Source organism: Mobula birostris, chromosome 12, assembly GCF_030028105.1.
Source record: "Mobula birostris isolate sMobBir1 chromosome 12, sMobBir1.hap1, whole genome shotgun sequence".
Taxonomy (NCBI): Eukaryota; Metazoa; Chordata; class Chondrichthyes; order Myliobatiformes; family Myliobatidae; genus Mobula; species Mobula birostris.
Genome location: NC_092381.1, coordinates 17,459,752 through 17,531,840, shown reverse-complemented (window position 1 = coordinate 17,531,840; position 72,089 = coordinate 17,459,752).

The window sequence follows — 72,089 nt, the reverse complement described above, 5'->3', positions numbered from 1 at the left end:
AAGGACCTGTAATCTACAGTTACGTTGAGGCAACCGTCATAAGAAATTCTCAAAGATTCTCAGAATCGGATCAAAGCATTCTGGAAACTTCAATACTAATTAGTAGTCAGTTATACAGACAATGGGACTGTCACCCTGCAGCTAACTTTATGGCTCCCAGAATGTCAAAGCTTGGACAAAGACCATTTGGGCCATCATGTTATGCCAGTATTTTGAAATACCCGTGAGGATCCTTGACTCATCCTGAAGAAGGGTCCCAACACCAAAACATCATCTGTCTATTTCCTCTCCATAGATGCTGCCTGACCCATGAAATTTCTCCAGCACTTTGTGAAATATCTCCCACTTCCACCCTCACTCCCTCCCTCACTGAAATGAATTCCTCTCCCTTTCAAGTACATATCTAATTCCCTTATGGAGGTAGTTGTTGAATCTCCACTAATTTCCACTAATCTTCCCAGCAGATCATAACAAATCACCAGGTAAAAATATTGTCTTTATCTCCCTTGGACATTTTTCTCACCCCCCCCCCCACCCCATTATCTTTCATCTTAAAAATGTGCTTACGTTTTACTGAATACTGCACGTCTGACTACGTATATGAAACTGTCACCACACCTAATGCAGAGTGCTGATCTTCCAGAATTAAGACCTTTTCAATGGGTGGACTCAGTAATTGATCTAACTTTCAAAGCAATCAAGCAATTATATCACAAACACCGCTAATCCACACGAGAGATTTGTGAAAGCAAAACTGCTTATTATCAGATTCCCTGACCTTTATAAGCAAAGCAACATCACAATGAAGATATCATCTGCATAATACCTTTAGCTCCTGAATTAATACCACTTTTTTTCAAAGTATTTGTTTAAATATTTAGACAAATGTTTGGCCAGATCAAGCTACAGAAAATATTTAGTTTTCCAACGCATCATTATGTAAAAGCTAACCCAAGCTGCAAGAGGCACGAATAGATAATCTGACCATATTATTCATTTCCATACTGTGATGAGTAAACAAGAATAGCAGATTAACAATGCAAATTAAAATACTTTATGTACTGTGACAGATTATTTCGGATCCCGGTTAACTAAATGCGGCTATATGAACCATGACTGTTAGATGTGGGATTGGAAAGTCTGCAAATCAGATCAAAGTAATGGGCAGACATAACTTGCAGCAAAAGACATCATTAGGCTGCTACAGCGCGACTCCCTTAACAGTGAGGCCGAGCTTATCATCTGCGTAAACTAAGCTGACAAAACATGTAGTTCTATTTTATGTGAAAGTTTGTTTTAGTGCGTCGGAGGCTGGCATTCCAGAGCTGTTCGGAGGGAGGTCTGCACTCACAGAGCTATTGAGTTGTACAGCAAAGAAGTAGGCCATTCAGCCCACCACAACTGTGCTGACCATTTTGCTCATCTATGCTGATTGCATCGGGACATGATCCTTCAGTGCCTTGCCTATTTAAGTGTTTGTCTAAATTCGTCTTCAAGACAGTAATTATAACTTTTTTTAATAGCTAGTTTATAAGAATATGAGAGGTGGAGATGGGGAGTGCCTCTATACCCTATCATTCAGAATCAGTTTCCCAGACTAGAAATGTTAAAAACTGGAAGTCATGCTTTCAAGGTGAGAATTTACCTACTGCCTGTTATGCCGCTGGCATTTAGGGCAGCAAGGAACGTCCTTCATCTCTGTCTGCATAGAAGGGTTCTTCATTGCTGTTTCCATTATAACGTTTTTTTGACCAGTCAAGGCTGTTAACCCCATACCTGGAGGACTGGTGGACCACTCTTAGTCTAGGCTCTACCCTTTGACCTGTTTGGCATGGGTGGCCCTACCAAGAGCCAAAGCACAAGGCCCTGACTCCAGCCAGCATAGCTTTTCAGGTCATTGAGGCACGCAAGCCTCCAAACCCCATGACAAGGTTGGTGGTCCTCACGGAGGTTAAGGTAAGAAGGGGACAGTTTAGAGGTAGGATTTTTTTTTAATATGGAAGAGCTAGGTACCTGGGACAGGCCTCCAGGGTAATGCTGGAGGCATATATGATTGTGGTGTTTAATTAGCCTTTTGATTGGTACATCTTTAAAAATGCAGGGAATAGAGGGATATGGATCATGTCCAGGCAGAAGAGATTCAGTCTGTGGGATGAATGACCTGTCCCTGTGCTCTATTGTTCTATGTTCTAACTACATTAACTCTTTAAGGTTCCATTTCTCAAGTCACATTTACACAAAGTTCTGCATCACATTTGTGGTAACATTAGCTAGGATGAGAAAAATCAAAAGTTTGGAGAATCATAATCACAAGAGATTCTGCAGATGCTGGAAATCTAGAGTAACACACACAAAATGCTGGAAGAACTCAGCAGGACGTTTCGGACCTAGGCCCTTCATCGGGTCTGGAAAGGAAGACAAAAGTGAGGATAAAAGGTGAGGAGAACAAGCTCAAAGATGATAGATGAGACCAGCTGAGGGTGAAGGAAATTGGTTGGTGGGGTCGGGGATAAGATAAAGAGCTGAAGAAGAGGGAATCTGATAGGAGAGGAAAATGAACAATGGGAGAACAGGAAGGAGGAGGAGAATCAGAGGGAGGTGGTAGACGAGAGAAGAGGAGGAGTAAGAGGGAAGTCAGATTGAGGTATGGAAAAAGAGAGAAGGGGGAGGGGAGAAGTAACTAGATGTTAGAGAAATCAATGTTTACTGAATCGTGTACTGTAAATGGGAGAAATAATCAATTTGCCAACATCACCCAATCTTATTACAGGACATCTGGGGCTGCGAGAATACTGGGATCCAGTTTTATGAAGGCGGGAGCTAGGTCTTTGCAATGGTATTGGAAATGAAAATGGTTTATTATTGTCATATGTACTGAAATACCGTGGAAAAACTTCGCTTTGAATGCCTTCCACACAAATCAATTCAAAACATAGGTACTTCAAGGTAGTAGCACGGAAAAGCAACAGCAGAATGCAGATTATTGTGTTACATTTACAGTTCCAGACAAAGTGCAGTGCAAGTAGGCAATAAGGCACAAGGGTCATGATGGGGTAGGTCAAGAATTCACCTCTCTTGTACAAGAGGTTCTTTCAAAGTTCAAAGTACATTTCTTATCAAAGAATATATACTTTATACAACCTTAAGATTTGTCAGCCATGAAGCAAAGAACCCCAATAGAATCCGTTAAAAACAGAGGACAGTCAAACACACAGTGTGCAGAGAGAGAGAGAGAGAGAGAGAGAAACAAATTGTGCAAACGGTAAAGCAAGCAAACAACACTCAGAACTGGAGTTCACAACACCAGGCATCATTCAGAAGTCCAGAGAAGCCAATTCAGAAGGCCTCAGTCCAGCACAGTTGAGAAAACCCCGCAGAGCAGCGAAACACACCAGCCTGTCTCTCGCCTCTGAATCTTATATAAGACCATAAGATATAGGAGCCGAATTAGGTCATTTGGCCCATTGAGTCTGCTCCATCATTTCATCATGGCTGATCTAATTTTCCTCTCAGCCCCAAATCTTTTGCCTTCTTTCCTTATCCCTTCATTCCCTATCCAATCAAGAATCTTACCAAACACTGTCTTAAATACTTAGTCATAAAGACTTAGCCTCCACAGCTGCCTATGGAAAAGACTTCCATAGATTCACCACTCTCTGGCTAAAGAAATTCCTTCTCCTTCCCACTCTAAAAGAACACCCCTCTGTTCTGAGGCTGTGTCCTCTGGTCATAGACTGTCCTACCATAGAAAACACCTTCTCCACATCCACTCTATCAAAGCTTTCGTTGAACATAGAACAGCACAATACAGGCCTTTCAACACAATGTTGTGCAGACACTTTAATCTATTCCAAGATCAATCTAATGCTTCCCTCCTGTGTAGTCCTCCATCTTGAGGATAGATTATCTATATCCTTATCTAAGAGTCTTGTAAGTGTCCCTAATGTAGCTGCTTCTACCACCATCCAGGGCAAGGGGTACCACACATCCAACACTCTGTGTTGAAAATCTACCTCAGACATTCCTCCACCTGAAAGTTATACCCTCTTGTATTAGCATTCTGCCCTGGGAAACAGACATGGGCTGTCCACACAAGGTATACCTCATATCATCATATACAGCTCTCCGTCATGCCTTATTCTGCTTCGCTCCAATGAGAAAAGCCCTAGCCGGCTCAACCTTTCATAATGAGAGCAGGACAGAAACTGTCCTCCAGATTGAAGATGCATGCCTTCAAGTTTTTGTGACTTCTGCCGAACAGAAAGGGGGAGAAGAGGGAATGCCTGAGGAGGGAGGGCTCTTTGATTACATTGGCTCCTTTCCCAAGGCAGCAGGATGTATAGACAAATTCCATGGAGGGGAGACTGTTGAGGGTGGGTCAGGTACTAGAATGTGGGAGTGGTGTTAGAGAGCAGCCAAGTACTCGGTGTGTGGAGAGCTGGATCCTGAGACAGAATGGTGGGACTCACGGTTTCTAATTGCAGGTCTTTTTCCTGCAGAGTCTTTTATTTTCCTATATGAACAGTCCTGAATTTTAAGACTGGAGTTATGATCTTCACTGTAAACCTGCTTGAGTTGACTTTTATGCTAGCAAAAGAGGCCTAACAAGACGATATCCTCATCCCAGGCTCCAGAAAGTGAGATATCCCTGGTTTCAAAGTCTAACCCACTTTTCTTTTGGAGAATTTTTTTTAAAGCACACGAACTACTTTATGGCCCCTTATTGTAAATATGATAAATTTTCCTGATGATGGTATCTCCGGGGATTAAAACGTCTGCTTCATCAGCCATTAACACTCGCTCTGACACACACTGTTTCATTACTAAAATATCCCTCAGGTAATGGCAGCTCATTTTTACCTTTATCAACTTGTTCTTAAATGGCGTTTGTACAGGGTCACATTTTCCCTTTGGGACTGCTCATGGTAAATCTATGGCTCCCTGTTATTGATGAGTATAATTAGACTGATTTTTAAGGTCATACGTGCACGTGCTAGGAAATAGGGACAATGAGTGGCATTAAATGTTAATTTTTTGGGGGGGACTAAAAGACCTCCTTTAATAAATTCTTATGTTGTTGAGGAGAAGTGAGAGTTTTCTGATGTTAAGCAGTTCTTTAGTAAATATTAATCCAAGAACCATTGTTTAAAAAAAGCATTTTAATCCCATGCTTTACTGTGAAGGTTAATAGGTATGAGGAGGGGGGAGAGAATCATTTGATTTTTTTCGTTGTAGATGAAGAATCTTGCCTCTAATTTCTCTGTATCCCTTAGAGATATTGTTCTGCAAGAGCAGATTTGGCTCACTAATGGAGCTAAGTTTACAAATGCAAAAAGCACAGGAAGAGGCCTTTCAGCCCTTCAAGTCTGTGCTAGCTATTGAACATCCATTTTATTCTAATCCTATACGACTCCCATTTTATTCCCCCCATTCCCTTCAAATCGCTCCAGCCACTCTACTTAATACTAGGGGCAATAAACAGTGATTAATTAACGTTCCAGTTGAGATGTGAGAGGAAACTAAAGTACATGAAGAAAACCACATGGTCACACAGAGAACGTGCAAACCCCACACAGACTGCACCTGAGGTCAGGATTGAAACCGCACCAATAGAGTATGAAGCAGCAGCTTTACCAGCTGCTCCAGTGCGGTGTCCCAGAGTGACTTGTGAATCTTTAAGAGTTCAACATACTTGAAGGGCTGAATGGTCTCTAAATCAAAGTCAGGGGTAACGCAGTGGTTAGCACCACGCTCTACAGTGCAGGCGGCCCGTGGTCAGTTCCCGCTACTGCATGTAAGGAGTTTGTATGTTTTTCCCCGTGACTGTGTGGGTTTTCTCCGGGTGCTCCAGTTCCTCCCACAGTCCAAAGACATACTGGTTAGTAGGTTAATTGGTCAATGTAAATTGTCCGATGATTAGGCTCAGATTAAATCGGGGGTTGCTGGGCAGTGTGGCTCGAAGGGCCAGAAGATCCTATTCTGCGCTGTATCTCAATAAATAAATAAAATGTGTATTGCTGAAGATTTCCAGGGTCTGCAGAGTGACTTCTTAAAGGTGTAACTGAGACGCATGGACAAATCTTTGAATGGTCCATGAGTATTGTCTCACTATTATCTTTTTTATTTGTTTATTGTAATTTTTAGTAGCCATTACATGCCATACAACAATACAAATTTCTCAAACATGAGAAAATCTGCAGATCTGGAAATGCGAAGCAACACACACAAAATGCTGGAGGAAGTCAGCAGGTCAGGCGGCATCTTTGGCAATGAATTATCAGTTGACATTTCAGCTCAAGACCTTCATCGGAACTGTAAAGGTGGTGGGAGAGGAAGGAGGCTAGCTAGAAGGTGATATGTGAAGCCAGGTAGGCAAAAAAGGTAAAGGGCTGGAGAGGAAGGAATCTGATAGCGGAGGAGAGTAAACCATGGGAGAAAGGGAAGGAGGAGGAGACCCAGGAGGAGGTGATAGGCAGGTGAGAAAAGGTAAGAGGCCAGAGTGCGGAGTAGAAGAAGGAAGGGGGATTTCACGACATATGACCCTGATAATCAACCTGATTCTGATTCAGGCGAACTTGAAACAAAAAAGAAGCATCAACAACTTGATTTGGTGCACTTCACCATTCTCAAAGCAACACATTTTCAGAGTGTTACAGATTATAAAATCTGTACGAGCCACTGGCCAGAGCTGAGGAAACCTGGAGTTCTCGTTCAGGCACTGAAATGAACACTGAACTCTCACAAACTGCCTCATATCCTGTTAGGGTCAAAGGCCAGTAGGTAAACCTCATGACCCCACTTTGTGGCTATTCTTAAAAATTCTTCCAGCATTTTATTAGTAATGCCTGAAGACGTAACAAAAGCTCACTGTCAAGGACCCTACAACTCATGTTCTCATTATTATTTGTTTACCTTTTTATTCATTATTTGCACAATCTGCTCTCTTTTGCACATTAGATGTTTTCAGGTCTCTGCGATTTATAGTTTTATCATAAATTCTTTTGCATTTCTCTGTTTTCCGGTGAATACTTGCAAAAAAGTGAATCTCAAGGTAGTATATGGTAATATATATATATACACCTTGATAATAAATTAACTCTGAACTTTGAACAATTGAAAAAGCCTTCATTCATTATTAGGAGAAAGATGAAGAATTGAACCCACTATAGCAAAAACAGCCCTCACTTTTTTTGGCTTTGGGAGTCTAACACATTCTCTTCCTTTTGTGAGCACCATAGGTAATATCATACCAATTAGTCATTCTCCAGTAAGAGTTGGCCGCTGTTCTTTGATTATCCTGAACGTTTCTGGCAGGATATTTGACATTGGCAACCAGTACAGCTAACCACTGCTCTGAACAGGCCTTTTGGCCCACAACATGTGCGCCGTACATGATGCCAAATTAAACTAAATCTCTTCTGCCTGCATATATCCATATCTCTCTGTTTCCTGTCTGTTCATGAGTCTGTCCAACAGCCAATATCTCACACCACTATCGGATCTGCTTCTACCACAAACTCTGGCAGCCCATTCCAGGCACCTACCATACTCTGTGTGAAAAACTTGTCCTCCACATCTCCCCGTAAACATTCCTCCTCTCACCTTAGATAGACGTCCTCCAGTAGTTGACATTTCTACCCTGGAAAAAGGATTCTGGCTCCCTCCCCTGCTTATCACCATCATCATTATTGTGTGCCATGTCCTACAATGTGGGTGATCATGGTCTCATCACCATGATTGCTCTTGGCAAATTTTTCTACAGAAGTGGTTTGCCATTGCCTTCTTTTGGGCAGTGTCTTTACAAGAAAGGTGATCCCAGCCCCATGATTGTTCTTGGCAAATTTTTCTACAGAAGTGGTTTGCCATTGCCTTCTTTTGGGCAGTGTCTTTACAAGAAAGGTGATCCTAGCCACTATCAATACTGTTCAGAGATTGTCAGTGGTCACATAACCAGGACTTGTGATATGCACCAGCTGCTCATACCGCCATCCACCACCTGCTGCCGTGGCTTCATATGACCCTGATTGGGGGGCGGGGTATGCAGGTGCTACATCTTGCCCAAGGGTGACTTGCAGACTAGCAGTAGAGACGTGTCCTCTTCGGTAGAGATGTATTTCCACCTGGCCACCCGCTCCCATGCCTATACCTCTCATAAATGGAATCGCAACTGGAATTAGAATTGGCTTATTATTGTCACAAGTACCAAGATACAGTGAAAAGATTGTCTTGCACACTGTTCATACAAATCAGATCATTAGGCAGTGCATTGAATTAGAACAAGGTAAATTAATAACAATGCAGAATAAAGAATTTTATAAACTTCTGTCAGGTCTCCGCTCAGGCTCTGATGGTCCAGAGAAAACCATAGAAGTTTTCTCCTACAGCTCATACCCTCTAATCGATGCAGATCCCTGGTGAATCTCTTCCACACCCTCTCCAAAACCTTCACTTCCTTCCTGTAATTGGGTGACCAGAACTGCATGCAATTGCTCTGTTCCATCTCCTTGAATAACATAATACTCGGCAATCAGTCCTCTCCTAATCACAATTAGGAGCAACCATAATCCTCTCCATAAATGTACAACTTCAGCTCAAGTCTCTGGAGTGTAGTCAGAGGTGGGAATGATAACTATGTGGTCATTTTCCTTGTTTTCTCCACATACTCCTTATGATCTCTATACTGCAACCCTCGCCTCTGCTGCTTCCTCCATTTCATTTGTAAGTTCTCGATATTTTTTATGCCATGGACCAATGCCATTGAGCAAGGGGTCCATGGACCCCTGATTTCATTTTCCCTTCCATGCTGTCAGCTGGCTCGACCACTTCTTCAAACGTCTAGATGAAGTCCTGATGAAAGGTCTTGGCCAAAATTGTCAACTATTTATTCCTCTCCGTAGATGCTGCCTGACCTGCCTAGTTCCTCCTGCATTTTGTCTGTGTGTTGCTCACAACCCTCTCCACTTTTCTTCCATTCTCTCCTCCTTTAACTTTTACATAGAACATAGAATATAGAATAGTACAGCACTGTACAACTTTGCCGAACTTTGGCTCATTTCTCCCCAAGGTTACTTTGTGTGATATCAGTCATGTGTTTATTCCCTACAGTAAAGATCCAATATAAACATACATTGTCACAGCCATTGTCAAAATTTACAACAGAAGGGTTGAGAAAGCTTTCTTCCATCAAGCCCTTGATTCATTTAACTTCTCATGAGATTGATCGACACCTACAGCAAAAGAATAGTTAAATTATATAAGCCCAGTCATATTATGAGGACCAGATGTTGTAATTTAAGCCAATCAATAATTTCCCACCTTCAGCTTTCAATATTATATTTGCACCGAGGAATGTATTCCCTGCCTTTATAAGCACAACTTCTACTGTTATAACCTTTCTCGCACCTCTGCGCAGTCTGTGTTCCCTGGCATGAAGTTCCCATCCATCTGTTCACACCTCAGTTCAGCTTCTCTTTGAGTGAATTTTAGTGTTTGCGATTCCTTCAGCTCTGAAAATCCTACATACATCTGGGACTGCAGTATGGCAACTCCCACACCTTAACCCATCACATACACTCAGTGGCCACTTTATTAGGTACACCTGTACACCTGCCCGTTAATGCAAATACCTAATCAGCCAGTCATGTGGCAGCAACTCAGTGCATAAGAGCATGCAGACAAGGGTCAAGAGGTTCAGTTGTTGTTCAGGACAAATGTCAGAATGGGGAAGAAATATGATCTTCGTGACTTTGACCGCGGAGTATTGTTGGTGCCAAATGTGTGGTTTGGTTATCTCAGAAACTGCTGATCTCCTGGGATTTTCATGCACAACAATCTCTGAAGTTTACAGAGAGTGGTGCAAAAATCAAGAAGCATCCAGTAAACGGCTGTTCTGTGGCTAAAATGGTCTTGTTAATCAGAGAGGTCAGAGGAGAATAGCCAGACGAGTTCAAGCTGACAAGAAGGTCACAGCAGCTCATATAACCACACATTACAACAGTGGTGTGCAGAAGAGCATCTCTGAACACATGACACATCAGATCTTGAAGTAGATGGGCTACAGCAGCAGGAGACCATGAGCATACACTTGGTAGCTTCTTTATTAGGGGCAGGAGGTACCTAATAAAGTGGCCACTCAGTGATGCTAATCAACCTCGCTTTAACCCCACCAATCTCCATCTGAAGGTCACCCCTCTGAAGTTGTAAAGACTGAAGTCTTTTGCATTCATGAACTATATGGTAATCTGTGTTGAACTCTACTTCTGTGGTACTGAACTCTGTGTCCCTCTACATTGTGGCATCATTGTCGGAGAGAACAGAAACCAAAATTTCTATCCCAGCCAGAGGGGCGACATTTGCATCTCCTTTCCTGTGCCTTGCTGTAAAGATCCAGCTTTTATATCTGCAAAGCTTCGATTTCTGCCCTCTTGCCGCTCCTGCACACTGTAAATTTCTTGTTTTAATGAGAAGGAATGCCCACAAGTGACTATTAAAAGGATTGCTGGCCTCTTCAAGTCATGTGGTTTCAAGTTCAGCCTGAGAGAGTGAAAAACTCCAGAAAGCTGAATGTGCAGACAAAATTGCATTTTCCAAATGTCCTTGTGGAGTCATAAGTCTAGACACTAATATCTCTAAATAATTTAATCAAACAACAAAACCTTGTTCCCAGAACCTTTTCATTGAGATTATTTCTGGTTATTTGTATAACAAAGCTTCAGTGTATGCAGAACGATGTTAATGTGCATGACATGCATAATAGGGTTATGAAAAAGTGGTGTTAGAGTCAAGTAAGAAAGCTAAGGCACCCAATTTTGGATCCTTTCCAGCTTATTTGCAAGATTCCAAACTTGGCCTGGCTACTCTGTCAAAGGGTGCAGATGCATCCGTTGATTTTTTTTTTCAGAAGAGTCTGGAAATAAAATGTTTCTTTGTGTTTCGATATTTGATGTTCCACCAAGTGTTAGCATTTCTTTCAGTGGGGACTGATGCAGATGTCTCAGGATGAAATTTAAGAGCTTAACTTTCTATTCAGTAAGTGATTCACTTTTTAAAATCTTATTTGTTTTCTGGTGACCCATTAAGGTGGAGGAGGATCCAATGCATGGAACTATTGGGCTTGAGTTTTACATCACAATCTTTTCACCGAGGAAAGAAACTTAGATGCATTTTCTTCACCCTTAGCTGGATTTTATTTGGCAAATGGCCCTTGCAAAGCTGGCAAAACATCCCATCCAACACACATCAAAGTTGCTGCCTGGCCTGCTGCGTTCACCAGCAACTTTGATGTGTGTTGCTTGAATTTCCAGCATCTGCAGAATTCCTGTTGTTTGCGTTTAAAAACATCCCATCCAATGGCATTCAACAATGCAATCCTTTCCTCACCCTCCCATCAGAACTACTGAGGTGCCAGCTCATTACTTCTATCGCTTCCTGGGAGATGAAGGTCAATCTAGCAGTTACTAACATTCTCGGTTTGCCCAGTACAAGCTGCTGTGTGCCACCATCTTGAATCGTGCAAATCTATAAAGATAAAGATTAGCTTTATTTGTCACATGTGCATCGAAGCATCAAAACACACTGTGAAATGTGTTGTTCATGTCAACAACCAACACAAGGATGTGCCGGGGACAGATTACAAGTGTTACCATGCTTCCGGTGCCAAAATAGCCTGCCCATAACTGGCTAACCCACAAGTCATTTTAGAATGTAGAAGGAAAGTGGAGCACCCAGAGGAAACTTACATAGTCATGGGGAGAACGTACAAACTCCTTACAAAGAGTGGCATTTGGTGCTGTACAGCATTATGCTAACCACTATGATACTGTGATGCCCATTGCATGTCATTCCACAATCACAGCATACCCATCCACATTTCATATGTTCTACAAAGCTGGAAATGTTGCATTTTGTTCTTCCGCCAGGTCATTAATGTAAGTAGTATACAATTGAGAGGCAAGAACCCATCTCTAGGATATCCCACAAGAACTGGGATACTCCACAGGAACTGATCTCCAGGATACCCCACAGGAACTGATGTCTGGCACAGCCCACAGGAACTGACCTCTGGGATACTCCACAGGAACTGATCTCCAGGATACCCCACAGGAACTGATGTCTGGCACAGCCCACAGGAACTGACCTCTGGGATACTCCACAGGAACTGATCTCCAGGATACCCCACAGGAACTGATGTCTGGCACAGCCCACAGGAACTGACCTCTGGGATACTCCACAGGAACTGATCTCCAGGATACCCCACAGGAACTGATGTCTGGCACAGCCCACAGGAACTGACCTCTGGGATACTCCACAAGAACTGATCTCTAGGATATTCCACTTGCCACATCATTCCAATCGGAAAAGGATATTTTTTGTTCCAGTCTTGATGAAGGGTCTCGGCCCAAAACGTTGACTGTTTACTCTTTTCCATAGATGCTGCCTGGCCTGCTGAGTTCCTCCAGCATTTTGTGTGTGTTTCTTTATTCCAACTCCTTGATTTCTATGCGACAGACACTTTTCAATCCATGCTAACGTGCTTCATCCAGGACCCTAGGGCTCTTAATTTATGCTCCAGCCTCTGACGTGGCAAGAACCTCTGGAAAATCAAAATACATGACATAAAGTTAGATTAGATTAGCTTCATTTAGATTGAAAGAGGAGAATGACTGAAGATGAGGAACAATAGGTCAACTACTTTAACATTCATTGTTGGCAAGGTGTTAGAATCAATAATCAAAAACGAAATAACTAGTAATTTCAGAGAGCTCCATACAACCGATCCTAGTCGACATAGTTTTATGAAAGTTTGAAACATCAAAACCTACAGTGAAATGCATTACTTGTATCAATAGCCAACACAATCTGAGAGTGCTAGGGGAAGACTGAAAGTACCACCATGCTTCCAGCAGCAACATAGCATGCCCATACTTACTAACCTGTACATCATTGGAATGTGGGAGGAAACCACAGTACCCAGAGGAAACCCATACAGTTATGGGGAGAACGCACAGAAAGTGACAGGATTTGAACCCCTATTGCTGGATCTGAAAATCGCTGCACTAACCACTACACTACTGTGCTCACCCCCCCACAGTACAAGTATCATTTCTCCCCATTACAGGCACTATGGTCGCATAGTGGTTAGTACAATACTATTACAGCTCAAGGTATTGCAGGGTTCAGAGTTCACTTAAGAGTCTGTAAGGTCTCGCTGTAGATTCAACCCGTGGAACAAATGTGTGGGTTTTCCGTGTTTTCTCTGGTTTCCTCCCACAGTCCAAAGACGCAGCGGGTAGGTTAATTGGGTCATTGTAAATTATCCCATGATCAGGTTTGTTTGGGGGTTGCTGGGGCATCGTGGCTCGAAGGGCCTGTTCTGTGCTGTATTGCTAATTAAATAAATCTTCACAGAACTTAAGCATATTTATCACACATATTTTACCTTTCAGCTCTCTGAAATGATTAGTTATTTCCATTTTGATTATTGACTGTAGCATCTTCACAACAATTAATAGCAAAGTGGCTAGTCTTTAATTTCTCATTTTCTTTCTCCTTTTTTAAACAAAGGTGCCACATTGACTATTTTCCAATCTTCTTCCACCCTCCTAGAACTTACAGAGTTTTGAAAAATTTCCAAGTAAATTCAAAGTATGTTTATTATTTAAGTATGTATATGTCACCATATACTACCCTGAGATTCATTTTCATGCAGGCATTCATAGTAGAAAAGAGAAATATAGTAGAATCAATGAAAAACCTCACACAAACAAAGGTTGACAAACAAACAATGTGCAAAAGAAGGCAAACAGTGAATACTTATAAATAAATAAATAAATAATACTGAGAGCAGTTTTTAAAAGTGATTCTGTAGATTCTGGAATCAGTTCAGTGTTGAGGTGAGTGAAGTTATCCACACTGGTTCAGGAGCCTGATGGTTGAAGGGTAATAATTGTCCCTGAACCTGGTGGTGTGGGACCTTAAGGCTCCTGTCCCTCCTGCCCGATGGTATTAGCACTAAAACAGCATAGACTTCTTGGTGGGGGTCCTTGCTGATAGATGCTTCTTCCTTGGTCCAGTGCTCCTTGTAGATGTGATTAATGGTGGAGAGGGCTCTGCCAGTGATGGGCTGGGCTGTGTCCACAGTTTTTTTTCACAGGCTTTTTTCAATTTCAACAAAAGCGTCCACCATCTCTGTAACCAGTTCTTTAAGAATCTTGCCTATAAGCAATCGGATCCTGGAAATTTGTCCACCTTTAGCCTCCTGAGTTTCTCTAATATATTATCCCTTGCTGCAAAGATTTTTACAGGCATTTCACTGCTATTTGTAATTAGCTCATCCACTAGTTAGAGATATTTGCAGGGTTCTCCATGGTAAGACTGATGCAAAAAGTTATTTATCATTAATGTTTTTGATTCCTCTTATTAAGTCACCAGCCTCATTCTCTAGAAGTTCTTACCTTGACCATTCTTTCAATATAGAAGCATATGCTTTTTGTGCTGATATTACACACAGGTTTCCTCTCAAAATAAATTTTCTTCCTTCTTATGAGATTTTTAGTCTTTCACCACTGGATCCTAAAAAGGTTCCAATCCTCTGGCCTAACACCAACTCTTGCCAGTTTATTTGTCTTACTTTTGAATTTAACATTTTCCTTGACATCGCTGTGAAACACAGACTGTACCACTTCCTCTTGGAATCCCTCTTTCTAATTGGGATAATTTCCTGCTGAGTATCATAGAACGTGGAACAGTACAGCACAGTGCAGGACCTTTGGCCCATGATATTGTGCATATTTTGACCTAATCCGCAATCAAAATTTAACCCTTCCTCCATACATAGTCCATAACCGTCTCCATTTTTGTTTCATCCATGTGCTATCGATGAGTCTCTTAAATGCCCCCAATGTCTCTCCCAGCACCCCCAGCAACACAGGAACTGAATGCTCTTTGTGTCAAAAAGCCTACCTCTAACTTCTCCCCTAAACTTTCCTCCACTTGCCTTAAAAGGATATCCTCTAGTTGTAACTATTGCCAGTCTAGGAAAAAGTTGTTGGCTGTCCACTCTGTCTATGCCTCTCATAGTCTTATACACCTCTATTATATCGTCTCTCATCCCCATTCGGTTATGGACCAGCTGTTTGAATATCTCCCTCAGTTCATCAGTTGACCTATCTCTTAGCTTATTTTCTCCACCCACCTTAGACAACTCCACCTTTGTACCATTACAAACACCCTTATCTAAGTAGAAGACGGAAGATTTGGTCCGGTGATGTTCAACCTCAATCTGCATCTGCAAGTCTATCATATTGTGATCACTTCCTACTAGTGAAACTTTAACCACAAGATTTCTTACTAAACCTTCATCTTTGTCAAATCTAAAATAAGCTATTCCTGGGTAGGCCGTTAGACCATAATGCATAGGTGTATAGATCCATCGAGTCTGTTGTTCCCTTCTATCACGGCTGATTTATTAACCCTCTCAACATTATCTTGCTGCCTTCTCCCCATCACCTTTGACACCCTTAACTAATCAAGAATCTGTCAACTCTTGTATTAGATATACCCAATGACCTGGCCTCCAATGCTGTCCATATCAAAGAATTCTTCAGATTCACTACCCTCCTCATCTGTGTTCTAAAGGATCTTTGCCTGTTATGCCGCTGTCATTTAGGTCAGCAATGAAGGTCCTCCATCTCTGGCGGCGTTCAGGGCTTCCTTCATTGCGTAAGTAGCTTCCTCTCGGTTTTCACTACTGTCAGTTGTGCAAGTCCCGGGTGGAGACTCAAGAATACCGTCACACTCATATGTAGAAGGATTCTTCATTGCTGTTTCCATAACAATTTTTTTTTACCAGTCAGGGGTGTTAGCCCTGAGCTGAACCCCCGAACCTGGAGGACCAGTGGACCACTCTTAGTCTGTCCTCTACCTTTTGACCTGTTTGGCATGGGTGACCCTACCAAGAGCCAAAGCATAAAACCCTGACTTCAGACAACATGGCTCACTGGGTCATTGAGGCACGCAGGCCTCCAAGCCCTATGTCAAGGTCTGATCCTCCTGGAGGAGTTCTAAAGGAATGTGCTTGTATTCTAAAGCTGTGCTCTCTGGACCAAGATGGGTAGATTCCATAACAAACTGCTGTAAGAAGCAATCCCTGATGCACTCCACAAATTCCTTTTCTGCAAAACTCTTGCCAGTTTGGTTTGTCCAATGAACATGTGGATTAAAATTACTCAGAACATTTGCAATTCCCTGGATATTTCCCCATTCAGGGACTACTCCCACTCATGTCTTCCTTTGCCTATTATTCATGAATTCAAGCCAAACCAACTCTACATTACTATCCACTGCCTCTTTACCATTACTCATCGCTGCTGAGAAACCTTTGAGTAAAAGTCAAGGTCGTGTTTGCTGCCACATGGACAAATACATGTGTACACAGTTACAATGAGAAACTTGCAGTAACTTGCAGCAGCATCCAAGACACATAGCTCTAGAGACACAGCATTCATGAGTAAACAAGAAATTAAACATCAATTATACAAGAAAGAGCACAATTAGAACAAAAAAAAAGTCTATAGCAGTGCCAAGTAGGCTAAGTGGTCATTGTGTTCCTATAGTGAGGTAGTAATTAAAGTTGTGCAAGTTGATTCAAGAACCATATGATTGAAGTTAAATACAGTAGCTGTTCTTCAAGATGGTCATGTGGGACTTCTATACCTCCTGCCAAACAGTAGCTATGAGAAGGTGAAGGGCAATGGGGAGGTGCTGTGGTAGCATAGTGGTTAATCTAACGGTATTACGGTACCCCACAAACTAGCTCCCCTCTAACTCCTTCTCTTCACCTGCCTATCAACTCTCTCCAGTGCTCCTCCTTCCCTTTCACCTCCTTCCCTCTTCTCTCCTATCAGATTCCCTCTCCTTCCACCTATCACCTGCCAGCTTCTCACTCCTTCCCTTAACCCCACCTACCCATCTCCTCCCACACCTGGTCTCTACTAACACCAGACAGCTTGTACTCCTTCCCCTCTCCCCCACCTTCGTACTTTGCCTTCCTTTCCAGTCCTGATTAAGGGTCTTGGCCCGAAACGGCGACTGTTTATTCCCCGTCATCGTTGCTGCCTGACCTGCTGAGTTCCTCCAGCATTTTGTGTGCGCTGCTCTGGACTTTCAGCATCTGCAGAATTACCTGTGTTTATGAAAGACGAGTGCTGCTATATTCTTCCCAACATGGGTCAGCATGTTTTGTCCTGGTGTATTACAGTACAGGGAGTCTCCAGTGTATTTTACTCTCTCTCCACCACCGGTCTCACCCCTGTGCTGAGGAGAAGGATGCATTTTGCATCCCCCAGTTTTACACCAGCTTGACAAGCTGATCTAGCTCAGTCCCATTCATTTTAATTGGATGACTGATCTTCATTAACACGGGAGTAAGGGTGAAGCATTATGTTCCTTTTTTCTTATTTCACTTTATAATTACATTTTTAATTAATTTTCATTGGTTTATTGTAGTTACACCTAACTATTTTCTGTTCTAAAAGCTTATAAAATATTTTTTTCTTATTTTACTAATTGTGCTTCATAAACACGAGAAAGTCTGGAGATGCTGGAAACCCAAAGCAGCGCACACAAAATGCTGGAAGAACTCAGCAGGTCAAGCAGCATCTGTGGAAATGAATAAACAGTTGACGTTTCAGGCTGAAGTCCTTCTTCAGGACTGGAATGGAAGGGGGAAGGCGCCAGAATAAAAAGGTAGGGGGAGGGGAAGGAGGGTAGCTAGAAGGTGATAGGTGAAGCCATGTAGGTAAGAAAGATAAAGGACCGCAGAAGAAGGAATCTGATAGGGGAGAAGAGTGGACTGTAGGAGATAGGGAAGGAGGGAGAGACCCAGGGGGAAGCGATAGGCAGGTGAGAAGAAGAGTTAAAAGGCCAGAGTGTGCAATAGAAAGAGAGGGGAGAGGGAGGGAAAAATTACCGGAAGGAGAATTCGATATTCATGCCATTAGGTTGGAAGCTACCTAGAGGAATATAAGGTGTTACTCCTCCACCCTGAGAGTGGCCTCATCTTGGACTGACCATTTCTCAATCAGCTGGAAATCCATCTGGATGGAAGCCTTGATATCTCTCCCAACCATTCTACCTCAGGACACAGCTGAAGCAGTAAGCCTTCACTGCCATTAGACAAGAGACTGCAAATGCAGGAATCTGGAGCAAATTAAGGTGGAGTATAAGATTAATACCTGGATTCTAGGACTTTATTTTTTGGAATGTGAAAGTTCACCCTGATTCAAAGCAATGTTGTCTTATTTCTATATACATTATCTGGTTAGATACATTATACACAGTACATGTATGTAGTTACGTGACAATAACCTGACTTGACTAGATTAAGGACAAATTTGATAGAGGTATACAAAATTATGAGGGGTAGAGATAGGGTAAATGCAGGTAGGTTTTTTCCACTGAGGTTAGGTGGAACTAGGGTGAAAGCTGTCAAGTTTAAGGGGAACATGAGGAGAAACTTCTTCACTCAGAGGGTGGTGAGAGTGTGAAACAAGCTGCTAGCATAAGTGGTGCCTGCAAGCTCGATTTCAATGTGTCAAGAGAAGTTTGGATAGGTACATGGATGGGAGGGGTATGGAGGGGTATGGTCCAGGTGCAGGTCAATGGGACTAGGCAGCTTAAATGTTTTGGCATGGACTAAATGGGCCAAAAGGCCTGTTTCTGTACAGTACTTTTCTATGATTCTATGACTCTATTTTTAGCAGTATCTAGAGACAAGGGGATCTAAGAGCCCACATTCATAAATACCTCAAAGTTGCCACACGTGTTGACAGGGTGGTTAAGAAGGTGTATTGTGTGTTTTCCTTCATTAGTCGGGGAACTGAATTCAAGAACCGTAGGCAATATTGCATCTCTATAAAATTCTGGTTAGATCACACTTAGAGTATTGTGTTGTGTTCTGGTTACCTCATTGTAGGAAGGGTGTTGAAACTTCAGAGAGAGTGCAGAAAAGATTTACCATGATGCTGCCTGGATTGAAGAGCATGTCTTATGAGGAAAGTTTGACCAATCTAGGGATCCACCTTGGAGTGAGTGAGGATGAATAGTGACTTGATAGAGCTGTATAAGATTATCAGATGCATAGATGCAGTGGATGGCCAGTACCCTTTTCCCAGGCAGAATTCTCCAATACAAGGGAACATAATTTTAACGTGATTGTTGAAAGGGGGGATGGCATTACTAGAAATTTGAGACATCAAGGTTCATGCCATCAGGTAGGACGCTACCCAAGTGGAACATAAGGTCTCAACCCAAAATATCGACTGTACTCTTTTCCATAGATACTGCCTGGCCTGCTGAGTTCCTCCAGCATTTTGTGTGCGTTACTTTAGATTTCCAACATCTACAGATTTTCTCTTGTTTGTGATTGAGTAATCTTGAAATAGGTTAAAAGGCTGGCACAACATAATAGGCCAAAGGCTGGCCAACATAATATGCTATGCTGTTCGATGCTCTAGCTCAAGAGATGCTGGTGGATCCCAGAAGGTCAGACACGGTCAATGGAGGGAAATGGACAGTCAATATTTCTAGTGGAGACTCTTCATCTGTAAAACATCGGCAATCCCACCTCCTCCCCACTAACACCACCTCTATAGGCTCCTTTTATTTACTTTCTGGTTCCTGTCTATTTCCCACCATAGATGCTACTTGACCCACTGAATTTCTCTGGTGTGTTACTAGGTAGGAGCCTCTATAAAACTAATCTCAGAGTTGAATCCAGTTGGCAAGTTGCCTTGAGGACAATTCAGACTGTAGTGTCAAGAAAGATGTAAAGGCTAAAGGTTTGGAATTCTAAACACCATAGTGGCTAACATCTAGACCTTTGCAAGCAAGATGTCAAAAAATATGTCAATTGTACATGAATTGTGGGAGAAAGAGTCACTTTCATGTGAATTTCCCAGCATGGTGTAATGAGGAAGTGGAACTAGACAGCTGCCTCAGCTAACTAGGCCAATTGTGAAAGGCTGCACAACCTCATTGAAAGTCTGGGCCACTAAATTAAGGGTGGAAAAGGGAAGGACAGAACATCTGTGTCCTGTTTACCTAACCCTTGAATAAAAAGGTGCAGAGTCATGTGGGTCCTGGGCAGGGGTAAGTCAACGAACATACTAGGAGATTGGAAGAAACTGTACAAATGAGAGGACATTGAGGAGATTTGTAGCCCGGTAACAACCACAAGAGAAGAAAGACCATTAATTTGGAAGACATGAAAAGATTACAAACCCCTGACAAGTTCTCTTCCAAGGGGAAAAAATCCCCTTCCCTTCCCCTCTCCTTCTATTCCCCACACTAGCCTCTTACCTTTTCTCACCTGCCTATCACTTCCCCTGAGTGCCCTCTCCCTTCTCTTTATCCTACGCTCCACTCTCCTCTCCTATCAGATTCCTTCCTTTCCTTTCCGGCCCACCTGGCTTCACATATCACCTTCCAGCTAGCCTCCTTCCCATCCCACCCCCTCACCTTTTTATTCTGCCATTCTCCCACCTTCCTTTCTAGTCCTGAAGAAGGGCCTCAGCCCAAATTGTTGACTGTTTATTCATTTCCATTGAGGCTGCCTGACTTGCTGAGTTCCTCCCGAATTTTGTGTGTGTTGCTTTGGATTTCAGTATCTGCAGACTTTCTCATGTTCCATGGATAATGTTGAAGTCAAAGCTGTGAGTCATATGATTAAGTATACTGAGTGATAAGTTAGAAAAGTGAATAAAAAGGGAGTTATTGGAAATTAATTGTAAGCCGTACAATGCAATATATATACAAATCTTATTGTAATATAGTATTTGTTATGTATTGCACTGTGCAGCTACTACAAAACAAAAAGTGTCACAACCTATGTCAATGATACTAAACCTGATTCTGAGGAATCATGTCTAAGCAATTTAACCAATAATAAAGATTAAAGACTAATAACCTGGGTTTGAGACTCTCTTTGTTCAACTTTCATAGTGTCTGCCTCAAAAGATGGGATTATCTGTGGCCACCCATTTCAATTCTACTTCCCATTCCCATTCTGACATGTCAGTCCATGGCCTCCTCTGCTGCCAGAATGAGGCCAGTCTCAGGGTGGAGGAGTAACACCTCATATTCTGTCTGCATTGCCTCCAACCTGATGGCATAAATATCGATTTCTCTAGTTTCTCCTTTCCCCTTCGCTCTTTTTCCATTTTCCATTCTGGTTACCCTCTCACCTCTCTCTCCTCCTCACCTGCCCATAACCACTCTCTGGTGCTCCTCGTCCTTCCCTTTCGTACATGGGCCACTCTCCTCTCCTATCAGGTTTCTGCTTCTCCAGCCTTCCATCTCTTCCATTTATAACCACCCAGCTTCTCACTTCACCTAATTTCACTCATCACCAGCCAGCTTGTAGTGCCACCCCTCCCCCATCTTCTTATTCTGGCTTCTTCTCCCTTTCCTTTCCAGTCTTAATGAAGGGTCTCAGCCTGAAACGTTGACTATTTGTTCTACTCCGTAGATGCTGACTGACCCTCTGAGCTCCTCCAGCATTTTGTGTGTGTTGCTTTGGATTTCCAGCATCTGCAGACTTTCTTGTGTCAGTAAATATATTGGTTATTGGTTCATTATTGTCACATGTAGCAAGATACAGTGAAAATCTTGCCTTGCATACTGTCCATACAGATCAAATCATTGCACAGTGCATTGAGATAGAACAAGGAAAAACAATAACAATGGCAGAAAAAATGTGTAGAAGTTATTGATACAGCTTAAAGAGATTGCGGTGGAAATACACAGTATGTTATGCAGGATGAGAAATAGAATTAGCAGTTCCGGTGAGGCTTTCCATCAGAATGACATGAAGCAGTAACTCCATTCCTCCTAGCACGGATGCTGCCTGGCTGGTGGTGAATTCCCAGTATTTTATGCTTTTGTCTCAGGTTTCCAGAATTGCCAGTTTTCTACTTTGCAATAAGCATTGGTGGTGTTGGTGGTTTAAAAAAAATATCACCCAGGGAATATATCCTCTAGCCTTATTCAAAGTAGGACGATGGGATCCTTTGCATCCATATAAAGAGCCACTAAGGCCTACTGACGTGAAGGCAAATGATCGCATTGACATTCATTGGCAAGTAGAAAGTTGCAAATTCAACATCCCTTGTGAAAGGTAACACCTCTATCAGGACAGCACTCTGTTGTGTGTTTAACATTAAAGTAATAGTTGAGTAATCTTGTATATATAATTGGTTGATTCAGCATTCCTGTTCATTTAAATAATTCATTATGAGTTATATGTAAAATCCATGAGTTGCATACGTCATTGCACTACCATGTGATACGTGCGCGCCTCACTTAAAGCAAAGACGAAGTTTGACTCACATTTCAGACTCCCGACTTCAGTTGAATTAGTTTAATGTTTTGAAGTTACAAAACATAACACACTCCTTCAGTCCACATTTTTGTCCTCCGATGCCTGGAGTGAGCCTTGAACCCATAAGGGGCTCCCTGCTCAGCTACAGCTAATGAACAGCAAAGGAAAAGGTAAATGTTGCTCTTGTCACAAAGTCCAGTAACTTAATGACACGCTCTCTGATCAGATGTGGCCACGATTCTTGGTTTCTTAGACAAAGCTTGTGCAAAGAATTACAGAGAGAGATGACCATCTGTGGAACCAGGCTCAAAGCTTCTAGGTGATGTGGTCAAGGGAGGAGGGAAAGGAAGAAAAATCTGACAGAGACAATCCGAGGGAAAGTGGTGATATTTTACAGAAAGCAGGGCTGAATAAGATATAGGAGCAGAATTAGGCCATTTGGCCCATCGCGTTTGCTCTGCCATTTTATCATGACTGATCCAATTTTCCTCTCAGCCCCAATCTCCTGCTATCTCCCTGTATTCCTTCATGCCCTGACCAATCAAGAACCTATCAACCTCTGCTTTAAGTATACATAAAGACCTGGCCTCCACAGCTGCCTGTGGCAAAGAATTCCACAAATTCACCACTCTCTGTCTAAAGAAATTTCTCCTCATTTTCAACCTAAATGGACACCCCTCTATTCTGAGACAGTGTCCTCTGGTCTTAGACTCTCCCACCATAGAAAATATCCTCTCCATATCCACTCTATCAAGGCGTTTTGATAGGTTTCAACGAGGTCATCCCTTGTTCTTCTGAATTCTAGTGAATACAGGCCCAAACCCATCAAAAACACTTAATTTGACAAGGTACCTCATGCAAGGCTTATTGAGAAAGTAAGGAGGCATGGGATCCAAGGGGACATTGCTTTGTGGATCCAGAATCGGCTTGCCCACAGAAGGCAAAGAGTGGTTGTAGGCAGGTCATATCCTGCACGGAAGTCAGTCACCAGTGGTGTGCCTCAAAGATCTGTTCTGGGACCCCTACTCTTCATGATTTTTATAAATGACCTGGATAAGGAAGCGGAGGGATGGGTTAGGATATTTGCTGATGACACAAAGGTTGGAGGTGTTGTGGATAGTGTGGAGGGCTGTCAGAGGTTACAGCGGGACATTGATAGGATGCAAAACTGGGCTGAGAAGTGGCAGATGGAGTTCAACCCAGATAAGTGTGAGGTGGTTCATTTTGGTAGGTCAAATATGATGGCAGAATATAGTATTAATATAGAAGATAGTATATGGTAAGACTCTTGGCAGTGTGAAGGATCAGAGGGGTCTTGGCATCCGAAACCAAAGGACACTCAAAGCTGTCGCGCAGGTTGACTCTGTGGTTAAGAAAGCATACGGTGCATTGGCCTTCATCAATCGTGGAATTGAGTTTAGGAGCCAATAGGTAATGTTGCAGCTATGTAGGACCCTGGTCAGATCCCACTTGGAGTACTGTGCTCAGTTCTGGTCGCCTCACTATAGGAAGGATGTGGAAACCATAGAAAAAGTGCAGAGGAGATTTGCAAGGTTGTTGCCTGGTTGGGGACCATGCCTAAGAGAATAGGTTGAGTAAACTCGACCTTTTTTCCTTGGAGTGACGGAGGATGAGAGGTGACCTGATAGAGGTGTATAAGATGATGAGAGGCATTGATCGTGTGGATAGTCAGGGGCTTTTTCCCAGGCCTGAAATAGCTAGCATGAGAGGGCACAGTTTTAAGGTGCTTGGATGTAGGTACAGAGGAGATATTGTGGAGGCGGATACGATAGAGTCTTTTAAAAGACTACTAGACAGGTATATGAAGCTCAGAAAAATAGAGGGCTACGGGTAAGCCTCGGTAATTCTAAGGTAAGGACATGTTTGGCACAGCTTTGTGGGCCTAAGGGCCTGTTTTCTAAGTTTCTATGTTTCTATATTATAAGCCTAGAATCATTTTCGTGAACCTCCTTTGAACTCTCTCCAGTTTTAGCACATATTTTCTAAGATAAGGGGACCAAACCTGCTCATAATCCTGCAAGTGGGCCTCACCAGTGCTCTATAAATTCTTAATGTTACATCCTGGCATTCTAGTCCCCTTGAAATGAATGCTAACATTGCATTTGCCTTCCTCAACAGACAGAACCAGCAAATTAACCTTTAGGGAATCCCGTTCAAGGACTCCCAAGTACATTTGCACTTCAGTTTTTTTTGTATTGTCCCTCCATTTAGAAAATAGTCCACTCTTTCATTTCTTTTATTAAAGTGCCAGACCATACACTTCCCAACACTGTATTCCATCTGCCATTTTTTGCCTATTCTCCTAATCTGTCTAGATCCTTCTGTAGCCTCTCTACTTCCTCAAAACTACCCGCCACTCCACCTATCTTCACTTCTTCTGAAACTTTTCAGCAAAGCCATCAATTCCATCATCCAAATCATTGACATATAATGTAAAAAGAATTGGTCCCAATGCAGACTCCTGTGGAACATCACCTGTCACTGGCAGCCAGCCAGAAAAGGATTCCTTTATTCCCACCGTTTGCCTCCTTCAAGTCAGCCACTGCTTTTTCCATGCTAGAATCTTTCCAGTAATACCATGAGCTCATAGCTTGTCCAGAAGCCTCATGTGTAGCACCTTGTCAAATGCCTTCTGAAAATCCAAGTACACGACATCAACCTTCTTTGTCTATCCAGCTTGTTATAACTTCAAAGAACTCCAACAGATTTGTCAAGCAAGATTTTCCCTCAAGGAAACCATGCTGACTATGGCCTATTTTATCATGTGCCATTTTCATGCCATTCTTTGTAGCCACAAGTAGATGGTCAGGAGAAGGAGTCTGGATTTCATTCAGTATTTAACTGCACCCTTCATGTTAAGGTCAGATGCTTTTTGTAAGTATTATTGGTTTCTTGTTTCTTCTGTGATTTAACAATGGCAGTTTTACTTGGAAATTTGTCTTTAGTTCTACTGGCCTCATTATAGGAAGAATGTGGAAGCTTTATCAGTGAGATTTACCAGGATGCTGCCTGGTTTAGAGAGCATATCTTATGGAAATAGGTTGAGCAAACTATGGCTTTTGTCTTTGGAGTAACTGAGGATGAGACTTGACTTAATAAAGTTCTACAAAATGATAAGAGGCGTAAATCAAGTGGATAGCCAGAGAGCTTTAGAAATGTCTAGTACCAGCGAAGGTTATTTTAAGGTGATTGGAGCAAAGTATGGGTTTATTGAAAATAGAGGAACTAGGAACACAATTTTCATACTACGAATGCTTTCAGAAAGGGCAATTGAATATCAAAACGATGTCTTTTTATGTTTTATTGATTTCACTAAAGCATTCGACAAAGTGCAACATGAAAAATTGTTTCAAATTCTCGCTAAACTAAACATTTACAGAAGGGACAAACAACTGCTTCAAAATTTATATTGGAACCAAACGGCGGCAGTAAAAATTGATGATAATATAAGCAGTTGGACTAAAATTCAGAGGTGTTAGATAGCGATGCGTTGCCTCACGGAATTATTTAATATCTATAGTGAAATGATTCTCAGAGAAATAGAAGACCTAGATGGGATAAAAATTGGAGGTGTTAACATCAACAATATAAGATATGCAGATGATACCACTCTTATAGCAAGTGTTCCAGAAGACCTACAAATCTTCCTAGACAAAGTACTACAAACAAGTGCGGATTTTGGTCTAACCATCAACTGTAAAAAAAACACATGTATGGTAATATCAAAACAGCAGGATATTCCCAACTGCCAATTGTACATCGGTAACCAAGAGACTGAACAAAAGATTAGCTTTAATTACCTTGGTAGCTTTATATCACAAGATGCTAGAAGTAAAGTAGAAATAAAAAGAAGAATTTCCATTGCCAAAACTAACTTCCGAAAAATGAAACCCATTTTTACCAACAGACGCATTTCTATAACAACAAGGCTTAGGCCACTAAAATGTTACGTCTGGTCAATCTTGCTGTATGCTTCCGAAACATGGACTATAACACCAGAACTCCAAAGAAACTTAGGAGCAACAGAAATGTGGTTTCTTAGAAGACTGCTGAAAATATCATATAGGGTAACTAATGAGACAGTACTCCAACGTGCCCATATGAAAAGATCTTTAATGAGAACATTAAATGAGAGGAAACTTAAATTCCTGGGCCATGTCATCAGAAAGGGAGAAATAGAATGCCTTGCCTTACAAGGCCGTATGCCTGGGAAATGCTGAAGAGGGAGGCAAAGAAGAAAATATATGGACACTCTGAAAGAACTAACAGATCTAAGTGTGTGAGATATCATTGACGCTGCGAGGAATCGTTTGATGTGGAAAACCATGATCGCCCAAGCGTGTAACGTGCGAGGCACATGAAGAAGAAGAAGAAAAAGAAGAAGGAGGAGCAAAGTATAGAGGAGATGTAAATCTTTTTTTATGCAGAGATTGGTGGGTGCATGGACTGCACTGCCAGGGATAATGGTCAAGTCAGGTACATTAGGGGCATTTAAGAAACTCTTAGATGCATGATAGAAAAATGGAGGGCTGCATGGGAGGAAAGGGTAGGCTGATCTTGGAATTGGATAATAGGTTGGCACAACATTGTGGGCCAAAAGGCAGTACTGTGTTGTTCTGTTCTATGTTCTAATTGCATCAGAGCATGGTCTCCTAACCTTTTTTATTCCATGGACCAATAGGGTGTAGGAAGCCGTGGATCCCAGGGGATCACGGGTTTGCGCCTCTGGTAGACTGTGTTCTCTCCAGGGCGCAAGCCTGGTTGGGAAGATTTGAAAAACCGGCGGTAACCAATGCAGTGGGCTCCCCCTCTCCTCATCACTGATGTAGTCCAAGTGCTGATACAGCTTGGCACCAGTGTCGTTGCAGAGGTTGTCGGAGTGAAATTGTAAACAACATCAAACAGCCTCAGGGACCCCGGCTCTGGATTTCTTCCTTGCGGTTTACTCCCAAAACCTTTCCCATGGGTGGGTATGGCCGCAAGGCAGCGGATGTTTAAGATCAGAGTTTTTCTTCTCTTAGGCGGGCTGCCGTCCAAGGCTGACGAGCCCCACCTGCCCGAAGGAACTGGTTTTGAGGTGCCAGTGGTCCGCCTTTGTCCCTTCTCTTGTCAGTAGGAACAGTTCTGCCGGGGCCTTGGTTGTCAGAGACTGTTAGAGACGTACACCGTTTGGAGCACTTTATAGGTAGTCAGAGCTTATCCCCACTATCACCCCAGCTATGTCAACCTTAGGACCAATACCATTAAGCAAAGGGGTCTGTGGACCCCAAGTTGGGAATCCCTGCACTAGAATGGAATTCTTACAATCAACATATAAGTTTTAAGGCAATTGCCAATACAAAATACTGTATCTTTTCTAAAGTTTAGAGTTTTCTTTGGAATGTGCATCTGGAGCCTGGTGACTATCATGCACATTGCCTGTCTCTTTGCAGGGCTAATAGCTAACTAAACATCATGAAAGCCTCTTATCAACTCATTACTGAAAGACAATCCCATCCTTTTTAATTCTGTCCCTTGAAGTGTTGACGTTGCTGTTAGCGTCCTGAAATTGATCTCTCTGCTTTTTCTGGCCATCTTTAATTCATGGACCTGCTCCCAGATTCCCCGCTGAAGGCTTCCACTGAAATTATCAGTCTGTTGCCTGTGCTCCCTTTACCACCGTATCCCCTTTCCTGTTACTGCCTGCTTGTCAATTCCAGCCTTGTTTGCAAAGTCCAAGATCTGAAACCATTGTCTGGCTCTCGGCTAATGCACAATATAATATCAGGCTGGTTCTCTGGCTTTTTCTATTCATTTTTCAGAATGAGGGCATCACTGGCAAGGCCCATCCCTAAGGAAGGACGTGGATACTATAGAGAGAGTGCAGAGAAGATTTACAATGATGTTGCCTGGATTGGCGGGTGTACCTTATGAGAATAGATTGTGTGTACTTGGCCTTTTCTCCTTGGAGCGACGGAGGATGAGAGGTGACTTGATAGAGGTGCATAAGGTGATGAGGGGCATTGATCGTGTGGATAGCCAGAGGCTTTTTCCCAGGGCTGAAACGGCTAACATGAGGAGGCATAGTTTTAAGGTGCTTGGAAATAGGTACCGAGGGGATGTCAGGGGTACGTTTTTCACACAGAGAGTGGTGGCTGCATGGAATGCACTGCTGGCGACAGTGGTGGAAGCAGATACAATAGGGTCTTTTAAGAGATAGATACATGGAGCTTAGAAAAATGGAGGGCTATGCGCTAGGGAAATTCTAGACAGTCTCTCGAGTAGGTTACATGGTCGGCACAACATTGTAATGTGCTGTAAATTTCTATGTTCTAATTACCATCAGGAAGTTGGTGGTGAGGTAACTTCTCCCACTACTGCTTTCCTTCGAGTGAGGAAACTTCTCTTCAGGCCTGCTGGGGAGGGAGTTCTGGGATTTAGACCCAGCTGTGACAAAAGAGAAAAAAGTCAGCAGCAACTTTAGAATCAGGTTCATTATCACTGACATATGACATGTAGTTTGTTGTTTTGTGGCAGCAGTACAATGCAAGACAGAAAAATTACCGTAAGTTACGATGAGAGATAAATTGATAGTGCAAAAGGGGAATAGTGAGGCGATGTTCATGTGCTCATAGACTGTTCATAAATCTGATGGTGGATAGCAAAATGCTACTTCTAAAATGTTGAGTGTGAATCTAGGCTCCTGTACTTCGTCCATGATGGTAATGAGAAGAGGGCACATCCTGAATGATGGAGGTCCTTAATAATGGATGTTCCTTTTCTGAGGGATTGCCCTTCTAGAGATATACTTGATGGTGGGAAGGCTAGTTCCCATAATGGAGGTGGCTGAGTTGACAACCCTCTGCAGCTCTATCTCATCCTGTGCATAGTCACCTCCATACCGGATCATGACATAACCAGTCAGAACGCTGTCCACGGTACATCTGCAGAAATTTGCCAGAGTCTTTGGTGAGATACCAAAGATTTGGAGGCAAGCTGCAGGTGATGTTCTTTCCATGTAATAGTTGGCCTTATCCTTCTTGGTGGTAGAGGATGCCGAGTTGAGAAGTCCTATCAGAGAAACTTCTGTGAATAATCCCACGTTTTGTAGAAGGTACATACTGCAGCCACCATGCTGATCAGAGTGGTGAATGGAGAGAATGCCTATCAGTTGGGCTGCCGTGTCCTGGATGGTTCCTTGAGCTGATTGCTTTCCGCTGAGTTCACTGTCTTCGCAACAGGCAAAACCCTGTAGGACAGCGGTAACGTAGAATGCTGTAAGTCCAGTTCACTGATTTATTTGCGGGACTGACAGTGGGGGAGCTGCATTGCCTCGGTTCTAGCGAGGACTAGGCCTCGTCGAGATGTGGACTGTTTGCAGCCATCCTGAAAAGAGCCATTGGAGTCAATACCGGAGTCAGTATGGCATAGCCTTCGTGCTGGCTTCAGTGCTGCCCTCCAACACTCGCTTGGTGGAAGGTAAGCTATATTGTGTTAAACTGCAGACTGCTGCAATGTTCATAGACTCAGGGACTTGGACTATATTTTTTTCTGTGACTGTATTTTAGTGATGTCTTATATGTGCTATATGTTCTTTGTGCTGACTGTTGGTAGTGTGCTTTGGCACTTTGGCCCCAGAGTAGCACTGTTTCATTTGGCTGTATCCATGGGTGTTCATATATGGTTGAATGACAATTAAATTTGGACTTGAACGTGATTTAATGTGTGAAAGAACGTCCAAAAAAGGCTGGGGTTAAGCAAAAGGAAAAGCAGCAGAATCTGGCTGGAAAAATACATTGTCAATCTTTCATTATCAGTGAGTATAAATCCTGGAACTCCCTCTCCAAAGGAATTCAAAAATATCAACTAACCTTTCAAAAATCAATTGACAAGAGACTCCTTGATGTTTAGTTGGCCATTAGCCTGGTAGGCATTGTGCACAACACTGCAGAGGCATGTTTTACACAAACCTCCAAACTGAAAAAACAAAACACACAAAATGCTGGAGGAACTCAGTAAGTCATGTACTGTCTATGGAGGGTAATAATAAGTCAACATTTTGGGGTTGTGGCCTGAAACGCCAACTGTTTATTCCCCTCGAAATATGCTCTCTGACTTGCTGAGCTCCACCAGTATTTTATGTGTGCTGTTCACGATTCCCAGCATCTACAGAATCTCTTGTGTTTCTGAAACTGAAAAGACATGTGCATTGGTATTTGCCCTAAATAATGCATATTGATTGTGACAACTTCACTCTGGTGTCCTTGTCAAATCACAGAAGAAAACAATGATAATTACAAAAAGTGTCTGAGTTCAGTAAATGACAAGAAGGGCCCAGTTAAGCATTGAATGAAACCCAAAGTCCCTCTCCTGACCACTTCCTTACTGGTGAATATAATGAATCAGGACAGTGATCACCTCCACTCTCTCAAGAAGAGTTGGCAATGGACAAAACTGAACTTGACAGAAGTGTCCATACCACACAGGAAAATGAATAAAACACCTTCAAATCACACAGGGGCGTGAGTTGGGGGAAAAGAATCATCATTATTGCCTTGCTTGTCACTGTGTAAAGAGACATGAAAGACTAAATTTATTTGGCTCACGTTAAAGATTGGCAGGTATGATGTTGAATCATAGCTGAAAGAAGATTATAGTTGGGAGCTTAACATCCAAGGATACACATTGTATCGAAAGGACAGGAAATCAGGCGGAGGGCATGGTGTGGCTCTGTTAGTAAAACATGAAATCAAAACCTCAGAAGGAGGTGACGTAGGTTTGGAAGATATAAAATCCTTGTGGGTATAGTTAAGAAACTGCAAGGGTAAAAAGAGCCAGATGGGAGTTACCGTATATACAGGCCTCTGAACAGTAGCCAGAATGTGAGCTAGAAATTACAATGGCAGACCAAAAAGGCATGTGAAAAGTGCAATCTAACAGTCATGAAGGATTTCTACTGCAGGTAGATTGGGAAAATCAGGTTGGTACTGGATCCCAAGAGAGAAAGAATTTGTAGAATGCCTACAAAATTGTTTTTTAGAGCAGCCTGCTGTTGAGCCCACTAGGGTTCAGCTTTTCTGGATTGGGTGTTGTGCAAAGAACCAGATATGATTAGCGAGCTTACAGGAAAGGAACCCTGAGGAGAAAGTGATCATAATATGATAGAATTCACACTGCAAGTTGAGACAGAGAAGCTAAAGTCAGATGTATCAGTATTACAGTGAAGTAAGGAGAATTACAGAGACATGAGAGAGGAGCTGTTTGGAAGGGGATACTAGCAGGGAAGATGGCAGAGCAGAAATAAGAGGAGTTTCTTGGAGCAATTCAGAAGGTGGAGGATAGATACATCCCAAAGAAGAAATATTCTTAAGGCAGGATGATGCAACCTTGGCTGACAAGGGGAGTCAAAACCAACGTAAAAGCAAAAGACATGGCATACAATAAGAGATAGCCGAGACTTTATAAGGCACTGGTGAGGCCTCACCTTGAGTACGGTGAACAGTTTTGGGCCCCTCATCTTAGAAAAGATGTGCTGGCATTGGAGAGGGTCCAGAGGAGGTTCACAAGGATGATTCCAGGAATGAATGGTTTATCATACGAGGAACATTTGATGGCTCTGGGTCTGTACTTGCTGGAATTAAGAAGGATCGGGGGGTGGGGGGGCCGGGGATCTCATTGAAACCTTTCGAGCGTTGAAAGGCCTAGACAGAGTATATGTGGAAAGGATGTTTCCCATGATGGGAGGGTCTAGGACAAGAGGGCACAGCCTCAGGATAGAGGGGCGCCCTTTCAAAACAGAGATGCAGAGAAATTTCTTTAGCCAAAGAGTGATGAATTTGTGGAATATGTTGCCACATGCAGCTGTGGAGGCCAGATCATTGGGTGTATTTAAGGCAGAGATTGATAAGTTCTTGACTGGACATGGCATCAAATGTTACGGGGAGAAGGCCGGAAATTGAGGTCGAGGAGGAGATTAAAAAAAAGGATCAGCCCTGGTTGAATGGCGGAGTAGACTCGATGGGCCAGATGGCCTAATTCTGCTCATATGTCTTATGGTCTTATGGTCTAATAAAGTAAAAAATTATTTATATATTCTTTTAATTCATTGGGATAAAGCATGGAATAGGCCCCTCTGCCTTCTCAAGCCACAATGCCCAACAATCCCCCAATTTAATACAAGCTTCATCATGGAACACTTGACAATGACCAATTATCCTGCCAACCAGTAGGTCTTTGAACTGTGGGAGGAAACCCACACATACAAACTCCTCTCAGGCAGCAGCAGGAGATGTACCTGGGTCGCCCATGATGTAAAGCGATGTGCTAGCCACTACACCAGCGTGGTGGTTAGTTAGAGGATTAGGAATCTTTTAAAAACCAACAGAAGGCAGCCAAAATAGCCATAGGGGTAGGGGAGATGGAATACAAAGGTAAGCTAGCCAACAATATCAAAGAGGATGTCAAAAGATTTTTCAGGTATATAAAGGGTAAAAGAGAGGTGATAGTAAATTTGGACCCTGGAAAATGATGCTGGAGAGGTAGTAATGTGGGACAAGGTAATGGCAGATGAACTAAGTAAGTACTTTTTATCAGTCTTCACTGTCGAAGACTCTAGCAGTATGCCAGAAGCTCGAGAGTGTCAGGGGCAGAAGTGAGTACAGTTGCAATTACCAGGGAGAAGGTGCTTGGGAAACTGAAAGGTCTGAGGGTAGGTAAGTCATCTGGACCTGATAGACCCAACTCCAGGGGTCTAAAAGAGGCAGATGAAGAAATTTTAGAGGCATTATTAATGATCTTTCTTGAATCAATGAGTTCTGAAATGGCTTCAGAGGAATGGAAAATTGCAAATGTTACTCCATTCTTCAAGAAGGGAGGACGGCAATTAGCCTGACCTCAATGGTAGGGAAGATGTTGGAGTCAGTTGTTATGGATCTGTTTTCAGGGTACTTGGCCAAAAATGATAAAAGAGGCTAAAGTCAGCTTAGTTTCCTTCAGGGAAAATCTTGACAAATCTGTTAGAGTTCTTTGAAGAAATAACAAGGAGAATCAGTGGTTGTTGTTTACTTGGATTTTCTGAAAGCTTTTGATAAGGTTCTGCATAGGGAGCTGCTTAACAAGATAAGAGCCCATGGTATTACAGGAAAGATACTAGCATGGATAGAGCATTGGCTGATTGGCAGGAGGTAAAGCGTGGGAATAAAAGGAGCCTTTTGTGGTTGGCTACTGCTGACTAGAGGTTCTGCAGGGATCGGTATTGGGACTGTTTCTTTTTACGTTGTATGTCAATGATGTGGATGATAGAACTGATGGCTTTGTGGCCAAGTATGCAGACGATAGGTGGAGGGGCAGGTAGTGTTGTCAAATTAGGGAGTCTGCAGAAGGACTTAGACAGATTAGGAGAATGGGCAAAGAAGTGGCAGATGGAATACAGTGTCGGGAAGTGTATGGCCATGCACTTTGGTAGAAGGAATAAAAGCATAAACTGTTTCTAACCAGGGAGAAAATTCAAAACTCCAAGGTGCAAAGGGATTTGGGAGTCCTTGTGCTGGATTCCATAAAAGCTAATTTGCAGGTTGAGTCAGTGCTGAGGAAGAAAAGACAATGTTGACATTCATCTTGAGAGGACTAGAATGTAAAAGCAAGAATGTAATGCTGAGGCTTTATAAGGCACTGGAGCACTGTGAACAGTTTTAGGCCACTTATTTAAGAAAGGATGAGCTAACATTGGAGAGGGTGCAGAGGAATTTCACAAGGATGATTCTGGGAATGAAAAGCTATCGTATGAGGAGCATTTGATGGCTCTGGGCCTTTACTCACTGGAACTTAGAAGAATGAAGGGGGAGTTCTCATTGAAACCTATTGAATGTTGAAAGGCCTTGATAGAGTGCATGCAGAGAGGATGTTCCCTATGGTGGGGGATTCTAGTACCAGAGGGCACAGCCTCAGAATAGAGGGATGTCCATTTAGAATGAAGATAAGAAAGAATTTCTTTAGCCAGGGTGTGGTAAATCTGTGGAATTCATTCCAACAGGTTGCTGTGGAGGCCAGATCATTAAGCGTACCTGAGGCAGAGGTTGATAGGTTCATGATTAGTCAGGGCATGAAAGGTTATGGGGATGAAGCAGGAGATTGGGATTGAGAGGGAAATGGATCAGCCATGATAAGATATTGGAGCAGACTCGATGGGCCAAATGGCCTAATTCTGCTCTGACATCTTATGGTCTTAAGTACATCAAAATATACAGTGAAATGCATTGTTTGCATCCAAATCATATCAGCAAGAGTTGTGCTGGGAGGAGCCTGCAAGCTTAGACGTGCTTCCCGTGCCAACATCTCATGCCTTCAACTTACTAACCCTAACCCATACATATTTGGAATGTGGGAGGAAACTGGAGCACCCGAAGGAAATCCACACAGTTGTGGGAAGAACGTGGAAACTCCTTACAGACAGCAGCAGGAGTCAAATCCCATTCGGTAATCGCTGGCGCCGTAAGGTTGTGACATAAAGACATTACGTCACCATGCCACTTCTGGGATAGTCCCACTAACACCGTCCATTTAGGAGCATTGTCACCCCATGGTTGCTGAGGGTAGAGGAGAAGGCGCTTTAAACACTTTCTCAGAGTGCCCAGTGGATCCTCCCAGCTCCCAGGAACTAATACTTCCCATAACCTCTCTCTTCTGCAATACTGCTTTTTGTGCCATTGGCAACAAATGGCCTGCTTTGTAATGCTGTTATGTTTTAGAAACAGAAATGTTTAGATCCAGGTGTGATTAATATAATAGTTACATCATCATCATTATGTGCTCAATCAGAGCACAATGCACTGTAAAGTACATTACCATGGGAACACCATGCTTCTAAGTAGCTAATATTTTTTCGAGTCACTTAATGAAAATTAAATAGGGCCTACATTTGGATTGAACTTGCACATGTTAATTTTGCCGTATTAACTACCATGAAATATGATATATTATCAGCTTAAGGGGCGGAAATAGTGTCTTGTCCAAGCAACGTTGTAATCTCGCTTTGGTTGAAAGCTTTTGAACACAACAAGTGTGGTTCGATTTCAAAAGAGAATGTGTCATAAAATTTCAATGTGATTTATATGTAAAGCAACATAATATTCTGCATGTACAGGGAAATATTGAGCAGAGTAGTACTATCTCACTGGAGTTAAGAAGAATGAGAGATGATCCCTTGAAATACACTCAGGGGCCACTTCTTAGGTATAGGAGTGGCCACTGTGGTGTGTGGTTATTTGAGTTACTGTCACCTTCCTGTCAGCTTGAACTAGTCTGGCCATTCCCTTCTGATCTCTTTCATTAAAAAAACATTTTTGCCCACAGAACTGCCACTCACTGGATGTTTAGTTTTGTGTTTTTCCCACCATTCTCTGTAAATGCTAGAGACTGTTGTGCGAGAAAATTCCAGGAGATCAGCAGTTTCTGAGATACTCAATACTCAAACCATGTCTAGCACCAACATAGACAAAGTAACTTAGATCACATTTTTTCACCATTTTGATGTCTGGCCTGAACAACAGCTGGACCTCTTGTCCATGTCTGCATGCTTTTATGCATTGAGTTGCTGCCACACGATTGGCTGATTAGACATTTGCATTAACAAGCAAGTGTAAAGGTGTACCCAGTTAAGTGGCCACTGAGTGTAGGTACCTATTTGCTTTCCCACCAAGGGGTTGGTAAAAATAAGGGGGCACAAGTTTAAAATTCAAAGCGAGAGACTTAAAAGAGACATCAGGAGCAGTGTCTTCATGCAAAGGGTGATATATGTTTGGAAAGAGGTGTCAGAAATAGTGATTGGGGTGGGCACATTAGCAACCTTTAAAAGCCATCTAGGTAATTTCATGGAGAGGAGGGATTTAGAGTTTGTGGACTAGCTCACTGGGGAACACAGTGGGCATGGATAAGTTGGGCTGAAGGGTCTGCTTCTGTGCTATTTGAATCTCTGACTCTATGACATGGAACTGGATGATCAGCCATGATCACAACTCATTGACGGCTGGCTAGAAGGACCCAAAGCCTGACTTCTGTTCATGCACGCACATGCTTTTGAAAGGAAGTGACTGAAGCCGCCAACAGCTTTCAACCTGAGAGACAAGAGTGAATTATTCTTTAACCATTCTCCTGGGTCGAATTGATCATAAAAGCCAGCATTTACCAGTCATGAGATCAGTTAAGGGGCAATCACGCCACTACAGGACTGGTATGCCTACCGGATTCACTGGATAACATCAACAGGTTTTTTTCCCCGATGGGACTCTGAGCACTTTGTGACAACTTTTAAATAACAGGCGGCACAGTAGCATAGTGGTTAGGACAGCACTTTACAGTACAGACGACCTGGGTTCAATTCCAGCCGCTGCCTGTCAGGAGCTTATACGTTCTCCCCTTGACTGCGTGGATTTCCTCCAGGTATTCTGTGTTCCTCCCACAGTACAAAGACGTACTTAATTGTAAATTGATTGCTCATTGTGAATTGTCTTGTGATTAGGCTTGGATTAAATTGGGGGATTGCTGTGAGGCATGGCTCGAAGGTCTGGAAGGGCCTATTCCGCATTGTATCTCCATAAGTAAATAATATTGGCTGATTATTCCCAATTATTTCAACCTACCGTAGTGGGAAGTGAGTTTGAACTCCACGAGGCCACAAGACATGAGAATAGAATTAGGCCATTCGGCCAATGAGGTCTACTCCACCATTCAATCATGGCTGATTTATTATCCCTTTGTGCCCCTTTCTCCTACCTTCTCCCCTTTGATGCCCTTATCAATCAAGAACCTATCAACCTCTGCTTTAAGTATACCTAAAAACATGACCTCCACAGCTGTCTGTGGCAATGAATTTCACAATGAATTTCACAAATTCACTACCCTCAGTCTAAAGAAATTCCTCTTTGTTTCTGTTTCCTGAATAATTTGTCTAATTCTCTGAATTCCTTGCTTAATGATACAGATACCATGCTGCCATGCTACAGTAATGGTACTTAGAATTTTAAGTTTGAAGAGCTTAAAGAATAGACTAGAGAAATAGTTAACGCCACAGTTACTGATTACCAAGCATGTTACACATCACAGTATGAAAAATTCAGCCTCTGAAGCATTGTCACCTCCAAGTCATCAAATAACATTTTATACATTGAAATGACATCTCAGTCCCATGTACAGCCCCTAAGGACCACTGTCTGAATGCTAATGTTTCCAGGATATTATTAACACATATATTCTATATGTAACACTTGTAGGGTGGTAAAGAGAAATCAAAGACAAACGAAAAATCAGTATTCAGAGTTGTTAAACAGATGAAAACAACATCCTAAGCATTGATTTCTCCTGCTCTAGTCTGACCCATCACAAGAAGACAGATATCATAAAGATAAATTACAAATGAGAGAAGCCATTCGGCCCATATTGTTGAATGGGACATTAAACCGTTAAAACTTTTCAGAAATAAAGTCTTCCTTTTTGTTGAAAAACATTAGTATATGCTAATTGGTTTATTATGGTCAAGATACAGTGAAAAAATTTTGGTTTGAGTGCTATCAATGCAGATAATTTCAAAACACAAGTACATTGAGGTGTACTGTAAGATAATGTAATGGGTGGAAATGTGCATCACCCACAACCACCGACATTGAGTTGGGGTTCAACTTAAGAGGTTGGTCTGACGTGATGATGTAATTATGTAGTTTCTGCCGCACTTTCAGTTGCTGTGTTTGGAGGACAATAAATGATAAAACACCTCGCCATTTTATTTGCAAAAACCTACAATACAAAGGGCAAAGCAATATCAGAATGTAGGATGTAGTGTCAGAGCTACAGAGAAAGTGCAGTTCAGATAGTCAGTAAAGTGCAGTGGCCATGATGAGATAGATTTTAAGGACAGAAGTTCATCTTTGTCATACAAGAGGTCCATAGAACTGTATAACAGCAGCACAGAAGGCGTCTTTGAATCTGGTTGCTCACGTTCTCAAGCTTTTGTATCTTCTGTCCTCCAGAAACAGCAAGAAAAGAGGATGCCTGGGCGGGGAGGGGGCCTTTGATTAATTTGACTGCTTTCCCAAGAGAGCGACATGTGCAGGTAGAGTTCATGGAGAGGAGGATGATTTTCATTATTGACTGAGGTGTATCCACAGCTCTCTGAACATCTTGCTGTCCTGGGCAGAGCATTTGCCATTCTAATCTGTGATATATCTGAATAGGATGCTTTTTATAGTGCATCTACAAAAATCGGTGAGGGTCAACAGGCACATGCCATATTTCCTTAGCCATCTGAGGAAGTAGAGGTGCTGGTGTCCTTTCTTGACCATAGCATCTTCGTGGTTGGACCAGGATAAGTTATTGGTGATGACGGCAGTTATTCCCGCTGAACTAGACAATATTTATCCCTCACAACTTTGTCAAAGGATTGGCTGTCCAGTAGTTACTGTTCTCCAACACATTGCTCTGAAAATTTTTCAACATCAAGACTTGTCTTATTGTAATAGTACAGCTTCTGATGCAATGGCAGAGTATGTGTGTGGTGAAGGGCTACGTTTTTGTACAGTGTGGAGCATGTGTATAAGCTAGAGTTGTATGTGTGCATACTAGTGTTGCATTTGTGTATGCCCTCTTTTCATTACTACCATCAGGGACGATGTACAGAAGCCTAAAAATTCACACTTAAAGTTTAAGAACAAATTCTTCACCCCCATCATCAGATTTCAGAGCAGTTCATGACCCCATGAATGCTAGTTGTTCTTCCTTTCTCTTACACTATTTATTTATTGTCTGTAATTTATAGATTTTTATGTATTTGCACTGTACAGTGTCACCAAACAACAATGTTCACGTCTGTGATAATCATTGACATGGACAGTCCCAAACCTGGCTGCGAAAGGAGGCTTTGGCGTCGGGCTAGCAATCCCAACCCATCAAAACCCAGAGCTACAGAAATGCCAACAAAAGCTCCTAAGACCTCATTCCTGGGAGAGGAATGATCTTCACCTAGAAGCTGTATGAAGTCATGAGGTGAAAGCAGAAGCCACAGGACCCATCAATCTTCTAACAGCCCAGGACAGAGGAATCTGGCGAGCTGCTGTTGGTGGCTTTAGAAGAAGAAGAAGAAGAAGAAGAAGAACGTCAGTTATAAACAATTTGATTCTGATTCTGAATAAAAAAAAGTATGATTTGTGTGAGATTAATGTAAAATGGTGGTTGCTATTTGAAACTGGCTGGCCCATTTCCTTGCTGATCCCTCTGTGGCTCTATGACGTAACATTGTTGGAGGTTAGGAATATGAATATTGTTTCATGGTGCACACTGTGGTGTGTTTAAACACTGAATTATTTTGATCCCTCAGTCAGAGCTCAGTGCAACACCACAGTGTTTTTGCAGTCACTTTGAATGAAATGCATCAGAATAGTTTTATGGAGGAAAACATAGGGGAGATATCAGAGGTAGGTTTCTTACACAGAGAGTGGTGGGTGCCTGGAGCCCAGGGGTGATGGTAGAGGCAGATGCATTAGGGGCATTAGAAAAATAGAGGACTATGTAAGAGGGAACGGTTAGACTGATCTTAGAGAAGATTAAAAGGGTGGCACACTATGGTAGGTCGAAGGGCCCGTACTGTGCTGTAATATTCTATGTTCCGTATTCTATTCCTTTTCAGCATATTATAAGGCCTAATCGACAATTTTCCATGCCCTCTGAAAATTTTCAAAAAGTTGTTCCAGAGCTCTGAAAAATAAATGAATGGGAAAACATTTGCGGTATTTCCTTGAAACTTTGACTTCAAATGAACACAGAAGTGAAATATTGAGAGCCAGATCACCAAATTTCCGCACACTGAACTGGTTTCTAGGCTTCCTCACCAGCAGACCACGGGCAGTTCAAATTGTTCCTAACATTTCATCTACCCTGACCCTCAGCGCCGTTGCTCCCCAGGGCTGAGGGCTCAGCCCTTTGCTCCTGAGTGGCCAGTCACTGTACCAAATCAATCTTTAAACTTGTCAATGATAACACTATTGTTGGCCGGAGAAGAAAGTGTGAGGGTGAACAGGAACCTATCCTCATCAACTGAGGTGCGGTAGAGATAGAACATAGAACATTATAGCACAGTAGAGGCTCTTCGGCCCTCAGTGTTGTGCTGACCTATTAACCTACTCGAAGATCAATCTGACCCTTCCCTCCTACATAACCCTCTATTTTTCTGTCATCCATGTGCCTATTGAAGAGTCCCTAGCGTATCTGCCTCTGTCACCACCCCTGACAGCACATTCCATGCACCCACTAGTAAAAAAAAACTACCTCTGACATCGCCCCCAATACTTTCCTCCAATCACCTTAAAATTTTGCCCCTTCTTGTCAGCCACTTCCATCCTGGGGAAAAAGTCTCTGGCTGTCCACTCAATCTATGCCTTGTATCTTGTGCACCTCTATTCTTATGAAGGGGAACATAAGGGAGATGTCAGTGGTAGGGGATGGTGGATGTGTGGAACCCACCATTGTCTGTGCCTATGAAGTCACTTCTCATCTTCTCTCACTCCAAAGAGAAAAGGCAGAGTCTGCTCAACCAATTCCCATAAGACAGCCTTACGTTCCTCGGCTCTCATATTCACCAGCAGCCTCTTCCACTCACTTCACACTGATCCTGTGATCGAGAAAGTGCATCAGTGTATGCACCATATTGGGCGTCTGAGAAGAAACGGGCTGCACACTTGGATTCTCTCATACTTCTACACATGGACCACAAAAGGTATGCTAATTGATTGCATCTCAGCCTGGTATGGCAACTTCTCTGTCTGGACCATTAGAACCTGCAAAGAGTGGTAAAAACCATTCAGTCCATCAGAAGCTTGTTACTACCTTTCATCCAGTCCATCTTCACACCGCATTACTTCTGGAAGGCTAACAGTTTTGTCAAAAATGACAGCCACCCTGACCATTCCCTTCTCTCTCTTCTACCTTCTGGGAAAAGGAATTTGAAACCTGGGCATTCAAAATTCAAAGTTCAAAGTAAATTTATTATCAAAGTACATAAATGTCACCATATATGTGCTACCATATACGTGTGTGTTGGCACGTGGCCAAGTGGTTAAGGCGTTCGTCTAATGATCTGAAGGTCGCTAGTTCAAGCCTTGCCTGAGGCAGCGTGTTGTGTCCTTGAGCAAGGCACTTAACCACATATTGCTCTGCGACGACACCGGTGCCAAGCTGTATGGGTCCTAATGCCCTTCCCTTGGACAATATCGGTGGCGTGGAGAGGGGAGACTTGCAGCATGGGCAACTGCTGGTCTTCCATACAACCTTGCCCAGGCCTGCGCCCTGGAAATCTTCCAAGGCGCAAATCCATGGTCTCATAAGACTAACGGATGCCTAAAATACGTGCTACCTTGAGATTCCCTTTCTTGCAGCCATTTACAGGGAAATAAAGAAATACAAAATAATTTATGAAATGCTATAAATAGCAAAGACTGACAAACAACCAATGTGCAAAAGACAATTAAAAAATAATAAAGTAATTCAAAAGTAGATAAACAACACTGACAACATGAGCTGTAGACTCCTTAAAGTGAGTCTGTAGGTTGTAGAGTCAGTTCATTATTGAGGTGAGTCAAGTTATCCATCAGGAGTCTGATGGTTGAAGGGTAATAACTATTCCTGAGCCTGGTAGTGTGGGACCTAAGACTCCTGTACTTCATGTCCGATGGTAGTAGTGAAAAGACAGCATGGCTTGGATGGTGTGGTTCTTGATGAAGGATGCTGCTTTTTTGTGGCAACACTTCTTGTAGATGTGCTCAACGGGGCGGGGGATTTCCCTGTGATGGGCTGGGCTGCATTCACCACTCCATGTCGACTTTTCAGACCTGAGAGCAGTCTGAACCAATCTTTGGTTTCATGTCCCCTTCCCAGAGGTGCTGCATTGTTGACTGATTCTTAACTCCTCCTCTCTTAGTTATTCTGTTATTGTCACTTTGGTCTGTCTTTTCTCACTACTTCATTTTCCACGACAATCCTTGCACCATTCTGGTGTCTCTTGCTCATTGATCTATTTATTGCTGTGTGGACAGTGTTGTAATCAGGTACACTCTTCACTCAGTGAGCTTCATGTAAGTACAGAGTTTCATTGCACCCTGGTGAATCAGACAATGAGGTAAACTGAATCTGAAGCATCGTTTTTCTGAGGTTTACCCAACTGTAGATGAGTCATGGAAAAGGCAAAGCCTCGTGGCCAACAGCAACAAAACAGGGGCCAACCTGTCACTCCAACTGTAAGCAAATAATTACAGCTAGACAACAGCCAAAACTATACGCACCCTAAACACCATGTACCAACCATCAGCTTTAACTAAACTCTGGAGCAAGGTAGTGCAGGAGAAGACACATATATGCCTATGTCTGCTCTCTCTTTCTTTCTCTCTCTCTCTCTCTCTCTCTCTCTCTTGCCCCTCCACTCTCTCTCCTTTCCTCCTCCTCTTTCTCCCTCTCTCAATTACACATTCTCTCCCTCCCTCTCTCTCTCTCAGATACCCCATCTCTCTCTCCCTCCCTCTGTCTCGCTCTGTCTCTCCTTCCGCTATCTCACATGCACTCTTTCTCTCTCTCTCTCACACACACACTCCATCTCTCTCTCTCCCTCTCACTTGCACTCTCTCTTCATCTCTTTCTCGCTCCCTCCCCCTCTCTTTCTTTCTCTCTGTCTATCTGTCTGTCTCTCTCTCCCCACCCTCTCTCACACACATATACATGCAGCAACATGTTACTTAAAAACACACAGATACCGAGACAGACACACATATGGGCATATGCACAAACATGCAGTAGCTTGCCATTAACAGGCTGAGACACTAAAGGGTGCCCAGCACTTTTTACTTTACACACTTTTGGTCAAAAGACAGATCTGAGTAATTTATTTCCATAATGAGCCATGGTTCATTAATCAATATAATTTATAATTGAATCAGATGGATGTAACTCTCTGCAAAATTGTCTCTGAAGAATCTGCTTGTCTTATCCACTCACCTGCTGAGGGTTTTTGAACTGGAGCAAATAAAAGGGTTAGCATTTCTCTTTATTACAGTGTTGGGGTTTGCAGAAGGGGCAACACACATGGGAAAGGAGCAGTAGCAAGGGACATCAGAATCCTATTGCCAATGCATAAAGTATACGTCAGCCAATCTAAGCATAACTAATACTGTTGCATTGGGAACGCTGAACCTTGATAGCAAATTACCGATGGGAAAGTCAAAATCATCTGAAGAAAAATCGATGGCATTGAAAATTGTGGCAGGAACAGAGCAACAAATTTAAGCAGAGGGACTTGTCTCTGCTAGAACATGTTCTTCATGATCAGGGTGTTGCAATTAACTGTAGTTTGCTTTCTGCTGTGTCGGGCGGGCGCTGCATTTGGTGGAACGTTACTATAGCAGTTGGCGTAATGCACCAGCGACCAGCAACTTGGCCTCAGTTCCTGCTGCTTTCTGTAAGGAACTAGTATGATATATGTGACTGTGTGGGATTTCTCTGGGGGCTCTGGTTTCCTCCTACATTTAAAGATATACGGTTAGGGTTATGGTTAGGGAGTTGTGTGCATGCTTTGTTAGCAGCACAAGCATGGGGACACTTGTGGGCCGTATATCAATGAATGCATGCAGCCTTTTGTACATGGATGTATGTGTAACAGTGCATGGGAGCAGTCTTGCACACATTTATTTGTGTGTGTGTGTGTATGTGTGCGTGCGTGCGCATGTATAGGTCGAGTATGTGTGCTTATGCAGATTGTGCTTCTGTTGCTGCATGTGCAGTATGCGTGTGTGTTTGTTTGAAGTGTATGTGTGTGTGGGAGGGAGGAACAGGGCTTGTGTTGATTGTTACTGGTTGTTGCTTGTTGTCTCCTATGTTGTTCTGCTAAGCATTGTGGGGATGCTCTGTTGGCACCGCAATGTGTGGGTGATACTTGTGTTAGCTGTTAATGCAGACAAAGCATTTCACTGTACATCTGACGTATAAAGTTGAACCTTGAAGAGCGCTCGTCTCTGCTTGGGGCGCTGTGAGCTCTGAGTATCTCCGCACACAGGTGAGCTATGACTACCTGTTTGATGGGCCACCGAATTCCAGATACCTGAAGCCTGAGACCACAGCAAAGAGAATGGGCATCTCCGGGGAGTGACTGCTGCCAGCCACCAGGGAACAATATGAACAGGAGTGGAAACTCTGTTAGTTGATAACCTTTCCTTCCTACTTCTCAAAAGGAATCAATCAAAGAAGAATGCTCTCAATCACCAGTGATACCAGCCAGCAGAGATCACTCAGCTATCTGGTTGGCTGGGATATGACGGAGACCAGCATGACAGTCAACCAATCAGAACAACGAGGCGGACTAATGTAAACGCGACCACTCAGCAGAAACAACACTCAGTTGTGCACTGACAGTGCCTCCTTGACTGGTGACTAAACATTTGTGGCCTAACCTCTAGGCTCGGCAAACAACCCGACAAACAAGGAATCACTAATTTATAACTTCACTGCCGTAGGCTTTGCCACCACAGTTACTGTGCCATCAACAAATGGAGGAGAGAGGAAATCAATTCCCCAATGGTCATCAGACCAGGGATAATTCGCCCATGATAGTGCACTGAGTCTGCCCCTCATCCTTTCATCTCTTTGCTTCAACTGCACAACAGCCACAGTTTCAATGGAAAGGAAGGAGGAGCGAACACCACAAAGGATTGCGGTTATCAGTCTTCATTCTCTCAATCGCTAGACACGTACCTGATATCGAGAGTCTCTTTAACATCACCACCATTTATAGGCTGATTGCATTATTGGATTACTGTTCTACTGAGGCTTCTGGAATTCATTTCATGCTTGCTTCAGTTTCTCTAGTTCATAAGTTTGGATTGGTTGTGCCAACTCGCACATGTTGCTTCGAAGGAATTCATAAGTAACTTGCTCTACTACCCCTCAGTGTGAGGCAAATACAGAATGTGGAATGCACATGTACGAGGGGTGATTGTTAGGTTCGTGGCTTAAGGTAGAAGGAGTCAATTTTAGAAAACCTAGCACATTTATTTTTCAACATAGTCCCCTCCTACATTTACACACTTAGTCCAGCAGTCGTGGAGCATATGGATCCTTTCTTTGTAGAAGTGGTCCACAGCAGAGGTGATTGATAAGTTTGTGGCCTAAGGTAGAAGGAGATGAGTTATACAGCTCTTGTTACATCACGTGCAGTTCAGCTCCGGGTGAAAATGCAGAAAGTTTGAAGTTAATAACTTATTTCCTTCTACCTTAGGCCACAAACTTATCAATCACCCCTGCTGTGGACCACTTTCTGGAGGTCCACCAAGACACTGACTTCTACAAAGAAGGGATCCGTATGCTCCACGACCGCTGGACTAAGTGTGTAGATGTAGGAAAAATAAATGTGCTAGGTTTTCTAAAACTGACTCCTTCTACCTTAGGCCACGAACTTATCAGTCACCCCTCGTATGTAGAAATATAGAATGTGGAATACAGAATGCACATAGTGGTTGGTTAAAAATCATCCAAAATGAGAACCTACAGGTGATGAGATGTTAATTTACAGAGTGGCTGCCACATTTTGTTGAGTGTGCAGTATACTGTAGATTCAACCAAACTTCTCTCCTGATTATCCTCTCGTAGATGCTATTTGGAGCTTTATGTTACTTCCTTCATTCTAAAGGATCATTCTCTACAAAGTACAGATTCTTACTCCTTTTCTTCCATTCACTCTCCACCATTCCTACACTATTATTTTCTTCATCTCTCTTCTCCCCTATTGCTTTCACTTCCCTTCTCCCCATCTCCCCTCACTGTCTTCCCTTTCTCCTCTCATCTGTTCTTTTCTCTTCTCCTCTACCATTCCCCTGTCACTGTCTTCCTCTCTCTTCCCCTCAGCTCCTTTTCTCTTCTCTCCATTTCTCCCCTCCATTTTTCCTCTCTTCCCCTCCCTCCCCTCTCCCTTCCCTTGCTCTCTCCTCTCTCTGCTCAAAGGTATCACCACCAGGTCCTTCTCAAGCAAGGGCTCCCTTCCTTTCTCTTCCTCCATTAAGGGATTTCCAGCAGCCTCTTTTCCATTTCAACCAACTTCACAAAAGCAGGCAGTCTATAATCTCATTGGTATTTGTGGTGTCTGTTAGCTTCCTCCTTCCTCTTTCACAAGAGTGATAATCCACCAGAAACAACATTTACTTCACTTTTGAGGCAGGATGGTCAATGGATAAGACTATTTATTTCCTGCCCATAAATAGCCTGACCTGTTGCAGATCTTTTGCTGCTGAAGAGCGTGGAGTTTCAGAATATAGACACAAGGGCAATGAAGCAAAGGTGATATATTTCTCAGACAGGATAGATAGTGACTCAGAGGAGATCCCACAGGGTGATGGTCTTCCCCTGGGCCTGTTGTCTTTGTCAACCTTTTTCCTATTTTTTTTTCCTTTTCTAAAGGAAATTTATTTAGTGATATACAATACTACAATATTCCACGATTCATGCTATTTACCGTCAATAGTTTCAAACTATAACATAGTCACCTCCATCCAGAATGCACCTCAACTTCTGTGGTGCCCTCTGGTCCTCCATTAAGCCTCAGCCCTTCTTGGTATTGGAGATCAATATTGGGGACCAGTCACCTGCCTAAAGGGAAGATACCAATGAGATTGAAAGAGTACTGAGAAAATTTACAACAATGTTGCCATTTACTAACATGGTTAGATCATTGGCTGATTGGTAGGAGGCAATGAGTGGAATAAAATGATCCTTTACTGGTTGGCTGCCAGTGACTAGTGGTGTTCCACAGGGGTCGGTGTTGGACGACTTCTTCTTATGCTGTATTTGCATGATTTAGATGATGGAATAGATGGCTTTGTTTCCAAGTTTGCAGATGATACGAAGATTGGTGAAGGAGCAGGTAGTGTTGAGGAAACAGGTAGGATGCAGAAGGACTTAGACAGATTAGGAGAATGGGCAAGAAAGTGGCAAATGAAATGCAACATTGGAAGATGCATGAGTCATGCACTTTTGTAGTCAAAATAAATGTTCGGACTATTTTCTAAACGGGGAGAAAATCCAGGAATCTGAGACGCAGATTGACTTGGGAGTCCTTGTGCAGAACACCCTGACAGTTAACTTGCAGGTTGAGCCGGTGGTGAGGAAGGCAAATGCCAGGTTAGCATTCATTTCAAGAGGTCTAGAATACAAGAGCAAGGATGTGATGCTGAGGCTTTATAAGGCACTGGTGAGGCCTCACCTTGAGTATTGTGAATAGTTTTGGGCCCCTCATCTTAGAAAAGATGTGCTGGCATTGGAGAGGGTCCAGAGGAGGTTCACAAGGATGATTCCAGGAATGAAAGGGTTATCGTACGAAGAACGTTTGATGGCTCTGGGTCTGTACTCGCTGGAATTCAGAAGGATGAGGGGGGGATCTCATTGAAACCTTTTGAATGTTGAAAGGCCTAGACAGAGAAGATGTGGAAAGGATGTTTCCCATGGTGGAAGAGTCTAGGACAAGAGGGCAAAGCCTCAGGATAGAGGAGCACTCTTTCAAAACAGTGATGTGGAAAAATTTCTTTGGCGAAAGGGTGGTAAATTTGTGGAATTTGTTGCTACCTGCAGCTGTGGAGGCTAGGTCATTGGGTGTATTTAGGGCATAGATTGATAAGTTCTTGATTGGACATGACATCAAAGGTTACGGGGAGAAGGCCGGTAACTAGGGTTGAGGAGGAGATAGAAAAAAAAGGATCAGCCATGATTGAATGGCGGAGCAGACTCGGTGGGCCAGGTGGCCTAACTCTGCTCCTATGTCTTATGGTCTTATGGTCTTATGGACCTATGGACTTCAGTTATAGGGAGAAGTTGAATAGGTTAGAACTGCATTTCCTGTAGTGTAGGAGAATGAGGGGAGATCTGACAGGAGATATGAGGCCTATAGATCGAGTAAACACAAGCAGGTTTTTTCCGCTAAGATTGGGTGAGTCATGGGTTAAGGGTGAAAGGTGAAATGCTTAAAGGGAACCTGAGGAGGAACGTCTTCACTCAGAGGGTGTTGCGAGTGTGAAATGATTTACCAGCAGAAGTGGTGGATGTGGCTTTGATTTCAACTTTTAAGAGAAGTTCAGATGTCCATAGAAGGGAGGGGTATTGAGCCCTATGGTCCAGATGTGTGTCAATAGGACTAGGCAGAATAAGAATGCAGAATGGACTAGAGGACTGAAGGGCCTGTTTTTTGTGCTGTTATACTCTATGACACTTTAAGTCTATAACTCTGGCACCCAGATAATTAGAAGGGTCAGGTCAAGAGCATGGGGTCAGAGAGAGGTGAAAGACCAGAGACTTGGGAAGATGATGATGAAAGTCCAGGTGAATGGTGGGATGCAGCAGGGAAGATGGAATGAATGTCTACAGGGTGACGGGGTTCAAAGCAAGTAGAGACACAACAGACTGCAGATACTGTGACCTGGAGTAAAGAATGTACTGCAGGAGGAACTGAGTGAGTCAAGCAGCATCTTTGGAGGAAAAAAAGTTTTTGACCTTGAAATAGGGTCTCAAGCTAAAACATCGGCAATTTCTCCGCAACCCCTCCACCTCCCCTCCCCCCAATCCACTACACATTTGCCATTCAATCTGTTGTTCTTTGCATTGGCTGCTTTTCCTAGGAAAGCAAACTAAATAGTAGATGCTGGAATTCTGAAACCAGAACAGAAATATTGGAAGAACTTAGCCAGTCAGGCAGCATCCGTGGAAAGAGTCAACATTTTGGCTCAGTGGCCATTCCTCAGAACTGGGGGAGAAATGGAGGGCTTACAGTCTTCAAAGTGGAGGTGGGGGAAGGGGTGAGGTGGAAAACAAAAGACCTTATGGAGATAGGTAATAAGGGGCATGTGTACTGATGGAAGATAGAGGAAACAGTGTGAAAAAGGTCATAGAATCATAGACAATACAGCCAGGAAAAGGACTTTTAACCTCACTCATCCATGTCAATAGGACCATAATGCATAGGAGCAGAATTAGGCCATTCAGCCGATCGGGTCTGCCCCACCATTTCATCATGGCTGATTTATTATCTCTCTCAACCTCATTCTCCTGCCTTCTCCCCATCACCTTTCATACTCTGACTAATCAAGAACCTATCAAACTCCCCCTTCAATACACCCAATGACCTAGCCACCTGTTAACCAAGATGCCCAACCTACTTGCCCATGTTTGGCCCTATTCCTTCAAAGCTTTACTATCCATGCACCTGTCCAAGAGTTTATTGAATGTGATTATTGTATCTGCTTCTACCTCTTCCTATGGCAGCTCGTCCCATACAAAAACCACCCAGAAATCAGAATCAGAATCAGGTTTACTATCACCGGCATATGTTGTTAGCTGCAGCAGTACCATGCAATACACGATAATATTAAAAAAGTAAACCAATTACAGTAAGCATTTATATATGTATATTAAATAGGTAAATTAAACATAGTACAGAAACAGAAATAATAAAAAGTGAGGTAGTATTCATGGGTTCAATGTCCATTTAGGAATCGAATGGCAGAGGGGAAGAAGCTGTTCCTAAGTCACTGAGTGTGTACCTTCAGGCTTCTGTACCTCCTACCTGAGGGTAACAATGAGAAGAGGCAGAAATATTTTATTCTTTGGAACATATTTTGGTTGAGAATGGAACTGTGTACTTCTTTTGTTTTTCCATTCACATTCCCGAGACTGGAATAATGTCGACTGTGGTTAACGTTAGGAGATAAATCATTAGGGCTTTCCTCCCGTCCACGTGGACAGTAGGAAGAAAACTGGAAGTGGAAACATGTTCCCATGCTCTGGAGCCATTTCAAGTCCAGATGAAAGAAGCATGCTTTTCGGTCAGAGTGTTTCCAGCCTCTTGCTGTCTCCCAAGTATCTCAGCCCTTTGACTTCTGAAAGTGTGTGCTGGTTATACAGGGCTCTGTGTGTGACAAGAATGATCATAAACCACAAAGGGCGTTCAGGCATTTGGTGGGATGTTTTATGATTTTTAGGGAGGGGAAGAAAATATTTATGAACAAGCCTTTGCTTCCTATGTGTAGTTGTTAAATTTGTTTTGTGCTGAGTTTTAAATTTAGTGATTTACACTGAATCCGTGACTCTGAGATATTTTGTTAATCTGAATCATAGACTATAGAACACAGTGCAGGCCTTTGGCCCGCGATGTTGTGCCGACTTTATTCTCTGGAGCACAGGAGAGTGAGGGGAGATTTGATAGAGGTACAGTGTACAGAATCATGAGGAGTATAAATAGGGTTAACACAAGCAGGCATTTTGCACTGCAGTTGAGTGAGACTAGCACTAGAGGCCACAGGTTAAGGTGAAAGGTGAAATACTTCAAAGGGAACCTGTGGGGGAACTTATTCAATCAGAGCGTGGTGCAAGTGTGGAAGCAAGCTGCCAAGAGAAACTGCTGGAAATGGATTCAATTGTAACATTTTAAGAGAGTTTGGATAAGTACATGGATGTGAGGGGTATGGAGGGCTATGGTCCAGGAGCAGGTCAACCGGACTAGACTTGAGGGGCCAAAGGGCCCGTTTCTGTGCTTTAGTACTCTATGACTCTGACTCATGGACACTGGTGTGCAACTTCAGAAATTCCCTTAATGTAGTTTTCATCTCAAGGACATGGAGACAGCTGAGGCTTCTCCCGACCTGCTAACATGTAAACTAGTTAAGCCCGTTTTGCGGACCATCTTGTTGGCAACTACTGAGTCAGTCTGGATGAGGACAGTGTGCCAGAAAGTAAACGAGCTGCCGGTGAACCGTGAGAAGGGAATAGCATCACTGGAGAATTCCGTCCTCAAGAACTTGCTTAACGTGAAGTAATCACACTGGATCAGTCAAAGGCTCAGGTCAACAACACTAACCAATCACAAGACAGAAAAGAAGTGGGAAGTTCTACCATGTAAGAAAGCTCATTGGCCTCAGGACTAACTCAGTTTAAGTTGAGGACCATAACAGTGCAGGGCATATCTCAGATGTCATAACACCTCGAACAATAGATCTCACCAAGGACTGAGTAACTCCTGCTTTGTCTGTATGGCTGGCTAATAGGCTATCTAATACCTTATTTTCTGGCAGATGTTGCTTTAGAAGGATAGTAATCTGCATGGGAAAGCTTTTCATCCCTGTTTCCCTGAGAATAGTTTGAACGCCTTTTGTTTTTTTTTCATTTTGAAGTCCCCTGTAGTATAACATTAAGAGAATATTTCCCCCTAGACGCAAAGGAATCTCAAATGGTCTCAGAAGTCACAGGGGTTTGGTAGTTTGTTCTGCTGATTCAGAACTGTATTAGTGAAGTACAATTGATTTATTTTCAATATCTCCTAGAAGATATTTCAGGGGTATCCAACCCCCAAAACAGAAAGGTTTGGTAACTATTCTCCTCAGTTCTCAAAGGGGATTCGATGGGATTTTTTTTTGCTCATAGAGGGTAGTTTATATTTGAAACGTACTGCCAGAGTAGTCGGTGGAATCTGATATGATCACTAAGTTTAAGAGGTATTTAGACAGGCACTTAAATAGTAAAAGGCATAGAAGGATATGGACCTAATGTGAGTAAATGAGATTAGTGTAGATGGGCAAAGGGGCCAGTATAGATGTGGTGGGCTGAAAAGCCCATTTCTGAGCTGTAGAACTCTAGGCTTATTCCATTGCTGCTTCCTTTAATAGGCTGCATCCTGGAAAATGTCTCTTCAGCAATTCAGACAGACACAATATCAAATGATATGTTTCTTCCTTCATGTGCTTTGCCAATACTTTGCTGCACCGCCATTTTAGTCAAACAGGTTTTCCAATGGTGAGTTATTTACACTGTGAAGGAACTGCTATGAGATTCCTACAATGGTAGGATTACTACATTGACCTTTGGATTCAGTCAACACTCACTACTAGAAGCAGTCTAATTTACAACTCCATATCTCTTGATGACGTAATTGAGAAGAAGATCCAAATGTAGGAAATGTAAATTTTTTGTCCATCCATCAAAAGGAATGCTTAGAAAATCAATGTGATGTGAGGCAGAAGAAAGGGAAGTGAGTGTGTTGAAATAGTCAAATTTTGGGACCATCTGGCAGAATGGTGGCATATCGACAGCAGTATCTTGTCAAGAGGTCCTCAAGACTCTTCAACCTCCAAATTCCACCATAAAGAACAAGAGTAATCAGTGCAAAGGAACATTTTCATCTTCCCATCCAAGTCATTCATCAAATGGATTTGCACATATGCCTTTGTTTCTTCATTGACACTAAATGAAAATCATGTATTTCTTTATGCATAACATGGACTATCTGCCAACTTACCTTGATGGCATCTACTGCCATGGCCCGTACACCAAGACCAATGGAGATGGACACGTGGAGATGCCAAGATTGGATATTCAGAAGATGAATTCTAATATGTTCCAGCCTCCAGAATTGTGCATGTTTCTAGCATTACATAATATAATAAAATGACTGCATTCAAATCATTATACAGCACTACAGTAAACACGCTTCAGTATTGAAAAGGAAACAGAGAGCTACAAGAAGATTGATTGTAAGTGTGAAGGGAGTGAGCTGCTAGATCACAAAAGCTCATGCTGAACATGAAGACTTGAAGGATGAAAATTAAGAAGGTACTTCATCAAAGCAAATAAAATATTAAAGCTGCAGCATATTACTTATGATTGTACAACCAGAACATAAATTCAGATTAGTGATAAGTACCTCCATGTCTTTATTCAAGGTGACAAATTTTTGTTCTAATCTGTGGGGTTGGGATGGAGCAGACAGGTACATAAGGAGCACTGATAAAGGTGCTGGAGCCTATATGGGAGAGGCATAATGGAAAGAAGACTGAATTTAATGAGAAGAGTGGTTTTAGTTCGTTTTTAAATATTATGATTTTTCAATGCATCGAACTATGAGGAGCATGAATCAATATTATAATTCAATACCAGTCTGATTCAAAACTTTTACAAGAAAATCAAACAATATAGGAAAAGAACTTACCCTTTACTGTATTCTAGATTCTCAGGAGATTGTTGTTCTAGTTCTGTATGCGATGAGCTGGTGGACAAGTCATGAGACTAGGCTGAGAGGTTTCTGAACTCCCTGCAACTGCCCAGGTCTCATTACGCATGAAATGGAGTAATGTTATACTGTTTACTTTCTAACCTATGTCATGAAGGCGCCTCATGCTAAATGTCAATCTTCTAGAATATATTTTATTATTTGTTAATTGACTTGTGATAACATTACTTCATGCATTGTGTGTGAGTAATATGTACTGTGGGTGGATGTTCGGGCAAGGTAGGATATAATATTCTATATTTCAGGTTGTTGTCTGTTCAACCACAGTCGCTGGCTGAATCAAAGGTGGTGACAAATCAGCATATAGAAGGGAGATTGAAAACCTGGCTGAATGGTGCCACAACAACAACCTCTTATTCAATGTCAGCAAGACCAAGGAACTGGTTATTAATTTCAAGAGCAGGAAACCAGAGGTCCATGAGTCAGTCGTCATTAGGGATCAGAGAGTGAGCAACTTTAAATTCCTTGGTGTTATCATTTCAGAGGATTTGCTCTGGGCCCAGCACATAAGTGGCATCATGAAGAAAACACTGCAGTGCCTCTACTTCCTGAGAAGGTTGCGAAGATTTGGAATGACTTTGAAAATCTTCTGTAGATATGTGGTGGAGAGTATATTGACTGGTTGCATCACAGCCTGGTCTAGAAACGCCAATGTTCTTGAATGGAAAATCCTTCGAAAAGTAATGGATACAGCTCAGTCCACCATAGGTAAAGCACTGCCCACCATTAAACATCTACACAGAGTACTGATATAGGAAAGCAGCATCCATCATCAAAGCCACCCACCATCCAGGTCATGCTCTCTTCTCACTACTGCCATGAGGAAGAAGATACAGGAGCCTTAGGACTTGCGCCATCAGTTTTAGGAACAGTTATTACCCCTCAACCATCAGACTCTTGAACAAGTGGAGATGACTTCACTCACCCCAATACTAAACCTATGTTCCCACATTCAAGAACTCTTCATCTCATGTCCTCAATATTTACTGTTTATTTATTTATTAGATTTGTTTGTATTGGCACAATTTGTTGTTTTCCTTTTGCACTTTGGTTGTTTGTCCAAGATAAGGCCTTCAGAATGTTTGTCCATCAGAGTGAAGGAGCAACACCTGATATTCCATCTAGGTGCCCTCCAACTTGATGGCATGAATATTGATTTCTCCTTCCAGTGAACAATTTCCGCCCCTCCCTTCCTCTGCTCCCACACTCCTTCTTCTCACCCGCCCATCACCTCCCCAGTTCCCCTCCTTCTTCCCTTTCTCCTATTGTCTACACTCCTCTCCTAACAGATTCTTTCTTCTCCAACCCTTGACCTTTTTCACCCAGTTGGCTTTACCTATCACCTTCCAGCTAGCCTCTTTCCCCTCCTCCCCACCTTTTTATTCTGGCGTCTTCCCCCTTCCTTCTCAGTCCTGCCCGAAACATCAACTGTTTACTCTTTTCCATAGATGCTGCCTGACCTGCTGAGTTCCTCCAGCGTTCAGTGTGTGTTGCTTTGGTTGTTTGTCCATCCTGTTGGGTACAGTGTTTCATTGATTCCATTGTGTTTCTTAGTTTTGCCTGCAAGAATATGAATCCCAGGTTGGTATATAGAGATATGCATGTACAGCGATAATAAATTTACTTTGTACTTTGTATAAATTTTAATGAAAAACAAGCAGTTGATACACCAAGCATCTGATCTGAATCACAACAGACTGACCAGGCTGGAAGCTGAAAACCTACTCTACTCATCATTGTTAATATATTCTAGGATCATTAATATAGCTGCTGGGCAATGCTGTATCCAGCGGTAAAGCAAAGGAATTTATAGAACATCTTCGACAACCTTAGGACAACTCAAAGTGCCTCACAGTGAAGAAAGTGCATCACGGAGATGTGGTCGGTGTTGTACAGCACTGGAGCAGGCCCCAAGGTCAAGAGATCCTGCAGATGGTGGAAATCCAAAGCAACACGCACAAACTACTGAAGGAACTCAGCAGGTCAGGCAGCATCTACAGTCAACATTTCAGGCTGAGACCTTTCATCGGGACTGGGAAGGAGGAAGGAAGAATCTAGAAGCAGGGTCCTCGGCCCACACAGCCTACCGTAAGCTGTACTCTGTTCATTGATTTTGCCTGTGGGCTAAAATGGCAGCCAGAACACTAGTACAACTCCTCTGCTCTTTTTGAAAATACAAGCTATGTCTCACTTGAAAGTCAGCACCTCCTGCCATACAGTATTCCCCTCGATGTTGCCTTTAACTTTTGGACTCAGGTTTCTGAAGTAGGATGTTACCAGGAAGAGAGAGTGAGACCCACTAAGCTCTGGCCAGCCGGTTTAAGTGTTTATTCTTGTCACTTTCTATTAACCTATTCAGAAATTAGTCATTTTCAGAATTTGCTTTGGCGCTGTATTTGATTTGTTTTGACTTGCTCTGTTGAGGGACTCATACGGGAGGTTGGCTCATGCTTTCTCAAGACTTTTTTTTTTGTTTTCATCTACAGTTTTGTCTTTGGCCATTTGCCACCACTTTACAAAAGACATTGAGGGTGACCAGGGAATATCAGTAGCACATTGTAAAAGAGATTTGAAAGAAAGCTACTTAAAACCCACTCTACAGAAGGAAACTCGTGAGATTTGAAAATTGCCCATTCTTGCAAAAAAATAAACAAAGTTTTCAGCAAGAAGAAAGATTCATTTTTTATCTGAATAGCAAAATAAACTAGCTGAATGTTTTAGAAAAATAAAAGGGTAAACTGGAAGGTTGTGACAAGACTCCTCACAATCTTTCTGATATACTTAAAGTGAATTATTTGCTCTGCAACACAGTAGTGTAGGGGTTAGCGCAACGTTGTACAGCACCAATCAGTGTTCAATTCCCATCGCTGTCTGGAAGGTATTTATACTTTCTTCATGTAACTATGTAGGTTTCCTCCAGGTGCTCCAGTTTCCTCCCACGTTACGAACATGTGCACTTACAGTTAGGGCTAGTGAGTTATGGACTAGATACACCCAGACGCGCAGAGGTACTTGGGTGCCTTCCCCAGCACAATCTTCAGACTATAGGTCATTAACACAAAGAGACACATTTCACTGTGTACTTTGAGGTACAGGTGCCAAATAAAGCTAATCTTTATATTCTTCATCTTTGTACAATTATTTTGTTATAAACTGCTATCACAGTCAAACGCAGAACTGTATTCAGAATTTTGGATTAAACCAACTGTTATAGAGTTATAGAGCACTACAGTATAAAATCATGTTTGTCAGCCATTCTTTTTTGTGCCAAACTGCTGTTCTGCCTAGTTCTACCAACCTGCACTTGGACCATAGTTTTCCATATACCCCTCCTACCCATGCACTTATCCAAACTTCTCTTAAGTACTGAGATTGAACCCATATCTACCATTTCTACAAGCATCTCATTCTACACTCTCAACACCATCTGAGTCAAGAAGTTCTCGCTCAGGTTCCCTCAGTTCAGCTTCCACCCTTGACCTATCACCTCTAGTTCTAGTCTCACCCAACCTCAGTGGAAAAAGCCTGCTTGTGTTTACTGTGTCTATACCCCTCCATCAACTTTCCCTTCATTCTCCTACACTCCAAGGAATAAAGTTCTAACCTTTACACAGATTCTCAAATCCCAGCAATATCCTTGCAAAGTTCTCTGTACTCTTTCAATTTTATTCATATTGTTCCTGTAGGTAGATGAAAGACTGTGTTTAAGTGTGTGTCAAAGCTTAAACAGGAGAGACACTACCTGATGTCTAGCTTTCATTTCATTCCAAATTACTGAAACTACCTCTAATTTGTCTATGATCTCATGTTCCCCTCAGCTTCAGAGCTTTTGCATCAAAAAAGGTTTGCTTGACCTTCATCCTCTGCTGAAAATTTTTTAAAAAACATATTTACATTCCTACCATGGATACCCTAGTTTGTTGGCAGAGTCTTTGACCTCTCAATGGTTGCCTTGACCTGCTGGGCTATAAAGATAGTAATGTATTGAAAAAGAATTATGGCTGAAGCCTATTCATGTAAATGCATGCATACCAATCCTTTGAAATCTTGTTATTTGTTTAATATTTTCTGACATACCGAATGTTGGCTTTCATAAAACTGCTCTTGTAACTTCTGACACATTTTCGCAAGTTGTCAACCTAGTTTGCAAAATGATTTTTTCTGTTGAGTCTATATACTATTCTCAAATTACATATCTGAGAATGAGTTTAACCTAAGGCTATGTTTTAAATTAACTTCGAAGAGCTTGATTCTGCACCTCCTCTTCACCAAACTCACCAAACATCCCGTGAAGGATATGCTCTCTTCAAAAGATATTTTCCTGATGTGGCTTGGATAGAATGAAAGAAAGAACACCCACTTGTAGAGCGCTGCTTGATGTCTTGCCCCTTTCTTTCTTCCATGGCCTTCTGTCCTCTCCTATCAGACTTCCCCTTCTCCAGCCCTGTGTCCCTTTCACCAGTCAAGTTCCCAGCTCCTTACTTCATCCGTGGCCCTCCCGGTTTCATCTATCACCTTGTGTTTCTCTCTTCCCTTCCCCCACCTTTTAAATCTAGTCCTCATATTTTTTTTCTTCAGTCCTGATAAAGGGTCTCGGCCTGAATCGTCAACTGTACTTATTTCCACAGATGCTGCCTGGCCTGCTAAGTTCCTCCAACATTTTGTGTGTGTTGCTTGGATTTCCAGCATCTGCAGATATTATCTTGCTTGTGATTAAAGTACAGATATGGAATAAAATGTGCATATATATATAAATATATAAATACCAGCTTGCATTTACAATGTATGTAACATTATAAAGAGAGACTTTTTGACTGGGGTATTAGAGAGGGGTGGAGAGAACTTTCTAGAATGGTTGAGCAAATTAACCGCCAGAGAAGAAACCAGGGAAGAAGACATTCTAAAATGCAATTGAATGGAAGCATTAGTCAGGTTGTGGTGAAGCTTCTAATGGTTTTAGATATTCTACGACAGTGGTTTCCCCAAGTATGACCAGTAAATTGATAAATTCATCATCTTTAGCATTATGTGCTGTGTTGTATGATATGGGCGATCATGGCTTTTCCATGATCATGATCATTCTCGGCAAGTTTTTCTACAGAAGTGGTTTGTCGTTCCCTTCTCCTGGTGACCTGAGCCATTATCAAAACCCATCAGAAATTGTCTGCCTGGTGTCAGTGGTCACATAACCTGGACTTACGACATGCACCAGCTGCTCATACGACCATTCTCCACCTGCTCCCATGGCAACAGACAACCCTGAACAGGCAGAGGGAAGGAGCACCTTACACCTCCTTTGGTAGAGATGTAGCTCCATCCCGACACCCAGATAAACTGACATTATTTTGATTAAATAAATAAAGGCATCCGTTAGTCTTGCGAGACCATGGATCTGCGCCTGGAAAGTCTTCACTCTCCAGGGTGCAGGCCTGGGCAAGGTTGTATGGAAGACTAGCAGTTGCCCATGCTGCAAGTCTCCCCTCTCCATGACACCAATGTTGTCCAAGGGAAGGGCATTAGGACCCATACAGCTTGGCACCAATGTCGTCGCAGAGCAATGTGTGATTAAGTGCTTTGCTCAAGGACACAACATGTTGCCTTGGCTGGGGCTCGAACTCACGACCTTCAGGTCGCTAGTCCAATGCCTTAACCACTTGGCCACGTGCCCACACAATAATATTTTTATTATTGTCACAGGTACCAAGGTTTGACAATGTTGGTGACCATGTCTGAATGTCTCCATATCTCAGAAAATGCTGGTCTCCAAGGATTTTCATGCAGAACAGCCTAGCGTTCACAGAGAATGGTGCAAGAAACAAAAGATATCAAGTGATCAGTAGTTCTGTGGGTGAAAACTCCTGGTTAATTAGAGAGATCAGGGAAGATTGGCCAAACTGGTTCAAGCTGACAGGAAGGGAACAGTAACTCAATAACCACACGTTACAACAGCAGTGTGCAGAAGAGCATCTCTGAACACACAACTCATCGAACATTGAAATGGATGAGCTACAGCAACAGAAGGCCACAAACGTACACTTAGTGGCCGCCTTATTAGGCACTAAAAATAAAGTGGCTACTGACTGTATGTTACTGAGCATGAAATAAAACACATTTTTAGTAATAATCCCATTCCTTTAACTTATATTGTCACCACCCTCCATATTTAATGAGTGTTGCCAGAAGATCTGGACTGAATGGCCTGCCGTAACACTTAAAACAAACCCACATCATTGCCTGTGGAAAGAAATAGTTGTGGTTTCTGTACGAAGATTTACAGTCCATGTGTGATCTGATTCCGTTTAATAGAAGCATGAGCTGTCACTTAGAGATTCTTGAGGTGATGCTTATCACAGGTGCTGGACATGTGATCTAGGGTCCCACTTGCTTTCAAGTGTGTAAGACGCATTAAGGTTGCTGTACCAACTATTTAGGTCATGGCAAATCCTGTGCCTCGGGTTCATCCCACATTTCCCTTAATATCTAAAAAGAAAATTATACTTTCCTCAGGCATTAATGATATTGGGAGACCTTTTTCTTCTGCGTGTGGATATGTTATATAAAATGAGTTTAGAAGAATGGGGGGGGTGGGCCCTTTTGAAACCTATCAAATATTGAAAGGCCTATATGGATCAGATCTGGAGAGGATGTTTCCTGTAGTGGAAGAGTCTAGGACCAGAGAGCACAGCCTCAGAATCGAAGGACTCTTCTTTAGAAGAGAGATGAGGAGGAACTTCTTTAGCTGGAGGTTGGTGAGTCTGTGGAATTCATTGCTCCAGACAGCTGTAGATGCTAAGTCAGTGAGTATATTTGAAGCAGAGGTTGATAGGTTCTTGAATAGTAAGGGTATCAAAGGTTATGTGGAGAAGGCAGAGACTGGGTTTGATGGGAATAATAAATCAGCCAGGATGGAATGCAGAGCAACTCAATGGGCCGAATGGCCTAATTCGGCTCCTATGTCATATGGTCTTGTGGTCTAAAATATTCAGCCTTGAAGTGCTATTTCATGCTGATAATGGTTCCGCATACAACCCAGAAATAAAGTGAATCTCTCCCTGTGTGCAACAACCCACTTCTCAGGAATATGTCATCATGAACGATTGCATTTTTAATAAAACTGTAATTAAGAGAAGTCAAGAATAAATGAGTTAAAGTTCTGATTCTGCTCGCGATGCTGGCTTGATCGTGCTGTTCAAACACACACATGTCCTCTACGAGCAGCGGTGCAAGCCGAAACAGAAATGACCAGGTAATGAAGATAGATGCATTCAGTTATCAGTGAGCCATTACAGGGGGCTCGCTAATACATTAAAGAATCACAGATAGCTTGACGGCACTTGCCACATAGAAACTAATTCATGGACAAGAGTCTACTCCGTGCAGTGTGCATTTCAAATGAATTTAGAGCTCTAATTACATGATGTTGAAACATCAGGAGGAATCCACATTTTAATCTCTGTTGGAGGAAATGCATAAAGATCTTTCTGAAGGGAGTTCTTGTGTACAAACCAGGTGGGGAGCAAAACAAAGGGAAAAGCAGCCTTTTGCAGGTTATCTCTGAATTCAATGTTGTGCCAATTGTAGAGTGATAAGAAACAGAACTAGAACTAAGTTCTACCAATGGGTGTAGCATAACAGCAACCCTTTAATTCCAGATTTAACTGTTTTAGAGTCATAGAGTCTATAGTCTTGACGACACATAGAACAGAAACAGGCCCTTTGGCCCACCGTGTCTGTATATTATTCCAATTTACCAGCACTTCATCCTTCGACTTCTATGCCTTGTCAAAGTGTTAATACAAAGAGCTAACCATGTGGCAACAACCCAACGCATAAAAAGCATGTAGGTTCAGTTGTTGTTCAGAGTATACATCAGAATGGGGAAGAAATGTGATCTAAGTGACTTTGACCGCAAAATGATTGTTGGTGCTGAGGCTCAGTTGTTCTTCAGGCCAAGCAACAGAATAGGGAAGAAATGCGGCCAAAGTGACTTTGACCATGGAAGGATTGTTGGTGCCAGAAGGGGTGGTTTGAGTATCACAGAAAGTGCTGATCTGCTGAGATTTTCACGCACAATGGTTTCTGGAGTTTATAGAGAATGGTGTGAAAAGCAAAGAACATCTAGTGAGCGCCAGTCCTGTGGGCAAAAATGGCTTGTTAATAAGAGAGATCACTGAAGAATGGGCAGACTGTTCAAACTGACAAGAAGACGACACTAGTGACTCAAATAACCATGTGGTATGCAGAAGAGCATCTGTAAATGCACAACAGATTGAACCTTGAAGCAGATGGACTAGAACAGCAGAAGACCACAAACATACATACAGTGGCCACTTTATTAGGTCCAGGACGTAATGAGTGTACGTGTTAAGTGTTGTTAAAATATCTGCCACCACCACCCACACATGCAGTGCATTCTGATTAATGCATTCTGCTTTAATTTGTCCGAATCCTATAACTATTAAAGGTAAAGGCAGAAACCACAACCAATGATCATTCGGAAAGGCAGAGAAAAATTAGAGATCACCAACATAGCTTTCTCAAGGCAGGTCCTGTCTGATGAACTTGCAATTGGTATGGAAACACCAATGCCCTGGAACAGGAAAGTCTACAGAAAGTGATGGACACAGCCAGTCCTGCCCACCACTCAGCACGATTGCAGGAAGTGCTGCCACAAAGACCCCACCGTCCAGGCCATGCCCTATTCTCACTACTACCATTGGACAGAAGATATAGAAGCTTTAGGTCCCACACCAACAGGTGCAGGAACAGTTACTAAAGATTAAAGATGAGCCTTACCACCGACAGACTCGCTTTCAAGGACTCTTTACAACTCGTAAGACCATAAACACACAGGAGCAGAATTGAGTCATTTAGCCCATCGAGTCTGCACCACCATTCCATCATGGCTGGCTTATTATCCCTTTCAATTTCTCCCCATAACTTTTGACACCCTGACTGAACAAGAACCTATCAACCTCCATACTTTAAATATACACAATGACTTGGCCTCCACAGCCGCCTGTGGCAATGAATTCCACAAATTTTCCATCCATTGGCTAAAGAAATTCCTCCTCGTCTCTGTTCTAAATGGATGTTCCTCTATTCTGAGCCGTCTGGTCTTTAAATTCACCAACAACAGGAAATACCCTCTTCACATCCACTCTATCGAGGCCTTTCAATATTCGATAGATGTCAATGAGATCTCCTCTCTTTTTGCTAAACTCTAGCAAGTACAGGCCCAGAACCACCAAATGCTCCTCATATCTTAACCCTTTCATTATGTCCTCAGTTCTATTTTTCAGTAAATGTCTACAAAAAAATGAATCTCAGGTAATATATGGTAACATATATATACTTTGATAATACATTTACTTCAAGCTTTGAACTTTTATTGAATTCTTTAACGAGCTAGTGAAAGTGTAACAATGAGCAATCTGACATAATAATAACTTTTATAAGGCCTTTGACAGTGGAGACTTGATCAAAAGGTTAGGGTCCATGGCATCCAGGGCAAGATGGCAAATTGGATAACAATTGGTGATGGCAGAGGATCGCTTTCACAATTCGAGTATATGTAACTAGTGGTGTTCCACAATGACTGGTGCTTTATTAAAATATATGTGGTTAACTTGGATGTGGATGCGGGAAGTGTGGTCAGCAATTTTGTGGTTGGCATAAAGACTAGCAGAGTTGTTGATAGAGTGGAAAATAGCCTGAAAGCTGCAGATAGATGTTGACATAGTGGTGAAGTGGGTTGAAAGATGACAGATGCAGTTTGATCCACATAAATATGAGGTGATTTCTTTCTGGAACAGTTATGAGATTAGGACATGTGACTTAGGGACGAAGGGCGTACTGAGGAACAGAATAACCTTGGAGTACAAGTCTATGCTTCAAGTTCTTGGGTGTCAACATCTCTGAAGATCTAGCCTAGGCCCAACGTATTGATACAATTATGAAGAAGGCACCTAGCAACTATATTTCATTAGGAGTTTCAGGAGATTTGATATGTCATCAAAGACTCTTGGAGATTTCTACAAACATACCATGGAGTGCATCCTGATTATTTGCATCATTGCCTGGTATGAAGGGTACACAATGATACACAAGATCAGAAAAAAATTGCAGAAGGTTGGAAACTCCGCCATCTCCATCATGGGCACTAGCGTCGCCTCCATAACAGACATCTTCAAAAGGCAATGCCTCAAGAAGGCAGCATCCACCATGAAGCATCCATCCAGGAGATGCCTTCTTCTAGTTGTTACCACCACGGAGGAGGTAAAGGAGCCTGAAGACTCACAAAGCTTCTTCCCCTCTGCCATCAGATTTCTGAACAATCTGTAAAGTCATGAACACCATCTCTCTATTTTGCACTACTTATTTTTCTATACTGTGTATCTCTTATTGTAACTTACAGGTTTTTTACACATTGCTCTGTCTTGCTGCTGCAAAACAACAAATGTCAATGATAATAAGCCTTATTCTGATTCTGATAGATCCTTGATGATGACAAGGGGAGGAAACATGCTCAGGATGTATATGCGATACTGCCCTTTATTAACTGAGGCATCAAGTACAGAGCAGGGAAGTTAAGCAGCAACTTCATAAAAAGCCAGGTCAGGCTTCAGTTGGAGTAGTACCATGTGCATTTTGGATCACTAAGGTATAGGAAGGTGTGGTGCGTGGCCAAGTGGTTAGGGCGTTGGGCTCACAATCTGAAGGTCGTGGGTTCGAGTCTCGGCCAAGGCAGCGTGTTGTGTCTTTGAGCAAGGCACTTAACCACACACTACTCCAGTCCACCCAGCTGAAAATGGGTACTGGCAAATGCTGGGGGTTAACCTCGCAATAGACTGGCATCCTATCCAGGGGGAATTCTCGTACTCTCAGTTGCTTCACGCCACAGAAACGGGCATTAGCACCAGCCTGATGGGCCACAGGGTTTGGGACAGACTTTTTAAAAAAAAAGGTATAGGAGGGAGATGACAGCACTGGAGAGGGTGCAGGGGAGATTCGGCATGACATTGCCTGGGATGCAGCGTTTTAGTTTTGAGGAGAGACTGTATCGGTTCTGGGTGGAGCGGAGGAGGCTGTGGGTGACAGTACCGAGGTAGATAAAGTTGTGAGGGGTGTAGATAGGGAAGGCTTCAGGAAACTCTTCCCTGCTGAAGCGGTAGCAGATCAATGGCCTAATTCTGCTTCTATGCCTTATAGACTATATGAAAGGTAGATAGAAGTAGAGGGCACAGATTTTGTGCAAGGTAGAGAGAAGAGACTTAGAGGGGAAACGACAGAGTACATCTTCACCCAGAGAGGCCTGCCCGGAAGAAGCTGGGTCACTGACAGCATTTAAGAGGGACCTAGCTAAGCACTTGAATCCCCTGGCCATAGATGATTGTGGACTGAGTGCCTGGATATGGGACTAGTAAAGAGTGCCCACTAGTTGGAGTTGGGCCAAAAGGCCGATTTCCAAGCTGTATAATTATCTAACTTGTATGACACCTTCTGCCCTTCCTGCTTCCTTCCAGCCTAATGATATCCTCCCCCCTCCCATAACATTAAAGTGGTGATTGTCATGTTTTGTCACAGTACCTTAGCCTGGTGAACTATTAACACAAAAGATTCTGCAGTTGCTGGAAATCCAGAGTAACACACACACAAGACACTAGAGGAACTCAGCAGGTCAGGCAGCATCTATGGAGAAGAATAAACAGTTGACATTTTGAACTAAGATCCTTCATTTGGACTATTGGTTCTTGCCACCAATACACAATTCTCATGGCTTTGTAAATTCTACAGATCCCAATCTAGTGATTTGGCTCTCTCCTACAACCTTTTACAATGGAGTCAAAGTTTACCAATTGAGTTACCGTGAACTTCAGGTACAAAGATGAGGCCACCCTCAGGCTGGAATAGCAACACCTTATATTCTGTCTGGGTACCCTCCACCCTGAGGTTTGAATATCGATTTCTCCTTCCAGTGCACAAATTACATCCCCACTCTTCCTCTATTCCCCACTCTGACCTTCTTACCTGCCTATTAATTCTTCTGGGACCCCTCCTCCTTCCTTTTCTCCCTTTGTGCACTGTCCTCTCCTATCAGATACTTTCTTCTCCAGCCCTTGTCCTTTCCCACCCATCTGGCTTCACCTATCAGCTTCCGACTAGCCTCTTTCTAGTCACCCCCCCCCCCACCTTTTTATTCCAGTGTCTTCCCCCTTCCTTCTCAATCCTGAAAAATGATCCTGGTCCGAAATATCAACTGTTTACGCTTTTCCATAGATGCTGCCTGACCTGCTGAGTTCCTCAAGCATCTTGTGCGTGTTGTTTCAGGTGCTGAGTCCTGGTGTACAGTACCTGAAAATATCGTGATTCATTGCACAAGTTCTCAGCTGAAATATTCAGGGCACATAAAGCCATTATTGTTGTTTATCAAATTCTTTTGACTCTATTGGTAAGTTTATATGTGTGTATTTAATTCTCCCATAAAAAAATTCCAAACAAAATGGATTTTTAAAAAATATTTAATTTTTTTTTATAACAGCATTTATATTTCAGCTGCTTCAAAAAAAAACATAATCATATGCTCCATCATCCAATTTTTATTCGGTGCTTTGTAAATCATTTAAGATCTTAATTTAAAATATATACTTTCTCATTGCTGGGTTGTTGTCCATGAGAATTTTTGACCTTCATGGCCAGAGGTTTTGAGCACAAAATTAACAGTGAAAATGGCTTACTGTTACACTCAGTGGCCAGTTTATTAGGTACGCCTGTACATCTGCTCATTAATGCAAATACTTAATCAGCTAATCGTGTGGCAGCAACTCAATGCATAAAAGCTTGCAGAAGTGATCAAAAGGTTGAGTTGTTGTTCAGACTAAACATCAGAATGAAAACAAAATGTAATCCAAGTGGCTTTGGGACTATAGAATGATTGTCGGTGCCAGACGGGGTGGTTTGAGTATCTCAGAAACTGCTGATCTCCTGGAATTTTCATACATAACAGTCTCTAGCGTTTACAGAGAATGGCACAATAAGCAAAGAAAAAATCCAGTGAGTGGCATATCTGTTGGTGAAGAAGTCTTGTTAATGAGAGAGGTCAGGGGAGAATGGCCAGATGGTTCAGGCTGACAGGAAGGTGACAATAATTCAAATAACCACGCGTTACAACAGCAGTGTGCAGACGAGCATCTCTGAACATAGAACACATCGGACCGTGAAGTGAGTGGGCTGCAGTAGCAGAAGACCATGAAGATACACTCTTTATTAGGTGTAGGGGGGACCTAATAAAGTGGCCACTGAGTATTTTATAAATGTCTTTGGTGAGACCACACTAGAGTATCATCTGCAGTTGTAAGTCCCTGACCCAAAAATGGCTATATGTGTCTAAAGAGAATGTAACAAAGGTTCTTGAAATAGCACAACTTCCATATGTAGAGAGATAGAGTTAACCACCCCTGTAAAAAAAAGGCATCTGTTAGTCTTGCGAGACCATGGATCTGCGCCTGGAAAGTCTTCACTCTCCAGGGTGCAGGCCTGGGCAAGGTTGTATGAAAGACCAGCAGTTGCCCATGCTGCAAGTCTCCCCTCTCCACGACACCAATGTTGTCCAAAGGAAGGGGATTAGGACCCATACAGCTTGGCACCAGTGTTGTCGCAGAGCAATGTGTGATTAAGTACCTTGCTCAAGGACAGAACACATTGCCTCGGCTGGGGCTCGAACTCATGACCTTCAGGTCGCTAGTCCAATGCCTTAACCACTTGGCCACGTGCCCACAACAACCTCTGTATTGTTTAAGATTCAGATTTACTTATCACATGAACATGGAAACAAAGCCAGTCCACCATGCTCAACAGAAGAAAATGGAACACAACAAAACAAAATTCAACATTCAACAAAACAACACCAAATTAAGCCCCTTTTCTCCAACAACAAGACCTCCAACCCAGGGGTCACTGGCCCTCATTCCTCCAACCTGCATGGGTCTCCAATTCAGAACCAATCATCAACCTGCTGAACCTGTGGAGGGAGTGGGGGAGTGATGGGCACCAGCCCTCATCTGTGCCAGTTTGCCAACTGAACATCCAACCACAGATGTCACTCATCCTCATTGCTGGGCTTCCAGCATGGAGCAGAGACTTTAGACTTTGGCCTGACCTCCAATTCCCTCCACATCGTTGTCCCTTAACCCTAACTTGATCCCTAACTCCCCTTGCTGTTCCCAAAACCATCCCTATGAGGCAAAATAACAACTAAGTCTAACTGTGACCTTACCAGAGACCGAGAGTTCAGCAAAATGAGACAAGATCTCACTGAAATGCACAGAACTCTGAAAGATCTGTCAGTCAGGATGTAGAGTGGTTGCTTCCAGTCACAGTGGGATGAGGGTTCACAATCTCATTGTCGGAGCTATGTATCTATTTTCTGTTTATCTGTATTGTATCTTATGTTGCATGTTCATTATAGCTGATTTGTCACATGGGTTGGTGTGTGGTAGATCTGAAGAGTACAGTTATGTATTTGTGCTTTGTCTTTAGTTCCGTTTTTAGTCTGGTTTGAGCAGGGGGTAGGTCAAGGGAGTAATATTCTTTTTGTTGACTGTTTAAGAAGGCTTTGCTTAGTTATGTTTAAATATGCTAAGTCTGCTTACACCTCATTACGTTTAAATACACATAGGCCTCTCTTTTCGGTGGATCACTAGTTTTAGTTTCATTAGCTTTTTATTGTTACAAGACAGTTCATTTTCTCGCTGGTTTCATAATAAGGGAACAAAAGTACTTTCTTCGACTTAGAACTTCATTATTGGTGCACGTCATATAGTGTCACCTGCCTCCCCCCATTAGAGGTCCTCATGTAAGACTCCCTGAGGATTAATTTATGGGTTGAGTCTGTGGCAAGTGCAATGTTGGAATTTATTTCAAGGAGAATAGAATATAAAAGCAAGTTTTTAATGCTGAGGCTACGCTGAGGCTTTACAAGACACTAGTCGGGTCACTCTTGGAGTCTTGTCAACAGTTTTGGGCCCCATATCTCAGAAAGGATGTATTGTCATTGGAGAGAGTCCAGAGGAGGTTCACAGGGATGATTCCAGGAATGAAGGGGTTAACATATGAGGAACGTTTGGCAGCTTTGGGCCTGTACTCACTGGAATTTAGAAGAATGCTGAGGTATCTCATTGAACCCTACCGAAAGTTGAAAGGACTAGATAAGGTGGATGTGGAGAGAATGTTTCCTATGGTGGGGGTATCCAGAACTAGAGGGCACAGCCTCAAATTTGAGAGGTGACCTTTTAGCCAGAAAGTAGTGAATCTGTGGAATGCTTTGCCACAGACTGTGGTGGAGGCCAAGTCCGTGGGTTTATTTAAAGTGGAAGTTGATCGTTTCCTGATTGGTCAGGGCAACAAAGGATATATCAAAGAAGGCAGGTGTATGGGGTTGAGTAGGATCTGGGATCAGTCAGGATGGAATGGCGGAGCAGACTCAGTGGGTTGAATGGCCTAATTCTGCTCCTATGTCTTATGATCCGTCTTAAGCTGATGCCAAGTAGCAACAGACATCAGTATAGAAGCAGAGAAAAAAGAAAGAACGATTCTTTATTTACCTATGAACATCAAACTATCAAAGCATACATTGAAGTATATTGTTTGCATCAACAACCGACACAGTCCAAGGATCTTGCCAGGGGCAGCCCACAAGAGTCAACATGCTTCTGGCACCAATACAACATGCTCAACATGCTTCCAACTCATTAAGCCTAACCCACACATCTTTGGGAATGTAGAAGTGTAATGGCTTTTCTGTAATGTTAACTGCTGAGGTAATGCTTTCTCTGTAGCTGCAATGTTTGGATTATGACTGGAGATAACGGGACTTTAGTATTCAGTGGCTATCCAATGGGGAAAATGTTATTCTTTCTTGTGTGTCTGGAAGCTGTTGGTTTCGCGAGCTTTTGCCAGAAGGCGCGAGGGGAATCAGTGTAACACTTGCTTCACCTAGCGGCTTACTCTAGGCGGTGTTTCACTTTGGCGTAGCCCTTCAGGAATCTCCGATAATAACTGCTGAACCCCAGGAACAAGCGCAGAACGCTCACAGTCTGGGACCTTCGGCAGACCCAGCACTTGTCCAGGGAAAGATTTAACTCTTCAGCTTCCGAGTGGTCGAGCACCTGCAGTAGCCTCACTTCATGTTCTTCCAAGGTAGATCCAAATACCAGGAGATCATCCAAATACACCAACACCTCAAGCAAGTTCACATCCCCCACCGTCTTCTCCTCTTCCGGCAGCAAAACCTGAGGTACAGATTCCTTATGACTCGTTGAGTTCAGAGTCTGACGGGTTTGGCACTAGTGCAGTAAGCTTCAATAACTTTCAATATTTGTGCATCTTCTTCGGAGCTGCTGTGCTTTTCCTCAGTGCGAACTCCTCATCAAAGAGTTTCCTCTCTGGTTTCCATTTGGGAAGCAGCTTCTTCATGGTTTTAGGGCTCCTGCTGAGGTCCTCCTTGTAACAAAGAGCGGCTGAAGGTTTCAATGGGGCTGCTGGCTGGAGGCAGCTGAAGGTCCATGGCTTTGGCATCTCGGGGTGCTCGAGTCCCCCGAGAAAAAGGTGTCAGACCCCAAGGCCTTCTTGCAGGCTGTGCTCCGGGATGGCGTAGCCTTGTGTCAGTTGCTGGAGAGGCTGGTGCCGGGCTCGGTGCAGCGGATACACCAGGATATGCAACAATGGGCAGACCATCTGCAGAAGCAAACAAAAGCCCCAAGTATGGGAGTTGTGAGGCAACGGTCTACGCCATGTCACACACTTCCATTGCACCCTGTGACACCACTCAACAAGCATTCTGATGGGTATCCGATCTCCGTGACTCCACCCTACTATGCCCTTCCTCATCCTTCCCTGCACGGGACAACCTATAGGACGCTGAGCTGGGAACCTCTGGAACCCCCCCAAAGCAAGTGTTACAATGATTCCCCTCCCGCCTTCTGGTAAAAGCTCGTGAAACCAGCAGCTTCCAGACACACAAGAAAGAATAACATTTCCCCCATTGGATAGCCACTGAATACTAAAGTCCTGTTATCTCTAGTCATAGCCCAAACATTGCAGCTACAGAGAAACCATTACATCAGCGGTTAACATTACAGAGAAGCCATTACAGAAGGGAGCCCACACGGCCATGGGGAGAATATACAGGACAAGTTCCTTCCAGACTGCTGTGGGAATTGAACCTTAATCGGTGAGGGTGTAAAATGTTGCACTAACCACTGCACAATCAGGCACCACAACACCCCGACCCCCTCACACACATTCACCACCACCCTTTTGCCACAGGGATCACCAGCTCTGTTTGATCATTGCTGATTATAAACTTTTGGTAACACACACAAAATGCTGGTGGAACTCTGCAAGTCAGGCAGCATCGGCGGAGAGGAATGAGCAGTCGACATTTTGGGTGGAGACCCTTCATCAGGACTGGAAAGGGAGAGTGAAGAATCTATAAATTTTGGGTCTGCTTTAGCTGAATAGTCTTTAAGTGTTCTATAGGCTTGTAGGTGAAGGCTGTGTGTAACACGGAAACATACTGGATGTCTTGCCAGTCCACTCCAGAGTCAATGCATTGGACAGGCAAAGCATCTCTTAGACCAGGGGTTCCCGACATTTTTATGCCATGGACAAAAATCATTCAGCAAGGGATCAGTGGACCCCAGGTTGGGAAACCCTGGCATGAAGGTTCAGAGAAACGGTCTCTGAAATATTTGAGACTGAGACCCATCAGGGAGAGATTGGTTGAAGAGGTGGGAATTAAAGAGCTTTCATAAACTTCTAAGACTGACACACATGACAAAACAGTAGGGTGAAGAGGTAGGTATTAGAGAGCTTTCAAGAGTGAAAGGTTTAACGAAACATTTCCAGAGCTTGGAACCTTTGCAGCTGAGGACAATGTCAAGTTACATTTATTATCAAAGTATGTATATGTTACCACATTCTACCTTTAGATTCATTTTCTTGCAGACATTTACAAGAACATAAAGAAATACAACAGAATTTATGAAAAAAACTATACATAAACAATGACTGACAAATAACCATTTGTGCAAATATAAAGAAAAAGTTAGGGGAACATGACTTGTAGAGTCATTGAAAGTGAGTCTATAGGTTGTGGAATCAGTTCAGAGTTGCAGTAAGTGAAGTTATTCCACATTGGTTCAGGAACATGATGGTTCTGGGGTACTAACTATCCCTGAACCTGATGATGTATGGCCTCCTGCTCTAGCAAGCAGAGACTATGGCCTGGATGGTGGAAGTCCTTGATGATGAATGCTGTTTTTTGTAGAGGCACTCCGTGTAAATGAGCTCAATAATTGGGAGGGCTTTGACGGTGACGGACTGGGTTGTATCCATTACGTTCTGGAGACTCTTCCATTCTTGGACATTGATGTTTTCATACCAGGCCATGATGCAACCAGTCAGGATACTCTTCACTGTGCACCTGTAGAAGTTTCTCACATGGAGCGATGGCAGGAAAGGAAATTAGGCAAGTAAAATTTGGAAAGGAGCATGGCTCATCAAGAGAGGAACTGGACGAAGTAGAAGATGTAA